The sequence below is a fragment of the Neomonachus schauinslandi genome, chromosome 4 (assembly GCF_002201575.2).
Source record: "Neomonachus schauinslandi chromosome 4, ASM220157v2, whole genome shotgun sequence".
NCBI lineage: Eukaryota > Metazoa > Chordata > Mammalia > Carnivora > Phocidae > Neomonachus > Neomonachus schauinslandi.
In genome coordinates this window covers 28239065-28308207 of record NC_058406.1, presented here as the reverse complement: position 1 = coordinate 28308207, position 69143 = coordinate 28239065, and the positions used below count along the sequence as shown (strand labels likewise).

General features: G+C 46.4%; 4 protein-coding genes across 7 annotated transcripts in view; 3 read left to right on the top strand and 1 right to left on the bottom strand.

Annotated features, from left to right (window-relative positions):
• The first annotated feature begins 9612 nt into the window (after positions 1-9612).
• On the top strand, positions 9613-34066 carry GNL2 (G protein nucleolar 2). Of its 2 annotated transcripts, XM_021683721.1 has the most exons (16): positions 9613-9865; positions 11550-11634; positions 12596-12690; positions 14481-14620; positions 17224-17408; positions 21043-21109; positions 22171-22329; positions 22859-22972; positions 26193-26321; positions 27188-27292; positions 28069-28227; positions 28769-28882; positions 31775-32226; positions 32528-32607; positions 33165-33250; positions 33873-34066. In XM_021683721.1, the coding sequence occupies exons 1-16, from the start codon at positions 9802-9804 to the stop codon at positions 34023-34025; spliced, it is 2187 nt and encodes a 728-aa protein (XP_021539396.1). In that variant the 5' UTR covers positions 9613-9801; the 3' UTR covers positions 34026-34066. The 2 variants fall into 2 exon arrangements, with proteins under 2 accessions (XP_021539396.1, XP_044769907.1); XM_044913972.1 differs by lacking the exons at positions 9613-9865; positions 11550-11634; positions 12596-12690; positions 17224-17408 and having other exon boundaries at positions 14504-14620; positions 33873-34038.
• A 1601-nt stretch (positions 34067-35667) lies between these two features.
• DNALI1 (dynein axonemal light intermediate chain 1) lies at positions 35668-42095 on the bottom strand. The gene is made up of 6 exons (XM_021683720.2): positions 41951-42095; positions 41279-41424; positions 39300-39469; positions 38170-38348; positions 37694-37858; positions 35668-35834 (listed from the first exon to the last, which is right to left on the bottom strand). Exons 1-6 carry the CDS (start codon positions 42029-42031, stop codon positions 35799-35801), a joined length of 777 nt encoding a protein of 258 aa, XP_021539395.2. The 5' UTR covers positions 42032-42095; the 3' UTR covers positions 35668-35798.
• A 1198-nt stretch (positions 42096-43293) lies between these two features.
• On the top strand, positions 43294-54388 carry SNIP1 (Smad nuclear interacting protein 1). Its single transcript, XM_021683719.1, has 4 exons — positions 43294-43564; positions 44804-44906; positions 51728-52326; positions 52923-54388. The coding sequence occupies exons 1-4, from the start codon at positions 43338-43340 to the stop codon at positions 53185-53187; spliced, it is 1194 nt and encodes a 397-aa protein (XP_021539394.1). The 5' UTR covers positions 43294-43337; the 3' UTR covers positions 53188-54388.
• Positions 54389-61365: 6977 nt separating this feature from the next.
• MEAF6 (MYST/Esa1 associated factor 6) overlaps positions 61366-69143 on the top strand; it is a 24823-nt gene continuing 17045 nt past the window's right edge. For all 3 annotated transcript variants that reach the window (XM_044913971.1, XM_021683718.2, XM_044913970.1), the window contains exons 1-4: positions 61366-61476; positions 62694-62809; positions 65818-65905; positions 66054-66099. In XM_044913971.1, coding sequence (XP_044769906.1) covers positions 61387-61476; positions 62694-62809; positions 65818-65905; positions 66054-66099 — 340 coding nt within the window. In that variant the 5' untranslated portion in view covers positions 61366-61386. The remainder of the gene's footprint in view (positions 61477-62693; positions 62810-65817; positions 65906-66053; positions 66100-69143) is intronic.

Here is a 69143-nt window from a genome sequence, read left to right as displayed (position 1 = left end):
AGCCTTTGACCCAGGGCCAGTCACTGAGGTGATGCCTTTGTGCCCCAACTTCTCCAGCTGTGGTCCGGACCAGACTAAGTGGACAGCAGGTGAAAACCCCGGTGAAAGTGGTAAAGAAGGGGAAAAGCAACCAGAGAGTGCAAGTTCCATTTTGGAGGATTAAAGAGATTCACTGCAAAGGGGTTGGAGCACTGTCTGGCTAGTAAAAGTGAGCAGGAACAAAAGCCTTGTTCTAGGGGAGTAGAGGAGATCTAAAGATTAGATGCCCCCAGGGTTGCTGAGGCCGAGCATACCAGAGCTGGGTGCACCTGCTTTGGTGTGGTGTACCTCCTGGCTCTCCCAAGGGAAAGAACTGACATGGGGTGAAGAATAAACAGGTTTTGGCTGGAGGCTTGGTGGAGGCTCCTTCAGCATCACAGAGACCCTGGACGAGCAGCCGCGGATGCGGATGGTGGGAGAGCTACGAAACTGGGACCCCCTTTCTCTGGCCCCTTCAGCCTGCCAGGTCGGTGGTGAGAAGGATTAGAGACCCAGGCCAGTGGCTAGAGAAGGTGGCTTGGGTCCTACCCTAGAGCCTTCCAGAACTTAAGTAGGAAATTGCGAAACAGAGCTACATTTTGAAAGAGAAAGTATGTGAAATATGGCTCCTCCCTCGCCTGTTCGCTCTCCCGGAGCTTGGTGCAGGGAGGTGGGTGAGATGGATTCCTGGCTAGACTCAGGAGGGTGTGGGAAAGAGGGCAGAGCCAAGCCCCCAAGGGCCCCTCAGGCCAGGCCACACCAGCTGCCAGCCTTTGATTATTGATTATTGTGATTGGGATGTACTTTTACCATCTGTTGAGCATCAGCCTGGCCCATGGAGAAGGCCAGTTCCTTCCTCTGGCTAAAAAGGCTGGCTTCTGAGGGCTCCCTCTGCAACCCAATATGTACCATGGGCTGCTGATTAAATACTTGGAATGTCTTCAGGTCGAGCCAGGCCTATCCATAAAATGGGAGGCATTTTGGCAGTTCCAAGGCCCCTGGCACCCAGTCTTGGCACTAGCCCGGCTGTCTTCTTCAAGGAGCTGGGGTGGGCTTCCCGCCAGCATGCTTCCCTGGGAAACATCGAAGTGAGTTAAAGTCAACAATGAGTTCATCTCCAAAAGGAATAAGCCGGCAGCCTTCAGGGCAGGGGAACAGGAAGGGGGGCAGGGAGCAGGGATTGGGGGGCAGTGGAGGGGGTTAAGTGATGCTGGAACAGCCAGACCAGATCCAAGCCTGTCAAACAAGCTGGCAGCTCCAGGAACAAAGAAAAGTGCTTTCCCAGGCCAGCCCTGGAAAGCTCACTTGGCAAAGGTGGTCACAATAAGGATGTCACAATCCCAGGGACCATGGGAAGTGTCCTCTCAGGGACTGGGCGCTGCAGCAAGACACCGACATGGAAAGAGGCTCGGGCGGTGGGGCTGGTGCATCCGTGAGCTCTGACTCTGCTGTTCCCTGGCCTGTCTTGTTGGCAGACGAGGATGGACACTGGGGCCGGTGAGCTCTACTCTCTCCTGCTGGAGGATGGATGCAGGAGGACCTAGGTGTGAAGGCCACATGAAGAGCCGGCTCACGATTGTTGGAACCTGGCATTTTAGTCTGAGCATCTCTGTTACTACATTTATTTATCTCCAAGGGCTTTGCATTTGGATAATGGTTCCTGAGCTGAGCCCGTGGCTCACTTCTGTGCTCTTGACCGCCAGGGGCATGAGGAATCCACACCCTTAATGGCATCAGGCTGCTCTGGGCTCACTGGATCCAAGGTGCTGTGGGCCTGGGGAGCCAATGGCGGAGCAAAGCCCAAAGTGAGCTGCACTCTGGGACTGGCCTGAAGCCAGGGCCACCTCCCTTTGGGCACTGAGTGGCGTTAGGGCCTGCCAGGGCCACCTCAAGGGCTGGGCTCCCAATGGAGGGTGGGGAGCAGCGCCTCCTCGCTTGGGACACAAAAGCCTGATGCTGGCCCAGCAGCCGAGATACAATACGGAGAACCCATCCCGTTCAGCCCTCCTCGGATCCGCCCCTGGGGCTGGGAGCCTGGCAACAACTGCCTCGAATCTATACTTGGTTTTTCTCCCAGGGGCAGGACTGCTGCCGACAGACTGTGTTGGATTTCTCCCCTGCCCTCTCACTTGCTCTCACAAGGTACTTTATTGTACGAGGTATTTGCCTACCATGCATATTTATAATTCTTTCCCTGCCACCAAACCAACAAAATGTCCACAGACATTGCATCTCAATTTCTCACAAGCACATTCTCATCACATTCCCATGGCTTGCCCTTCTCCTAGTTCCCTCTTTAAAAAAGAAAAGAAAAGAAAAGAAAACACCAACCAAGCAACCTGCTTATCCTTCTGGTCCTACTGATTGCTCTCCATGTTGGCCGAGTGGGCGTTTCCACTCTCCCAAGAGCTTCTTTGGGGTCCTTCCCAACTTTCCTTTTGATGTGCAGACACAGATTCTTCCCAGGCCATATTTCCTCTGCATTTTTGACCAATTGCTTTTGGCCTTTGTTACGACAGCCTAGATGTTCGTTGAATGAATGAAAAAAAGTGAATGAATGGAGAGGTCCCCCTTGAGTGGGTTTGTCGTCCTACTATCCCTGGAGAGCATAATTATTGATTGTGACTACTCTTTTTTTCCTTCTGGGAGGAAAAGTAAGGCCAGAATCAAAGTTCATTAGGGCCTGGAAACAAAAGCAACCTGACCTTGATCTTTTTGTCATTTGGCCGCCACCAGTGGGGACAACCCAGCTTGCCAGTCATCTCCAGCCACTCCCATCCCCCTTCCCATCTACTCATCTACTCAGAACTACTCAGTGGGGCCTGATACAAATGAAATTTCAGAGTTCAGTGACTTTGTCTGCACTGTTCCCTCTCCCTAAAATGTGCTTCCCCTGTGCTCTTATCTGTGGATCTTCTACTTTTATCTCCTACCCAGACCGAATCATTGTGTGAAGAAGCTCGCCATACGGCTATCTCCTCCCCTCTCTGTATGTCTAGGCCTGCGCACCTTTATCACACCCCCATGTCGATGACCCCAGCCGTATGCCAGCTCCTGAGAGCAGGGACTGTGGGATTCATTGCTGCATTCCCTGCTCTTGCACGTCCCACCAAGGGGTGGGTAACCGTTGGAAGCAGACAAGTAATAACCATGGCAATCGTTTATACAGCCCTGACACTACTCTCAGCCCTTCACTTGTGCCGCCTCACTTAATCCTCAACCCAGCCCTGCGAGGTGAATCCTGCGATCATGCCCATTCTGCCGATGAGGACACCGAGACGCGACCTGGTGAAGGTATGTGACCAAGGGCACGCAGCTAATGAATGGTGGAGCCGGGACTGGAACTCAGGAAGTTCGGCTGCATTACCGCCCAGCGGTGTGAAAACTCACATTTTTGCACATGCTTTTCCTCACCTGCGGGCTGTGATTCCCAGCCCGTTCAGGTCTCACTTGTTTATTGGGAAGAGGAACGGGATCCAGGGGGTGGACCCCATGAGCTCACCAATAATGCCAGAGGGTCCTCACGGCCCTGCTGCCAGGCCCTGCCTCTCCCCTCCGCCCCTCCCCAGGGTCCATTGCTCGTGAAGCTGCTCAAGACTGCCTTCCTACCGCATGGCCGCCACCGTGGGGGCCGGTGTCGGGCCACGGGGACCGCCTCCGGACGCTCTGCTCCTACAGCCGCCCATGCTGACAGCAGCTCCCGAAGATTCCCATGCACCGGAACCACTTTTGGCCAAGCTGAGAGTCTCTTCTCTATCTGTGTTGTGCTTGGCCTCAAGGTCACCAAAGGTGGTCCCATAAAGACCCTGGACAAAGGGGCTCTTTGGATTTCTGGCTGAAGCTTCATTCTCTTTGGGGCCTAGAAAAAAAATCTCAGGGCTCTGCCCGGGGACCGATAGACCCGTGCTGAGCCACCCAGACCCCCCCTTTCCCCTACACAAGGCTCCCTCTGCCCCCTCCCCAGGAAATTTAAACCTCTGTGGAGAGCCCCCTGCTAGTCCACTAATGTATCAGCTGCACTCAGGGGTATGGCCAACCCCCTCGTTTGAATCCCCCAGGCAGAAAAAAAGGCAAAAACAAAATTAAATGTCCCTCCGTATTGGGACAGACAGGGTCCACTCTCAGAGGGCAGTGGCAACTGACAGCCAGCTAGAGTCAGGTACATGCCTACTCAATGCACAGAACATACTCCAGAGCCCTAGCATGGGGTGTGGGCAAGCTTTTTCTGCAAAGAGCCACAGAGCTACTCATCTCTGTCATTGCAGTGCAAAAAAGCAAATGTAGATCATGTGTAAACAAATGGTGGGGCTGTGTTCCAATAAAACTTTGAGCACTGAAAGTTGCATTTCATGTCATCTTCACGTGTCACAAAACATTATTATTATTTTTTAAGTAGGCTCCATACCCAGCGTGGAGCCCAACATGGGGCTTGAACTCATGACCCTGAGAAGGAGATCTGAGCTGAGATCAAGGGTCAGATGCTTAACCCACTGAGCCACCCAGTTGCCCCAACAAAACAATATTCTTACTTTGATTCTTTCAACCATTTAAAAATGCAAAGGTCATTTCTAGCTTGTGGGTCATAGAAAAAAGGCAGCTGGTAGGATTTTGTGGGCAGCCTATAGTTCGCCTACACCTGCCCTTGGTGATGAGCTACTTGGTTTATGCCTGGTGCACCAGTGAGGTGGGATGGGATGGGGGGGGTACACAGCAGAAACCTGAGTCCCCACGTCCTGGGCGCACCACGTCCAGGCATCCTGGGGATTTGCCCAGCTCTGGTTGGAAGCAAAACGATCAACTCTAAAGTCTCTCAAAGAGACCTTTAAAGCATTTGGAAGATTCCTCCAACCTGGTTGCACACTGAGTCAGAAGGAGTGCTTTGCACCGCCTCCCCCCCTCCGATAAGGGAGTGGCAGACTTGTCATTTTCTAATCAAGCCTCTAAAAAGTCACATAAATCAAGATTTTGATCTGTTCTTCCTCTGCTGCTTGAAAAGGTATTCATCCGAACTTTCTTCCACACCTCAGCCTTCGTCTCTACTTTGGGAGGCAGATTTTGTTTCCAGTCTAGACTAGACCAAACAAGGGGGCAAGAAGTTTGCAGGAGGCCCAGGAAAACCTTAGCGTCTTGCTGGGCAGAAGCCACCTCTAGGGCAAGAATGACCTTCTGACAGACAGAGGCCCTCTGACACACTGGTTTCAGGAGTTGACTTTTCAGATTCTTTAATGTGACATTATTCTTCTGGAAACAATCGAAGGGACCTGGTTAACATTTTTAAAAGTGTTTTCCTAAGGAAAAGGGGGGAGGTAGGCAGGAGAAGAGGGGGTAAAGAATTACACACAGATTTAGTCTAATGGCTTAAAAATCAAAAGGATCATTGGACAGATAGATATCAAGTGTAATAGGAAACACACTGATCCTGGGGAGATGACTTAATATGGGCCCTTCAGTCTCTTTGGAGCTTAAACAATTACCCACGACTTGGAATTATACTTTAAATTCCCACATTGGTGTGTGTTCTCGATCCATTTTTCGGGATGCAGCCAGCAATCTCGAGTTATCTAAACTAGGCTGAAAATTAGAAGCCATTAATAGGCTCTCATAAAATTGCTTCTCAGATTTTCATAAGCAGAATCTGCTGAGGGCCACAGGGATTCAGTGATAGGAAGGAGCAAAATGCTGCTAGTTATTTTTCTGAAGTTTAATCTAGGGATCTTTTTGAAGAGCTCTTTGCCCAGCAAGAAGATGAATGCCAAGACCAATACAGACCATGTTTTTCCCACTTAGAAGTGGTGACCAGATACATCGCTCATATGGAGAAGCTTCCTGAGGTTCCCAGAGGTGAGCCTCTCAGCCACTTTTCGTAGCCACTCAGCCCACCAGCTAGCTATACCCTTGTCCCCAAACTTCCCAGGCATCCTAGAATGAAAACGGTGCATCCCAGGCAATCTAGCCCACAAAACTCCAAGTTAACACACCTTATTTTTCTTGCATTCCCTTATGAACTGTTGAGGTTATATGACTGAGGACTCTGTCTTTTTGTTTTGTACAAATGACACAAAACAACAAAACCTTGAAAAATCTCTTTGGAGTGCTTCTCTGTTCTCCCAGGGTCCCAGAGCCTCTGCTTGGGGGCCAGTAAGCATTTCACATTGAGCAGCACTCAGCCAGGGGCCCGACTCTTGGCCCCAGCTGGCGGGGGTCAATTCATCATGGGCGTGCCGGAGGAGAGACACAAGAGATTGAATAGAGAAGCCTCCTCTCTCAGTTCAACTGGGAAGGATAAACCAACAAGCTGGCACTAATTAAGAGCTAATGGCCTTACAATGGAGCATTGCCAAAGGATAACGACCCTCAGGCTACAGCATAAATATCAAGACATTTGGGGCAGAGCCAAGACATATATTTTCTGAGTACATTAGACACTGCGGCAGCCTTCCTCACCCTGGCTCTGCAAGAAAAAAGAGGATTTAAGGTAGTTGGGGAAGGAGCAGGGTTGCACTAGGGCTGCCTTCCGGTCAGTTGGTCAGAAAGCCTCAGGGTGACTTTGGGGAAAGAAACTGCTTTTCAGATCTGTAAATTTTGAGTGTACCAGAATTACCTGAGGAGCTCATTAAAATGCATATCCTCCCCCCCACCTTCCCCCTCTAGAGGGTTTGATTTCAGTAGCTCTGGGGCAAAGCCCAGGAGTCTGCATTTGTAATCAGTTTCCCCATGTGGTTCTGATGCTGGTGGTCTTCAGACCACACTTTGAAAAATGCTACTGAGGAAGCTGCTGTTACTTGCCCATTAGATCCCAAAGAAAATGTTTTTACAGAACGAAGACGAACATGAGGTCAAGCAAGATTCTCCGCTTCCTGTGAAAACGGCAGCCCCATCTTTCCTATCAGAACTTGGCACAAGGCTGTCTGAGGCTGTCTCAGAAAGGTGGCATCTCCAGCCGGTTCCTGTTGCGATCTTCTCATTCAGACCAACCTGTGGTTATTGGGAGCAAGATTCTAGGAAAGGAGGATCTAACCATAGGTTTGGAGGGAAAAGAGCAAACAGCCCATCTGCATGGTGTGTAGCATGTCTGCGATGTTTTCATATACCGTAATTCATATGACCATACTGTAACCTTTCGGTGTAGTTAACTAAGTACATCTGTTTAAAAGCTGAGGAATCACAGGCCTGGAGGTGCGTCTTGCCTCCTCTGGTCACCATGACATGAGGAAGGAGGGTGAAAAAAGGTCAATGTATTACAATTGCAGTGAGCAGGGCAGGCAAACCAAACCAACAACTTTGGCCTGACCTTCATAGATCAAACATATTATTGGCTGGTTGAACTGAGGTTGGTTGTTGGGATCGGCAAATACTTGTAAAAGGATTGATGGATCAGATTATAAAAATAGATGGAAAGTTCGTACGATAAACGCAGCTGAGTATGAGAACAGGAGAGAAACAACCCACCATATCATCTGGGAAAATGAAACTCCTTGGCAAGACTTCACAACAGCCTGATTCAAAATTTCATAATGAAATTATGTCTCTGATCAAAGCCTGAATGAGCTCATGGGCTGATTTTTGCCATTCGTGTTTATTCTGGTTCGAACCAAACTGAGGCATCAGAAACACATTATCCTAGGCTTTTCTCCAGGAGTGGGCTATTGCAGCCGCTTTGGGGGGCCGAAGGGACAGTGTGAGAAAGAGGGGGACATCTTTGGATCCTCACTGGTCATGAAGTTGTTTCTAACTGGCTCTCAGAGACTTCCTTGGGACACCAGGTCTGGGTCAGGGCCTTTGTAGCAAAGTTGTGTTTAATCTCATGACACTTGTCCTTGGGGCAATAAAAGGGAATCTCAAGGAAGAGAAGGTCTTTCCTGCTGTTGTCCAGGATGCGACCTGCTTTTGCTCTTGAAAGAATGTTTTTTGGTTGGTTTGTTTCAGACTCAGAAAATAAAGACTCAATCATCCTCCCCTCCCCAGCACCCTACAGAGTATTCACTTAATACCAAGTTGTTTGTTTTTAGGGACTGAGCTACACCACAGGTAGGAATCCACCTCCCTCCTGCCTAACCACCTCTTCTCTGGCCTATCCTCAAGGCACAGTGATGGGCACTTCCTGATAACTTGAAGTGCGAAAAACAGAGGGAGGCCTTCTTGGTTGAAGCACACGCATCTAGAGATTTTCCGTATTTTGGCTGTAGAAATAGCAATGGCTGGGTTTTTACCTTAGTCACCCTCAGGGCAAGAAGCATTCCTGTCTGCTATTGACTAAATGTTTGTGTTCCCCTAAAACTCACCCACTGAAGCTCTAATTTCCAGTGTGATGCTGTGTGGCCTGTGGGAGGTAATTAGATTTAGATGAGGTCATGAGGGTGGAGCCCCTGTGATGGGATTAGTGCCCTTATAAGAAGAGGAAGAGACCAGAGTCCTCCTTCTCTTTCCACCCTGTGAGGGAGGACATAGTGAGAAGACAGCTGTCTGCAAGCTGGGGAGAGAGTTCTAGGAATGCAACTATGCGGGCACTCTGACTTTGGACTTCCCAACCTCCAGAACTGTGACAAATAAATGTTTGTTGTTTAAGGCACTCAGTCCATGGTATTTTGTTATAACAGGCTGAGCTAAAAACACCATGTATTCATTCTTTCATTCCATGAATATTTATTGAGTCCCTACTGTGTGTCAAGTGCTATTCTAAGTCTTGGAGTTACAGCAGTGAACAAACTTACAAGGTCCCTGCTCTCAAAAAACTTACATTCTAGTTTTGGGGAAGCTCAGATAAACCTGTAAATAACATAATTTCATCTGGTGATAAATGTCATGAAATAAATAAAACGAATAAATGCAGAAGGGCAGGAGATGGCTGATTTGGAAAGATCAGCCAGGAAAGTCTTCTCCCAGTAGAAGGGATTGCCAGATAAAATCCCGGATGCCCAGTCAAATTTGAATTTCAGATAAGCTCTTACTTTTTTTTTTTTAGTAAAGTTATGTCCCAAATATTGCATGGGACATACTTACACTAAAAATTATTGTTTATCTGAAATTCAAATTTAACTGGGTATCCTGTATTTTTATTTGCGAAATCTTGCAACCCTACCAGTAGGTGACATCCCAGCCAAGAACAGAATGACCAGAGGGAACTAGCTATGCAAAGGTTCAAGGAAGAGTGACTCAGGCGGACGGATCCAGTGTAAATGTCAGAATAATCTGAGGGAGGGAGGTACAAGTGAGGACAGATAAATAGGCAGGGGCCAGATCCTGCAGAATTCTGTAGGGATGGCTAAGAGTTTTGAGTTTCTTTCTCTCTCTCTTTAAGTGTGATGATGCACGACGACCGGAGTTTTAAGAAGGGTGGCAAGGTCTGACTGATATTTGGTCAGGCACTTTTGGAAGGGTTAGAGGACAACCTCAGGAGATAATTGAACTTAAGCTTGTGCCATTGACCTGGGACGTGCGGGTGTACCCACTAGGGGCTCGGGGCCGCGCGTGCCGAGTACCTAGGCGGCCGCTGGGGCGGGGCAGCTTGGCGGTTGCTAGGCAACGAAAGGGGCGGGGGCTCCAACACTGCGTGACGGCTAAGCGGCCGGGACGGGGGCGGAGTCAGGAGAGCGGCGGCGCGCGCCGCTCGTTCGCAGGAAGTCGCACAGGGGAAGCAAGGGGCGCGAGCGGAAGTGACGTCGCCGGCGCACACGTGGTTGAGCGTGGTTCCGGAGGGTCTCTTCGGCAGGGCTTGGGAAGTTACGAGCTCGTGTACCCGTCCGAGGCCGGGTCTAGCGCTCCGGTTTCCGTCCGGTCGGCAAGATGGTGAAGCCCAAGTACAAAGGACGGAGCACCATCAACCTCTCCAAGGCCAGCACAAACCCTGGTACAGGCGGCGGGGCTCGCGGAGGGTGAAGCTTGAAGGAAGCTTGGTGGGGAGGGCTCCGAGAAGGTCGGGGGGAGGAGGGACACCCGGGCGGGCGTTGCTTGGAGTGGCCTCTCGCCTAGTGGCTATTGGGGACGAGAAGGGAGAAGGTGGTTTTTTCATTCGGAGGCACTGAGGAGGGCTGACATCTTGCACGCCTCTCAGGGCTAGGTGCTAGGCCCCCGGTCTAACGTCGGGGAAAGTGAACATTCAGGCCTGGCAGCCTTGGGGCATCTCCAGTTGTGAGATGCGGAGACTGGGAAGCTCTGCGTTGGAAAGGGCAGTGATCTTGACCTCCTCTCGCGTTCCTCTGTATGTTGGCCCCTCCCCCAACGTATTTCAGTCTTGTATGATTCCAGCTTTCCAGCTCAGGGAATTGTTAGAAGTAAATTAGATAAAGTCAGATTACAAGTGGTGTTAGGGCCGACCCAGCTGACGTTTCACACTTGACCACACTTGCCTGCCACTCTTGCTTTGATCATTTAAATGAGAAAGGGTTTGTACACTTGGCTCTCGGAGTCATCCCACCTGGTAAAGGGCACAGAAAACCCTACAGTTAGATAACTAATGATCATTTCAATAAGGATGTTTTTAGAGATGTTTATGAGTTTTGCTGAGTTTCCACCTGCAGGATGAACAAGATAGTCTTTGGGGGTGTCCCTTCTATTGGGTTTAGTTAATAACACTTTGTTTTTAAATATGGTTTAAAGTTTTTGAGGACTTGAACTGATCACATCGAACGTTCTCCCTGGATTGCTGATAAATTATTCAATTTGCGTAGACTGGAATCTTAGACTGTTAGACCCAAAAAGGCCCTTAGAGGTTATGATGTGATAGGTGAAGAGGTGGAGCCAAAATGGGGAAGTGGCTCATCACAGCTGGCACAGTTGGTGAACGGTAGAGCCGCCAGGGCTGGGATTTCAGCCTGTTTTCTACTGCATCACTTCAGGAGTAGACAGGTGACTGGAAGATATCCCCAAAAGGCAAAGCTAGGCTAGTATTAGCATGCTTATTTGTCCTTCTCTTTCTCTCTGAGATGTAAGGCAAGAATCGCTACCTACTTTGCTGTTGATTAAACAAAAACATTAGGAAATTAAGAAACTGGTACAGAAGGAACACCTAAGTATCAAAATCATAGTCTCCATGGTGCCTTGCATGTAGCAGGCACTCGGTATTTGCTCAGCGGGGACCCCCAGGTAAGAGCACAGGTGGTGAGCTAATGCTTTTGTTCAAATTCTGGCTCTGCCATTTAGTAGCTGTGTAATCTTGGGCAAGGTGTCTGGCCACCTGTGCCTCAGTTTCTTAGCCTGAGGAATGAGGCTAATGTATCTCTCTTTGTAGGATTATTCTATGGATTACATGAGGTGATGCCTGTAATGTGGATCGCACAGTGCCACAATTAATGCTCAAAATTATTAACTCTTATCAAACTCAGTCATATTGAGAACCCAAGATTAGGTGAGCTTTGTCATACCAGGTAGCTTCCAGTGATAATAATTTTGTTGGAGTGATAGAGGGAGAGAGTAGATGTTTTGCAGCGAGGCGGCAGCTTGCCTACTTTGAGTGAGCGCGTTGGTGAGTTTGAGGCAATGGATACTTAAACTTGGTTATCAAATAGTTCGTGGTCTACTTCTGTCTTTCCTAGATCGAGTGCAGGGAGCAGGAGGCCAAAACATGAGGGACCGGGCCACAATCCGGCGCCTGAATATGTACCGGCAAAAGGAGCGCAGGTGAGCATTCCACGTTGTCATCCTCCCCTTTCCTTCGTGCCCTGGACTCCTAGCTGAGACCTAATCACCTTTAACGTTCCCACGTCCACATCCCCCAAATAGGAGTGGCATATTTTCAAATACCATCTGATACGGGTGCTGTTAAGATAAATGGCAAATTTTCGGTTCAAGACATGGGTAGCAAGTGGTGAAATAGTGTTTGTGTAACAATACTGTACGGCCAGTGGAGGTTTTATTCCTCACAGCCTCGGCCTTCACGGATAGCACATTAAATCTCAAGTTAAATATCCCTCAAGAGAACTCTGGTTTTCTTCAATAAAACATATAGGACTGTAGTTATGCAAGCAGCCAGGAAACTTGTTTTTTAATGCGAAACTTTAGATCACAACATTGTGGCACTTGGAAACTCATCACAACTGTGAGTTCTGCTGAGGTAGCCTCTACCACGGGGACTTGCTGAGCGTGGCATTTTGCTAGCTGGTCTTAATTTGTTTGGTAATTAGATTCTTCATCCGTTCTGAAAGATGTGTCTAAAACACAAACGTCAATGAACTTAATCTGCCTTAGTCACCTACTCTGCTGTTTGTTTTAGAATTTTGAGTTCCAGCATAAATCACCCTCTACTTAAAATTCATTTAAACCAATCTTCAAATAATTACCCAAAAAACTTATGTGGTTTTTTTTTTTAAAGCAAACAGTAAACAGATTTTTAAACATCAGCATTATTTGTTATTCATCCAGCAGAAATCATTACGTGCTCTGTTGCAAGAGGTTAAATGACTTTTGGACAATCTGTTTCAAATGTAGAAGTACTTTTTGTTTACTGAAATCTGTATTTCATGATCACTTAAAACCAAAAAAAGAAAAAAGCTCCTTTTGATGGAAAGAGTGTTCTGGAAACCAGGCTTTGCTCTTGCCTTTCTTCTGTCATCAACCAGAATCTGTTACTTCCTCAATTTAGGAACAGTCGTGGTAAAGTGATTAAGCCTCTGCAGTATCAGTCCACGGTGGCTTCTGGCACGGTGGCGAGAGTGGAACCAAATATTAAGTGGTTTGGTGAGTATCGGCCTCTGTCACTTTTGCTCTACCGGACGGGTGCTGTATGGAAAAGGGTAGGCTTAAAAGGTGTCTAAAGGGCAGAAGTTTGGGGGTGAGTCGAACTGTCAAAAGATTATATGAGAAATGGCTGAGAAGTACCCATAGTGGGAAAAGTGCTGAGAAAAGTAGTAGTGGTGGTGGATTCCATAAATAAGTTCTTTTTGTAGGGGCACGTGGGTGGCTCAGTCGTTAAGCGTCTGCCTTCGGCTCAGGTCACGATCACGGGGTCCTGGGATCGAGCCCCGCATCGGGCTCCCTGCTCCGCGGCAAGCCTGCTTCTCCCTCTCCCCCTGCTTGTGTTCCCTCTCTCGCTGTGTCTCTCTCTGTCAAATAAATAAAATCTTAAAAAATAAATAAATAAATAAATACTTTTTGTAAAGAGCTCATCGTCGTTAATTGTAAGTGAACCCTCCTAAACAGATAAAGCCATCCTTTACATCTTAGTGACTGGCCTTCACAGACCTGAGAACTCTCACAGCTCTTCAGTTCTGGTGGCCTGGAGAGATGGCTGTTTGAGAGAGGCCTTGCAGATATGTTCGTACCTTTAACACGAAGTGTAAGTGCAATCGTTGGCCATTCCTTTGAAACGTTTCTTAATGGGGATTTGCACTGAGTGCCAGTGGAAGGATCTCTTGTTGGTTTTTCCCAAGAATGAATAGAAGGGGATCGGGGCTTCTTTCTTGGGAACTCCACCTTCATTTCAGTCTGGCTTTCCCTTAGTCCCTGCTAGGTGTGTGGGCCAGTCAGATGGTCAGACCCCATTGTTTGCCCGGTGCTTGACCTCTGTGCTTGGTGGAAGGTGGCAGCTACCTTTCAGCCTGTCTTTTGACAGCATACCCTCTAGGAAGCTGCAACTCGGGGAAAGTGTCAAAGAAAAACCTTTTAGAGAGGTGTTTAGCATGGTGGCTCTATACTGGTTCCGATCATCTGCGTGTGCATTCTCGTTCTGCCATTTCTGTGACCGTGGGCAAGTTATTACGTCTCTCTGTTCATTGGTTTCCGGTCTCTAAAATGGGGCTAAAAGCAGTCCGTATCTCGTAGGACTGCTGTGGGAGTTCGGTGGGTGAACACGTGTGCGGCGCTGAGAGTTGTACCCAGCCCGCAGTGAGCCCAGTGTCATCGGCACCGGATTTGTAGCCCTCGCCGTCTTGGGTTCTGCATTTGTGCTCCAGCGAGCTGTTCTGTTGAATATGTGTTTCAGGCCCCCTCACTTCCCAGGTGTTCTCCAGGTAGTGTTATATAGCTTTATTTGGTTCCCTTGCGTGGATTTATTGGCTAATTTAATAGTCCTTTCAAACGCTCATAACCATAAAAAGCGGTAACTCTGACCCGGGTTCTGTGCTTCAGGATTCTCTGTGTAGACTGATAGATCAGCTCTGATTGGCTCCAAATTTCTTTGCCAGATATAGCAGGAAGTGTCGGATGTTTGTCAAATCTCAGTTCCATTCAGTGATGTTGATTTTTCAGTTTCATCCAGTCAGGAAATTGGGCTTGGAAAACTCTTGAAACCCTTTGTGTGTCTGGGTTGGTGGATTAGTTCATAGTCTATGAGTGCAGGAGAGGCAGTTTTTTTGTTCTTGTCCCCCCCCACTTTTAAGTTTGAAAATGGATCCATGGGATGGATGTATCGGGTGTTTGGGTAAAGCCAGGGTAATTCAAAGTCTTGCTTTTCCCTGTGTCATTGGGAAGAAGGATGCAGAAGCAAAAAGGAGTTCTTTATTAAATGGCAACATTCTTCTTTAAAACAGGAAACACACGTGTGATTAAACAGTCATCGTTACAAAAATTTCAAGAGGAAATGGGCACAGTTATGAAGGATCCATACAAAGTGGTCATGAAACAAAGCAAGTTACCCATGTCTCTTCTCCATGATCGGATCCAGCCTCATGTAAGTTGGAGGATATCCCTGGCAGTGGAATTTCTTAGGCACAGTTCATGCCGAGCCCTCTCAACCAGCTTTGTCTTTTGTTCTTCAGTAGAGAAGAGTGGCTCTTCTCATCATGCAGTACTGATGAGCTTTCCCCTTTGTTAGGGGTCTCACCTTGGTATGAAGCACATCGTGTCAGGAAGGTGCAGTACCTAGTGGATCAGAGCACAGGCTTGGGAGTCAGGCCTGACTTAATCTTTGCTCTCCCTGACTTGTAGAGCCTTAGGTTTCTCCATGAGCTTTCACTTCCCTGGCTATTAAAGTCAAGGAAACCTACCTCCTTTGGTGATCAGATGCAGATGAGGCATTTGGCATATAGTGAGCACATAGCACACCACCTACTAGCTAAATAGATCATGGCTATTACTAGTACTAGTTGTACATTTTTTTGTTAGGCAAACTAGTTTAAGTGGTGACTCCATCAAACTTTAGGGAAATGTAGAGTCGGGGTTGGGTTGATAGGGGGGAGCCCTTTGGTGCTGTGTACTTTCAGCTTCTGTGAGACCCTTGGAATTCTTTCCAGCGAAGGAAAGGGTGCTGGTCAGATTGGTTCTTAATCGTTGGAGTTGAAGGACAGTAAGGATGGAATCGGGCTTGAAGTGGAATGAGTTTCACACATAACCAAAAAAATGGCCTAATGTTTGCACGTTTTTACTTGCATTGAATAATAATTCCCAGAAATGTAGCCAGTACATAAGCCTTGGTTCCAATGTAAGGAGGGGAAGGAAACATTGACATGCATACATGGATTAAACAGTTCAAAGAAAATTGTTTACTCGCAGAACAAAATAAAAACCAAGGCCTGGTTATTGCCTCAGGTTTTGTCAATTATGCTTTGTTTTATGACGGACTAGAAGAATGGCGCCTATTAGTGGAATGACTGTTTTCTTTCAGGGAAACACATGAGTGTAATTCATGAACCACAGACAAGTTGCTCATTTCCCTTGTTCTCTTTTGTCTGTTTTCCCTAAAGCCATCTTTTAACAAACTATTGAATCTTGTTTATGAGAAGAACAGAGAGGTTTTTATTATGGATTTATTGCTTTGTTGCCCATTCCAGTTGTTCAATGCTTCTAAAATTCAGACTTCAATCGCTGGTCTGTAGGCCGAAGGGTCCACAGCTGCAGCAGTCAGCTGGGATTTTGATGCAGATAGGTACTCAGAATAAGGGAGGAGTTTTGTGCTTTGGCCTTGAAACCTTACCTATTTATTTTAGTGCCATATCTACTACTGGTTATAAAACTTAATTCTTGAGATGGCTGCACAGTGGAGTCAAATCAGATATGCTTTAATTTTTAGCTCTGTGCACATTAAAATGACTAATTCTGTAGCAATAGAGCAAAAATACTGTAACTGATTTGATTTGTGTCCTTTATTGCCTACTGCCTATAACTGCGTGGTACTTGTTAATGTTTAGCTTTCCATGCACACCTCCTTGTGTACTGTGCTTTGTAGGTGATTTATGAGATTTCCAAGGATAATTTTGATCACGGTTTTCCCAGTGACATTAGTACTTAGTTCCCATGTAAAACCCGACCCTTCTGTTTGGGGATGTTCCCTTGTGGGAGGGTAGCAAGTGGGTACAACTGAACTAAGAGGAGATGGGTTAGAGAATCTGAAAAGGTGACCATAGCTTAAGGATCTTTGGGAATTGGAGGGGGGAATCAAAGTCAGAAGCCACAGGCGTGGCTCCATCATCCGCATTTAGTAGCTGGTGCTTGCAGAGGAGCTTTGTACTGCGGGGCAGAGGGCACTTTTTTTTTTTTTTTTTTTTTGAGGGCATTCTCTGCAGGCTGTTAACATCTGTTACGTGATAGATCCTAACTCAAACTTTGACTTTTATCCTGCTTCAAAAATTCCTATGCCCGTAACTCCTTTACAGGCACAGCAAGTTCTAGTTAGTATCAGGTTCCTTTTTATCACATCTAAACTATTATTTTGGACTTTTGCTAGATGTTTTTCATCTGAAGACTTTCCATGTGCATTTAATAAAAATGTTACCTAAATTAGGGAAAATGTTATCTGAAACTAAAATGCATCTTACAAAACAAGCAATTCCTTTTAGCCATGAAAGAAATTAACTTCCAAGAAAAAGTTGGCATTTACAGTTGGTTTAAAAAAAAAACACAAATTTGAGTATGATTGTCCTTGACAAAATCTGTGAATTTGGCGAATTTTATGCACTTGTCTGAAAGCTCAAAAAAAAAGTCAGAAAAGATAAGTTAATGTTCATCATTGTAGCCTTAATTACATTTGACTGAAGTTTATGATAAATGAAATAAAGCAGAGTTTTTGGCAACTCTTACACAACTATTCGTACTTGCTTTGACTATTTGTATTACTTTGTATTTCTCCAAGGAGGCTTACAGAATTTCAGAATTGGGGAACAAGTGCTTTTGTGATTTCAGGCTGATTTGAAACCAAGCTGCATCCATGTTGTAGTTTTTGGTACGGGTTGAGCTTTGGAAAAATAAAGGCAGAAAACCTCTCCCGGGTCGATTTTTCACTTTCGCTTTTGCTCAGCGCCTTCCTTAGCTTTATGAATAATTCTCTTTTCTCTTTAGAACTCAAAGGTGCACATTCTTGATACTGAAAGCTTTGAAACTACATTCGGCCCAAAGTCACAGAGGAAGCGACCAAACTTATTTGCTAGTGATATGCAGTCTCTTCTAGAAAACGCAGAAATGTCCACTGAGAGCTATGACCAGGGCAAGGATCGTGACCTGGTCACTGAAGACACTGGTGTCAGGTACAATTTGAACGTTCATACCACTCTCATTTGCTGTTCTGCAACAAAACGTCTTTACCTTTATTTTACCCACATGAAGCTCAGTGCTTTAACTCCTTCTTTTTTTTTAAAGATACTATTTATTTGACAGCATATAAGCAGGGGGAGTGGCACGGGGAGAAGGAGAAGCAGGCCCCCCAGCTCAACAGGGAGCCCGACACAGGGCTCGATCCTAGGACCCTGGATCACGACCTGAGCCAAAGGCAGACACTTGACTAAGCCACCTAGGCGTCCCCGGTGCTTTAACTCCCAGATTGTTAGTGCTCTTCTTCCCTTTGACTAGAAAAATTTGTGAAGCTAGGGCCAGAATGAAAATAATTTGAGGTGGCTTATTTCCTCTGGGTCTCTTTTTTCACTCCCCAAATAAAAATAAATAACTTTCTTTACTTCATTATAATAGCAGTAAAGTCTAGGAAAGACAGTTTTGAATATATAGGTAAATTAGAAATGCAACACAAAGAAACTAAGAAGAACTCATAATCCCACTGACCATGTTACTTGTTAAAATCGTGAAGGTCAGGGCTTCCTTAAACAGAGACTCTGGACCACTGGGGATTCACGGATGGCCTTTGAGTTTCCTGTGACCCTCTGAAGATAACGTGGAAAATGTACGTACAAGCATAAAGGTGGTGGTGTTTTGTTGGTCTTATATTTGTTTTGGGGAGGGGAGGAGAAGGATCGATAGCTTTGTGTTCTCATAGGAGTTCATACCCAAAGGAAGGTCAAGAATCTAGATTATTCTTTTTTACACTCCATGTTCACTTATAAATATAATACCTTAAGACTATTTTAATTTGCCTTTTATTTTATTTTTTAAAAATATTTTTTTAAAGATTTTATTTGAGAGAGAAAGTGAAAGTGAGAGAGAGAGAGATCATGAGCAGGGGGGACAGGCAGAGGGAGAAGCAGACTCCCCGCCAAGCAGGGAGCCCGATGCAGGACTTGATCTCAGGACCCTGGGATCATGACCTGAGCCAAAGGCAGATGCTTAACCAACTGAGCCACCCAGGCGCCCTAACTTGCCTTTTATTTTAGATAAATATTTAGAAAAAATACTTTTCTAAATTATTAACAATAGATTTCTGTGTCAGTACTTAATCGATAGTCCCACTGTGGAACATTTATGCTGTTTGTAGTTTTACCCTGTGGTAAGTAAGGCTAGGGTAAAACATCAGTGTGATGGAATCTTCTTAATTCTTCCCCTAAGATACGTTCTTATGGGGAAATGACTATGTCTGAGAACAGGCGTGTTTTTGGCAGGCAGCTGCCTGGCACCCTCCAAAAGGGTTGACCAGTGTTCCCTATTCACCCTCGTGAGTGCGCCAGGTGCCTCAGCACTGAGGTGCTGTCACTTAACCGCAGCAGGGCCACCCCGGTGCTGTGGACGGCCCACGTCTAGCTGTGTGCCTCCTGCCAATGATGTCAGGCCATTTGAGGCCAGGCAAGAGAGGCAGCTCTTTTCTTCGTAGAAGTATTTGGACTTTGTGTGCTTCTGCTGATAGGAATTTTTCCTCCTCCAAAAGGTGCAGTAGATAATGGGGGAGAAGACAACCATTTTTGTTTCCAGGACACTGGATAAATGTCTGTGAGGCTAGTGGATAAACAGATTCTCAGCCTTATTAGAAATATTTCTCTTCCTATGGAAGTATAGATTATGACTCAGGTCCTGCCAATTCCTTTTCATAATCTTCCGTGACATGTCACATAGCTACAGTCACTTTTTTTTTTTAGGATTTAATTTGAGAGAGAGCGAGTGTATGGTGGTGGAGGGGGAGAGGGACAGGGGAGAGAGAAACTCAAGCAGACTCCCATCCTGGACATGGGGACTCGATCTCACAACCCTGAGATCATGACCTGAGCCAAAACCAAGAGTTGGATGCTTAACCGACTGCGCCATCCAGGGGCCCCTACCTGCCGTCACTTTTTAAAATATTTTTATTTTGGGGGGGCACCTGGCTGGCTCAGTCGTTAGAGCATGTGACCCTTGATTTCGAGGGTTGTAAGTTTGAGCCCCACATTGGGTGTAGAGATTAATTAAAAATAAAATCTTAAAAATAAAACATGCCTTTAAAAAATAATAAAATATTTTTATTTTTGAAATTTCTAAATGTTTTCATATTTTTTATGTATGATCTATGGTTTAAAATTTTTTTTTAATTTTTTATCATTTATTCATCATGATAAGTGCACTCTTTAACTCCTATCACCTCTTTGACCCATCCCCTCCTCTACCTCCCCTCGGTAACCATCACTTTGTTCTCTAGAGTTAAGAATCTGTTTCTTGGTTTATTTCTCTCTCTCTCTCTCTCTCTTTTTTCCTCCTTTGCTCATTTGTTTCTTAAATTCCACATATGAGTGAAGCCCTGTGGTATTTGTCTTTCTCTGACTGACTTATTTCGCGTAGCATTATACTCTCTAGCTCCATCCATGTTGTTGCAAATGGCAAGATTTCACTCTTTTTGATGGCTGAGGAATGTCCCATTGTGTGTGTGTACCGCAACTTCTTTATCCATTCACCAGTTGTTGGCCACTTGGGCTGCCTTCATAATTTGGCTGCTGTAAATCATGCTGCTGTAAACATAGGGTTGCATATATCTTTTAAAAATTAGTGTTTTTGTATTCTTTGGGTGATACCCAGGAGTGCAATTACTGGATCACATGGTAGTTCTATTTTTAACTTTCTGAGGACCCTCCATTCTGTTTTGCAGAGTGGCTGCACCAGTTTGCATTCCCACCAGCAGTGCACGAGGGTTCCCCTTTCTCCACATCCTTGCCAATACCTGGTGTTTCTTGAATCACTTTTTTAATTAATTTATTTTTTAAAGATTTTATTTATTTATTTGACAGAGAGAGACACAGCGAGAGAGGGAACACAAGCAGGGGGAGTGGGAGAGGGAGAAGCAGGCTCCCCGCGGAGCAGGGAGCCCGATGCGGGGCTCGATCCCAGGACCCTGGGATCATGACCTGAGCCAAAGGCAGACGCTTAACGACTGAGCCACCCAAGCGCCCCTCTTGAGTCACTTTGTTTAAATTAAATTTTTTACTGTGGTAAACTGTACATAAAATGTATCATTTCAGTCATTTTCAAGCCTGCAATTCAGTGGCATTAAGCACACCTATGTGGTTTTGCAGCCTTCAGGGCTCCATGTCCGCTTCCAGAACTCTTTCATGTCATCCCAAACTGAAAGTATTTACCGTAGACAGTAACTTCCCAGCACTTGGTGGCCACCATTCTGTGTTCTGTCTCTTAGCAGTTTGACTACTCTGACTAGAGGTACTTGATATTAGGTGCAGTCCTACAGTTTCTGTCCGTCTGGCTTAGGACCAGAATGTCGCTGGGGTCATCCCACATTGTAGCCTGTGTCAGTGCTTTATCCTTTTTCGTTGCCGAATAATACTCCGTTATACATACAACACATTTTTAAACCATCCATCCATTGATGGACATTTGGGTATAGTCACTTTTTCAATGAAATTTGCTTTTGCCCCATCTCCAAGTAGTTTTGATGCCCTTTCCTGTGGCACGTGGTCAACTTCTCCCTAAACATCCTCTTTATAGGGTCCACTTGCTCACTTTGAGTGTTTTCTTATTTAGAAATGAAGCCCAAGAAGAGATTTATAAAAAGGGACAGTCCAAAAGAATATGGGGTGAGCTCTACAAGGTAAGACTTTCAGTTCCTTCTTGTTGATTGCTTCCTTTGGCTTTTATGATCTTGTATGAGAAAACTGATCTTGATATATGGAAGCTCTCTCAAATAAAGCACAAACTCCACTGCCCTCATTCCCCTCCAAAACCAGGACGGGTGTGGCTAAGCACATACTACCATTGTTCTGGATAACTGCCTTTTTTTTTTTTTTTTTAAGATTTTATTTATTTATTTGACAGAGAGAGACACAGCGAGAGAGGGAACACAAGCAGGGCGAGCGGGAGAGGGAGAAGCAGGCTTCCCGCTGAGCAGGGAGCCCAATGAGGAGCTCGACCCCAGGACCCTGGGATCATGACCTGAGCCAAAGGCAGACGCTTAACCATCTGAGCCACCCAGGCGCCCCCACCCCTCTTTTTTTTTCTTAATAGTAAAAGCTACATTACATAGACTTCAAATTTATCATACATGGTTAGAGCTGCATGGGGGTTTTTAATTTATTTAGTCCAGCCCTGTCATTTATAGATGAGAACACACATCTAGAAAGGTTGAATACCTTACCCAGCTCACCCACCTGGTTTGTGGAGGAGCCTTCGCGTGTCCGGAGTCCTGGTCCAGCGCTCTTCAACTTGGCTGAGTTTTGTCCACGTACTAGAGATAATTCTTGGTGACTAAAGGCTTTCAAGCACAGTCCCATAATCCAGCAGTAACCCTAACAGGAAAGTAGTACCCTGAAGGCAAACTACGTGTTTTAGTTTTTTGTAAAATCCATAAACCCTGTGACAGTAGAAACCTTTAGAAGTCTAAGAAGTAAATGATTTTATTTAATAATGAATAGTAGTTGTGAAGTAAGGTGGGTTATATCTAAGTTAGTTTTCCTATTTGAAATTAGACAAGTTTCTTCTACTCACAGGATGGAAAAAATTTTGAATTCCGATCACTGGGCACTGAGATTGGCCACAACCTACCCGTGTTTTGAAGTTCTCACTGTTTTATTTTCCCCGGTTCCTTTAAATGTCCTCTGTCTCCCACTTCTCATCTGTACTAAAGCAACTCATTTTCGCCTCTTTGAATCACAGGTGATAGACTCCTCAGATGTTGTAGTTCAAGTTCTTGATGCTAGAGATCCGATGGGTACCCGTTCCCCTCACATCGAGACTTACTTGAAGAAGGAAAAACCCTGGAAACACCTTATCTTTGTTCTTAACAAATGTGACCTTGTTCCAACCTGGGCGACAGTAAGTATGCTGCTTACCCAGAACAGACTGCCAGGCCACTTGGCTCGTCGGAGGCCAAGTTCTCTATCAATAAGGCCGTTCCTGGTTTTTGGGATTTGAGACATTAAAGTGCTGGACTTTTTGACCTAGTAGTTGTGGGAGCATTCTCACTGAAAACAAAACTAAAATGTGCTTCACCGACCGCGAGTGGAGTCACGTTTTACCCTCTGGTAGTTGGCGAAGGGACGGCTGCGGTACCCACGGGATGGGCGATGTGGCCCGTTCGGGAGGAGAAGGTGCCGCAGCCACAGGCCTTTTCCACATCTGTTACATTAGTGGCATTCGGTCACACCAAAGCCGGTTTTGTAATTGTTCCGTGTTTGTCAGACAAAAAACAAAGCATTAACTGTTGTTTTTTAAAGAAATATATTTTAAAGAATTATAGCTAACATTTTCCTTAGACAGCTGTCTATGTGAAAAACGGTCTGTAACTCAAGCTCTGAGTCTTCCTGGATTATGAATAAACAAGTATCTTCTCTTCCCCCTTTAGAAACGTTGGGTGGCTGTCCTCTCCCAGGATTATCCGACCCTTGCCTTCCATGCAAGTCTTACCAACCCCTTTGGCAAAGGAGCGTTTATTCAGCTTCTCCGGCAGTTTGGAAAGGTACTGGGACCTGATCTGCCTCTCCTGGAGTGTGGAGCTGTGGGTCCGTGGAAGAATGTCTCTTGCCGGTGTGCATCAGAACGTTATGTACCTCACTTCCCCCATCTTGGTAATGAGAAGTGTGGGTTTGAGAGCCGTAAAACCTCCAGAGCCTCAGGGTTATAAGGGATTTCGGAAAGTATCTTCCAGCTCAGCCAGCACGCCTGTCTTTGACGAGCATTGCTCCCCTTTCTGCCATATCCCTGGCACCTGGCACCTGACAGTCCCTCCTCTGCTTAGGGCCGGGCCCCTCCCCACACTCCCTGTGTTTCCCATCTTGGCTTTGCGAGGCCTGCCATGCCTCCTCCAACCTCGGGCCTGTGCAGTTTCTACACTGCCCCCCTCCCCGGGAGGCCCCCTGCTGATCCCTGGTCCGATGGGCCTTTCTCTGGGAAGCCCTGCGACCAGGTTGCCCATGCAGATGTTCTCAGAGCTTCACGTTCTGTACCTGCAGCTTGGTGTTGGCATGTCTCGTTCCTTCTACCTGGCTTCGAACAAAGGACGCGCGTCCTCTGTCCTACCCTTCCCCACTTCCCGGAAGCGGACACTTCCAACTCGTGGCTGTTAGTTACCTCCATTATTTTCTTCCATATTTTTAATACCTGCTTACGATTCTATTTCTGATCTCCCCCACCCCATTCCCCATGCCCCACCACCTGCTGTTTTAGACACTTGCTGAGTCTCTGCTATGGAAAGTGAGGACTAAGTTTCTTACAGCTGTCCTCTCCCCACACATACTCCCCTCCCTCTGTTCTCCCTCTGTCGTTATACATCATGTGGCTAGATGACTATTTCTTTCAGCGTTTACATTATTTTGACCGTAGAATATCAGTCCCAGCTGATCCACACAGTGCTGTGATTATAATTCCTTTCTAATAGAACCTTCTATCTTCTCTGGTGTTAATTAGCTCCTTGTCGTTTGTCACTAACGTGTCACCAAATCCTCTGGCAGAGTGGGAGCTTTGAGAGTCTTGGGGCACCTCCCTTTCATTTGGGACTGCTGCTCCTAGGCCAGCTGCAGAGTCATCTTCCTGGGATCTCCTTCACCGTCATCCTGAGCATTCCCGTGGCTCTCTCCTGGGTTGGATCCCTTGTTCATTGGGATCAAGGGATCCAACACGGGATCTTTTTTCTTGTTTTTTTTTTCTTTCCTGGCTTACTCCTTCCTTTTAATGGAACATAATTTCCAAAAGCTTCTGTAGAAGCAGTGCTTGGAGGAGACCTTGTGTTTTGGAAATACCTTTATTCTGTCTTCACACTGTTTGTCCCCAGAATGCTGAGGGCACCACTACATTGTCTTCTGGTGGCTTCTGGTGTGGCATTGAGAAAGCTGAGGCTATTGTGACCCTGATCTGTTGTGGCTGGGATCTCTTAAAAAATTCCCGTTTTAAAGTTTCACAGTGATGTGCTTTAAGGTGAGTCTTTCACTGTTCAGGGAGTTAGGCACTGGACGGGACTTTGTCTGATGTTGTCCCGTATTATTTCTTGGAGAGCCCCCCCCGCCCTCCACCCCATCATCTGTTTTCGTTCAGGAAATTGGTTTTACCTCTTGGTTTAATTCTTGAATTTTCTTTGCTTTATTTCAATGCCTTCGTGATGTTTTGCTCTATATTATGGGACGTTTCTCTGACTTGATCACCTAGCTGTTCTTAGCAACATTTATTTTGCCTGTCACTTTTAAGAATTGCCCTGCCCTATTCTTGTTTCACCGATGAACTATCATCTGTTTCTGAGAAGGATAATGGTAGTGTATTTTGAAATTTTCCTTTCTCCCTACATTGACTCTGTTTCCTGCCAGTTTTTTTTTGTATTTTTCTGTCTTGTACTAGTGTCACACTTTAAATGTCTGGTTATTCTTGGCTTTTTGTTCATATTTAAGGGTGAGCCACTAAAAAGCCAATGGAAATTTTATGGGGGGGGGGGTGGGCCTATTGAATAATAGACTTCACTGTAGGGTAACTAGGTAGAAACCCAATCTTTTGTTGGAGGGCACCCTCGGTATCAGTGTCTATAGGTCTTTACTCCTGGATCTGTGACTTTCCCCATAAAGGAGTCTTCCAGTCTCCAGCTCAGGGATGTATAAGCTTGACTGCCAGGGTTCTGGGAACTCAGCGGGGGTAGGGTTGTCGATATTTAAGACTTTCAGTTAATCACACTGGGAACGCTTGCCTTCAGCTGCTGTTATCCCTAAATCTAGGTTCCCATTTAGATCTGAAAATGAAAGATATTTTCCAGAGGTGCAGGGTTTCCAAAAAAAATCAGTATCTGTAAGGCGCTGGGGCAGAGAAGCTGGGTGCCCGTTCTGGGGGACAGAGGGATAGAGCGGCATCCACTGCTCCGCAGACATCTCGCTAGTCTTGATTTCAGACCCCCTTAGTGGTAGCTGTCCTGCCAGTTCCCGACGGTTTTTGTGATTCTTTGGCAGTATTTTTGCTGGATTTTTAGTTTTTCTACCTTAGCTTTTATCTTTGTAGCAGGCCAAGTTAGATACTACTTTTTAGCTGCTAGTATTTTGCCAACATCGTATGTTTGTTTTTATTGTCTCATTTCCAGCTCATTCTTTGGTTTTATATGCCTGGTTCTGGGGGTTCCTATGTGTCCATTCCCACTGCTGTCATCATAGTGGAGTTTGTGGCGGGAGTGAGGCCAGTGTGGACATTCGGTCCGCCATCTTTAATCAGAAGTCCTCAACCAGCTGTAGACTGTTGTTGAGCTCTGTCTCTTTGAGACTCTCACCCAGTGGTCTAACTTCTGAGGTTGTTTTTTTCTTCTTCTGTCGTTTGTTTTTGGCAGTGAAAATGCAAAACGTATTGTGCAGAGAAAAGGAGGGATAGGTCTTGGGATTGCCAGTTGGTGTATCTGTGGATGGTATTCTAAACTGATGACAAACAAGTTCTTTCTTCCTTTGCTTCTCGACCTACATACTTTGAACCTTAAAACATTGAAGAACAGTAACACATGGACAACCAAGGAAATGAGTCACCTCTGATTTATTAATAAGTGTGTGTGTGTGCAGCCCACTCAGACAATGTAGGTGGTGTGTGTCTAAGCTTTAGATCGAGTTCTAGTGACACTTTTGCCCTGTATTCTTTGTTTAATAAAAGCAAAGTAACACAACCTGTTTTTCCCAGGGGATGTTCATAACTGTGTGTATGTGGTATGTATTCTTTTTTTTGAACAGTTGCACACTGACAAGAAGCAGATCAGTGTCGGGTTCATTGGCTATCCAAATGTTGGCAAGAGCTCTGTGATAAACACATTGCGCTCCAAGAAAGTTTGCAATGTGGCCCCCATTGCAGGTGAAACAAAGGTACGTCTGGCTCCAGGGGGCCTTATTTATGTCTCCGTATGTTATTCCCATAGAGGGTAGTTGTTTAGGCCATGAAGATTTCTATCTACTTCTTTTGAATGAAGGCCACCATTGAGGGTTTAGTCTCCAGTTGATAGTTTGGAATGTACCAGAGCTGTCTCTGCCCTTTTGGGTAAAGACCGAGAGGACTTTGTATGGCACTGTGTGCCTTTGGCATGATATGGGAGGTGCTGTTCATTTTTTTTTTTAATTTTTAAAAAATTTTTTATTGGTGCTGTTCATTTTTAAGTCTGTTTTAAATTGTCACTCCAGGGGCGGCTGGGTGGCTCAGTTGGTTAAGCGACTGCCTTCGGCTCAGGTCCTGATCCTGGAGTCCCTGGATCGAGTCCCGCATCGGGCTCCCTGCTCGGCAAGAAGTCTGCTTCTCCCTCTGACCCTCCCCCCTCTCGTGCTCTCTCAAATAAATAAAATCTTTAAAATAAATTGTCACTCCAGCCTTTTTATTTGACAAACAAAACTAACCCAAGAATATTTGGTGCCTGGGTTATGAAAGAAAAGTCAGTGTTACGGTAGATTCTGGCAGCTGGGCACAGACCCTGAAGCATAGAGTGTTTGGGGAGCGGCATGCTTCTACTGCAAGGAAGAGGAGTCAGACGGTATTAAGCTTTGAAAAGTACTCTGAAAAGTCAGGGAAAGGTTGACTTGGTATTATCTGCCTTACTTTTAGACTCTTTGCTGGTGGAAACAGTTTATACTCAGTGGAAGTGCCTCATGCAAGGCCCAAGTAGAGGAGAGACTTTGTAGCTTTGCGAGATTAGACTGAGTGTTTGACCCAGGGGAGTCTCCAGCTTTCTTTCTGACCTCAGGTCTGGCAGTATATCACCTTGATGCGTCGGATATTCCTTATTGACTGTCCAGGTGTGGTTTACCCCTCTGAAGACTCGGAGACAGACATTGTGCTGAAAGGGGTGGTGAGTATTTTTGGTCCTGACAGGCTCTTTGTTTGCCCTTTGTGGGGAGCATTCTGTGGGGGAACATTGGATACCTTTGCGTTTCACTCATTGGGAAGGCAGTTTGGGGTCATCCCGTCTGAACGACTTTAGGAACACGACGCTCAGCAGGGCGGCCTCTCCATTCCACTGAAGCCTGCTTGGGGAGTCTCTGGAGCCCTGGGCAGATCTGGTCAATGTCATCCCACAAAAGAGTTTGTAGTTTACACACGGGATCCAGAGAGAAGCAGAGCCTGTTTATGTTTAGTGATCATTCATCTTCGAGGGTTTATGGGCTGAGTCATTTTGGAACTCAGGCGTTTCCTCACTTGTTTCTGAATATGACCAAAACCTTTAAATGGCTCCACTTAACCTTAGCCAGGGCTGCTGGCCATACATCGTGTGCACATTCCTCCCCTCTTTCCTTAAACTATCGAGTTCTCTTTGTGTCCTGGGATTGACAGGCTTTTCGCTGTTTCTACAAGTGAGTAGCGTGAGACGGTCCAACTTGAGACTGCTTGCAGAACCACACAGTTAGTTTGTGGTGAGCAGGGGTCAGCACTAAGTCCTGGGCTCTGTGGCAGTGGCCGGTGTGCAGGGACCTTTCAGCCGACTGCGGCTGGCCACCTCGGAGACCGGCCCTGCTAGACTCCACTTGCATCGTGGTGTTGAAATCTATTTTCAGATGTTGTTACAAATGTGAACTTCACTGTTTCCGTGTAAAGTCTGTAAGGCAGAAATTTCCTGTTAACATCTAGGTTCAAGTTGAAAAAATAAAGGCTCCTGAAGACCACATTGGTGCTGTACTTGAACGAGCAAAGCCGGAATATATCAGCAAGACATACAAAATTGATTCTTGGGAGAATGCTGAGGACTTTCTTGAGAAGCTGGCGTTCCGGACTGGGAAGTTACTGAAGGTGAGCGAGAGTTTGTGCAAATGTAGACCAGGACCCACGGCAGACGTGTGTATGTGCTATGGGCCTTCTTTTCTTTGGGGGGTGGGGGGGATTTTTTTGTCTGTTCCATTTTAAGGATTCTGTTTATTTATTTTTAAAGATTTTATTTATTTATTTGACAGAGACAGCGAGAGAGGGAACACAAGCAGGGGGAGTGGGAGAGGGAGAAGCAGGCTTCTTGCTGAGCAGGGAGCCCGACGCGGGTCTCGATCCCAGGACCCGGGGATCATGACCTGAGCGAAGGCAGACACTTAACGACTGAGGCACCCGGGCGCTCCTAAAGATTTTATTTTTAAGTAGTCCCTACACCCAATGTGGGGCTTGAAGAGTCGCATGCTCCACCGACTGAGCCAGCCAGGCGCCCCTGGACCCTTTTTTGTATGTGTTGTGTGAGCGGTATGAAACTTGGCAAGCAGATGGTGATGAACAACCAGGGCAGCTGAAATGCTGGGAGGTGGTTTTGTTCTTTGAATGTAACGGGTGTCTTCCTGTGACATTTCAGGGTGGAGAGCCTGACTTGCAGACTGTGGGTAAGATGGTTCTCAATGACTGGCAGAGGGGCCGGATTCCTTTCTTTGTCAAGCCACCCAATGCGGAGCCCCCTACAGCCTCCCAGGTAAGAGAACAGGGTGGGTCCGCCTTCTGGAAAGTGTGGTTACTGACCTAGGCCTCATGGCTTTGATTGCCTTCCTTTATGGAGCACCTGTTTTCTTTGGGGGTGTTTCCTTCCACTGTTTCCCATCCCATAGTGTCGTTGCTATGACCCTGTCGGCGGATAGCATTTGGAGATCAGAAAGTAGATCTCTGATAGAAGACCAAGTCTAAATACCAGTCTTTAGGGCCTTGAATGAAGAGGGCTCTAACTGTAAGTGCTCTTCCGAGCCTTTGTCTTTCCTTATGCATGAGGAGCAGAGGCATTTCCAGGATTGACTTAACATTTATTTGTTAGGCCCAACCATATGCTAGGCACAGAACGTAGGAGTAAATAACACAGCCCTTGCCCTCAAGAAGCTCGTAATCAGGTGGGAAAGGAGAGTGGTACAGTTTATAGCCAGGAAAGAAGCCTTAGATTTGGGGCCTCTGGGCTGGATTGAGAAGCTTCCCTTCTGCTGCGTTTCCCTCCCCCTGGCAGTGGACTGCCACAAGGCTCCAGCTGTGGCCCTTTGCTTTTCTATTCCTAGGCTCTTTTTCAGAACTCTGCCAAGCCTTTGGAAGAGGTGGCTTTAAGTTTCGCTTCCATGCTAATGCTTTTTTGGGTTCGTGTCTGTTCCCAGAGTTTCAGTTCTCAGCTGGAAACTTCCAGTTGAATATGTTCTCCAGCATTTCAGAATCAACATACCTGAAACGGATGTTAACTTTTGCCCTCTCCCCGCTAAGACCCCCAAAGAGCCAAAAAAACCCAAACCCAATCCTGTCCCATCTTCTTCACGTGGTGTTCGTTCATTGGTTCATTCCTTTGGCACTGGTGCACTGAGGAGCTCCTGCGTGCCGGGCGCTCTGCTGGGCGCTAGCGGTCCTACAGTGGAAGCAGATGAGTCCCTGCCTCTTGCCCTTCTGTGTCTGTGGATGCTCTGGTACCATCTCCATACCAGCTCTGCAGTTCTCTGACACCAGTTGGGTATCCAGCAATTCAGTTCAATTCTGACACTACCTCCAAGAGTTAGCACAGACCCACAGGTTAAGGGTTCAGTCCCACAAGATGGTCCCCGCTTCAGAGGCCAGCTGCAGATGGGGTTCCCAAGTCCCTGCACTTCTGGCCAGCCAACTACAAATTCAGAGGTTCTAAGGTTGGATAATTTGCTAAAACGACTCTTAGAACTCAGAAAAGTGGTTCATGATGGCCACTTTATTGTAGAGGATACAGCTCAGGAATAGCCGAATGGAAGAGATGCATAGGGCCAGGTATGGGGTTGTGGGTGGCACATCAGTTCATTCAACCCAGAAGCTCCCCAGACCCTATCCTTCAGGGCTTCTCACGGAGGTTCCGTTACATTGGCCTGATTGATTAAAATACTGGCCATTGGTGATTGAACTCCATCTCTAGCCCTCTCATCAAGTACTTGGGCTCTCTGGTGACCAGCCCCTGTTCTGAAGTGAGGCTCCACTGTGAGCATCTCATCAGCATAAACTCCGGGCTGGTGGAAAGGGGTTTGTTATGAAGAACGACAGACACCCCTTTTTTACTCAGGAAATACCAAGGGGTTTAGAGCTTTTGTGCCAAGACCAGACGTATATTCTGACACCACAGGGAGGCAGACAGGAAACAGATAAATAGAGAATGTCAGGAAGCACTGCTTACTGTGAGGAAGACAAAACCAGGGTAAGGGCCTTGGGAGATGGAGGCGTGTTCTCGTATGTGGGGTGGGTGGGGGTGGCCTCTGAGGAAGTGGCATTTTGGCAGATACCTTAATGGTACGAGGCAGGAGCCGAGGGCCTGTCTTGAGGGGAAAGCGGGACAGGCGAAGGTGGTGGCACACCCGGAGCGCCCGAGGCGGGAGCCGCCTGCCATGGCCCGAGCGCTGAGGGGAAGTCATGGGGCTGGACCCCGGTGCCAGGGGCAGGAGACATGGAGGGAGACATGGCGGGAAGCAGCTGGGGGGTGCGTTGGTGCGTTAGCCACCAGGGGTGAGGAAGGAGGAGGTGTGGCAGGGTCTGTTGTGACCCTGTGTGCACACAGTGGGGTTAGCTTGAACTCTTTCTCCATGTCTGGTCATTGAGTTTTAGATCATTAGTTCCCCCAGGCTGCGATTTTCTTTTTTTCTTTCTGGTAGTGGCTGAAACTCTCAGAATCCAAAAGCTAAAAACTTAGCTTTGGAAAAAGGTATAAAAATGGACCTACAAATTTTGTATACAATTTCCTGAATTTTCTGGATTCCTGATTTATTGAGCACTTTGTGTAGCCACTCTTGCCTTCGGAAAATCACCAGAAGTTCCGTGAGTCTCAGCTGTAAGGATAAAATGATACTACAAATGCGAAGCACCAGGATAAAGCCTGGCACCCACTTCGCCTTTGCTGTTACCTCAGAGAGGCGGGTCGTTTCAGTGTCCCCCCACATCTCGGCTCCTTCTGGCCTCACCTCGCCAGCTTCCCTCCTTTTGCTCATGCCTTTCCTCCAGCGGCCTCCCTGGCGCCCCCCGCTGAGCACTCTGCTTTCCCTCTAGAGCAGTTGTGTGGGCCCCTCTTGGGTGTGCCTATCTCCACAGCCCCATCCGTTCCCCTCCTTGGGGAGGGTGCATGGCGGATGGTTTGAGTGGTTTAATACTCACAGCAGGCTCATCCTCTGGAACCGCAGCTGAATGCCTCTGATCTCTGAGTAGCGGCTTCTGGGTGTAATGCACCTCGGCCTACGGTAGATGAACACCGTGACTCCAGGGTGGGGGTTTTCAGTTCTTTCCCTTAGTCCCGAGAAGAGGACTGCCTCCTTGAGAGCAGGCTGTCCAGAAATGGTTTTTATTTTCTGATCCCATTTCTCTCCCCCGCCCACACCCCCCTCTTTGGCCGGAATAGCTCCCATCCTCCTCATCTTTGGAAGTTGCCACAGAGACAAGCCAGAAGAATGCAGAAGAGGAAGTCGCAGCAGCTGTAGGTGAAGCCACAGAGCCTATCACTGAGAAGGAGAAAGAGAACAGTCACTGTGACACAGACTCAGAAATGCAGCAAATTCTGGCACGGGTTCGGCAGAACTTCGGCAAAATCAATGTCGTGCCTCAGTTTTCTGGGGATGACCTGGTCCCTCTGGAGATGTCCGATATCGATGAAGCGCTTGAGAGCTTTTCTGAAGAGGAGGAGGTGGAGGAACAGAAACAACCAGGAGGCGAGGAAGGCGAGTCTTGCCCGGAGTCCCAGGAAGAACATGCGGCAAATGACACCAAGGCAGTTATTAAAGCACTGGATGAAAAGATTGCTAAATATCAGAAGTTTTTAAACAAAGCCAAAGCTAAGAAGTTTTCAGCAGTCAGGTAGTATCCTCGTCTTCTCACAAATTGTGGTTTGCTCGTTCCTTTCTGAGACACTTGCCATGGGGACTGCAGCAGTATTTTTCTGGGAGGTGGAAGGGAGTTAATGCCATTTTTTAGGAAGTGGTCTGTCCATTTCTAAGCTGCAGCTCCCTGAAGTATGAGCAGCGTAGGTCTGCCTCTGACCAAGGCCCAGGGAGCTGCCGGGACTGTGGGGCGTTGCCTCCTGCCCCTGGGTTGGCACCTGATTTGGGCAGCTGAGGGGAGTGATGGGCAGCTTTGTTACTTGGCTTTTCTGTTGCAGAATATCCAAGGGACTAAGTGAAAAGATTTTTGCAAAATCTGAAGAACAAAGAGCAGCTGAAGAAGTTGTAGAAGACACAGGTAAAGTTAAATTCGTCAAACCGCTTAGGTGTGGTGTGCATCTTTAAAACTGTGGGAAATGTAACTTTAATCTCTCAACTTGGAGAGTGTGCGGTCACCCACACAGGTGCTTATCATCACTGGCAGATGACTCTGTTCTATATGCTGTCTGTCACACAGCTTAGATTATTCACTTTTCATTCTGCACATTTCTTGGGATTAATTCGGGAAGCTTCCTGTGAAAAGAGTCCATTAGTAACCTTACAATCTAGGGGTGGGTCAGCCGTATTTTTTTGTGGGAGGTGGGATGGGTCAGGTATCTATTCTTTACTCCATTGGACTCACAGCTTCTATGTGGAAAGTGTGTTTCCGTGGCATAAATGCAAACCCTGGCGTGGCCTGCAAGGGCCTCCTGGCCACCCCCTGCTTTCCTCTGCACCGTGCCTGCCACACTCCATGTTCACTGGCCTTCTTCCTCCGACACATCAAGCTCATTCCTACCTTAGCATTCACACACAAAGTTTTGAAAGTTTGAAAGTCCTGTTTCTTCTCTGTGTGTTCGTGTGTTGTGTTTCCAGCACCTACCAAAAAGGGAAAGAAGAGGAAGGCACAGAGGGAAGAGGACCATTCAAATAAAACTCGCAGGATGCTTACATCTAGGGAAGTACGTGGTTTTGGTCTTAAACATCACCCAGGAAGTGGAGAGGAGAAACCAGTTTCCTAAGAGACACACTTTCCAAAACTGGTGGTCTGGAGTTGAATTCTCGGAACCCCAGTTCTAGGTGACCTAGTTGAGATCAGTTCCATAGGATCAACAGTTGGCCCAGTGGATGGCGGTCCTTGAGTTCTCGATCGCTGTCCTCAAACATGTGGACTATCCTCTAGAAGGGTCTGCTGGTTTTCTGTGGTGAGCAGAGCTGTGTAGGCAGATGGATCCCTGCCGTCAGCTTTGTAACTGGGCTCATCAGAGCTGGGGTGGGCCCTCCTGGGAAGAGAAGAGCTTGTTCCTGGAAGTGTTCACCCTAGGGGACCACTTGTCAGGAGTGCAGTAGAAGAGATTCCAGCAGGGAGGATGGACCAAATGACAGTCTAGAACGGGGCGTGTCACGAGTTACGGTGGAAGGGCACACTTGGGTCTGTGAGGGGAGCCCTTGCTTGTTACTAGCGCTGCTTCTAGTTCTTGGGGGAGCAGCACAGGAAGGGAGCACAGAGAAACAGAGGGGCCTCTTCTGTGACTTTGCCATGATTGATTGATTTTTTTTTTTTCCTTTTGCCATTGTTTACAGCGGAGGCGAGCGGCGCGGCAGCAGCAATCCAGGAAAGTTGGTGTGCGTTACTATGAAACCCACAACGTGAAAAATAGGAACCGGAACAAAAAGAAGACCAATGACTCAGAAGGACAGAAACACAGACACAAAAAATTCAAACATAAGCAGTAACGTTTTAAAAGTTTATTAAATTATACAAAAATATACAATGAGAAACTCTTCCTTCTCTTCATGCCCAGTCGGCATTTCTAAGGCCATGATGCATTTGTTCTGAGGTTTGACAGTTGAAACCCTTCACCGGTGCTGGTGAAAATAAAGTCCCTACACCCCCAAGGCTTTAGGTGATGGGGTCCAGTGGCACTTCCGACACTTAAATGAGCCCTCTTAGTTCCTCCAGAGCGTACCCATGGCATGCAGATCTCTGACAGATACAGAGATGAGGTCTACAGAATGGAAAGGGTGGAATTCCTTTTATACTGGCAGTTAGTTTGGAACAGAGGTGTGAAAACAAGAAAATCTCAAGGATGTAGTGTATGTGGCCCAGGCTTTAAAATAGGAGGGAAAAATGCCACTTCAGCTGCCCCTCCCAGTCTGTTAGATGGACGCAGTGAGGACACAGGTACTTTACTGTCAGGGAGTCCCGGGACTGGCACATCTCAACGAACAGAGTTCTTTCCCATGAAAACGGCAGCCCAGACAGGTGATCTTAGTGGAGTCTTAGAATGCCTCAGGACACCGGGATGGGATAAAAGCTGGCTTCCAGTCTGAGATGAGAGGCACAGGGCACGTTTGACCCGGAATCCAGCTCTTCTTTTCGGCCTGCCCTTCTTTCAGGGAGCCTTGGAACCTTAACAGGGATGATGTTGGGTCAGAGCTCCACTGAGGAGGGTCCTTGGCACCTCCTCGGGAATACTGCGCAACTTGAGGCACTCCAGCTGAGCGGACACATTCGTGCCTTCCTACGTGTTGCTTGTGCAGCGTGCATGAAGGATGGCAGTCACTCATCTTGCTGCGCTAGCCCACCCTGGACTGCCCTAAATGAAAGATCTGTGTTGCTCACTTACTCTTCTGGGTCTACGAAACCAGGAGCAGCCCTGGGCCTCTGAACTTTGAGTTTAACTTAGGAGGAACAGTAAAATGCAGTCTATAGGCCATAGCCTCCTCATTAATAATTAGAGCTGCATGTGAGGTTTGGGTACCTCTCCAGTTGTTCATCAAACATAGCTAGTTAGAGGGGTATAGGGTCAGGGTGTGATTTTCTGCAGAATAAGATGAACAAACCAGATCAGGGCTCCTGAGGTGCAGGCAGCTCACAGTGGACCTCGTGACTTGTATTTCTTCCCAGTAAACATTTACTTTCTCAGAAGCCCTGGCTTTGGCTGCCATTGCTGCCTCACCTGGGCAGTCTGAGACTAGGGAAGAGGCTGGGGTGGGCTTGGCAGGCAGGGGTAGAATGACCTAGTATAAACACAGAACTCCAGCATGAGTCACTAGACCCGCACTGGGGTAGGGATGGTGAAAGACCTCAAGGGAAAGACTGAGGCCACACAGCAGCCCAAGGTCAGATACAAGATGCATCATGGACCAGAAATGGGACAGGGAGGCGGCTCATTCGGCTAGAAATAATTGATAGTATGGAGCAGTGGTGGGAAGGCAGTTTCACCTGCGAGGGATATGGCAGAAAGCCTTACTTTCTGAGTTGGCAAATCCCAAGGTTGGCCACATACAGAGACCGTTGGCTGCACCACCTTCCACTGCCCAGCCAGGAGCCTGGCTGCCAGACCTAAGTGTTCCATGCCACTGGGGCCACGTGTGACTTCTGACAAACATGTAGGTGGGGATCAGGGGGAGGGTATGGCTTGTTCACTCAGGAAACTAGCTTTTTTTTATTACAACAGGCTTAGGATGGGGTAGCAGTGCTTGCTGAGACCCATGTGGAAATGATCACTTCTTTGGTGCAATAATGCCTTCCAGTTGGGCCTGAAAAACAAAAACAAACTCCATTAATACTTGAAGCTTGCAGCCTTCAGCTGAGAGGTGATAAAGTCCCTGGGAAGAAGAATCCAATGCTGCCCCGCCAAGTGTTTTTCCCTCCATTCCCAATTCCGTATTTCCTAGATTAGCTGGTTTCGGGCTTGGCATCCAGTCTTGCTACGTTAGGAGAAACCAGAGCTGTCCTGGTTTCCATACAATAATGGCTCTGCGTAAAATATAAAGCACTGAAAAGGAAATTGAATAAAAGTTGTTGAAATAGTGGTTTTTTATGGCTCAGATTTCAGGCCTGAAATGCTAAGGTAAACATCTGGCTCTCTGGTTTGGGATCCTGGGAGCTCTGTGCTGGGACGAGAGGTTTTGGAAACAGCCATTTTTCAGCCACTTAGACAACTTGACACCCAATTAGAGAAAATTGCTACCAGTAAGTAGGGAGCTGTCCATCTTGTATGTAAAGCTTAAGACACTTGGGAGTTACTTACTCTGCTCCTCCGGCAGCCAGTAAAACAATTTACTATCATGGTATGTGGACAGATCTTTAAGTAGGTCTATCCTGGGGACAGCAAGCACTGCTTTATTTGCCGTGCAGCTTGGAGCCAATGAAAATAACTCACTCCTAAAGAGTCCTTCACCCTGGGGATGACAAGGTTGCTTGGAAATGTTAGAAAGATGCCAAGGTGTTCCGCTTTGCTCCTGCTGCTGGTACTGTAGGAGGAACTGAGGAACTCGGGCTTATGATAAAGGAACATGGCAGATAAGGCACGCAGCTTCAGAAGCCACTAAGTAAACAGATTGATGTCTGGCTGTGAAGTTTCTAGCTTTTCTTTGTTAAACTCAGCAACAGGAAAACCTGTTGTCCTGCACTAGCAGTTCATACAAGCCCTTCCTTATCTCAAGTGCCTGTCCTCCTTGGAGCCCCAAGAAGCCTGCCAGTCACAAGAATGTAAGCTTTCCATGAGACTAGGGAGGAAAGGGAGACAGCATCCAGGGGCCCCTCTGACCAGGGCCATGGAAGACTGCCACCAAACATCAACAGGTCCTATATGTAGAACAATGGTTCTCAAACTTCAGTAAGCACCAGAATCGCCTGCAGACCTTGTTAGGCTGTTGGGCCCCAACCCCAACGTTTCTGATTCAGTCGATCTGGGATGGGCCCAATGACTTGTATTTCTAAAAGTTCCCCGGTGATGATGCTGGTCTAGGGCCCAGCCTTAGAGAAGTTTCAGATCCCACAGAGAGCCTGGAGTTTCACACGCCTGGCCCCGCTCCAGCTCAGCTGGTTAAATGTAAACCACTGGCAAAGGGACTTTGAGGAAAAACACCTACCGTTGAGCTCCTCTGACCACACACCTGGGGAAGGTTCCTAATTTGAAATGGTTCTTCCCTCTCAAAGGGCCTTTCCTGCCCATCCCAAATGCCATGCCTCAGAAGGGCTGCAGGCGGGAAAGGCCTCCCATGAAAGCCTGCTGAAGAGATCCAGCCCATGCTAGGAAGGCTCCAAAATATCAGCTGTCATGGGAGAGAAGTTCCACTTTCTGCCATATCCACCTCTCCTGGAGGAGGGGCAACTTTTTTTCAAGGGAAAACTAACCCTCCACTGCAGAGCCAGGCTGAGGTGTTGTGGGAATCCAGGGCCAGATGCACGCAGAAGCTGCATAGTGAACCCTCACCCCCGCCCCCACATCAGCTCCCTTCACTCCTTCACTCCTTGGCAGTGCGCGGGGACAAGTCTGCTGAACCCTCTGTAGGAAACGGAGCCGCTTGGCCCCCTGCACGGCTGGGGGGTGGCAGGCAGGAGCCCCTCCACCTGGGCCTGCCGTGGGGGAGGCTGGGGAGGGGGGGCCCACCTTCAGCTGCTGATTCGTGCGCTTGAGGAACTGAATCTCCTCGTTGTGCTTCTTCTCCTCCACCAGTCTCCTCTCGATCTCCCGCTTCTCGGTGGCCTCACACTTGGCCTTCTGCTCGTTCACTTGCCTCTCCAAATCTCTCTTTTCTGTTTCCAATTCTGCAATCTGAGGACGGAAACTCGGGTCATCCTGGGCCTCCGCCAAGAGGACAGGGCGGTGTGAGTGCCTGGGTGGAGGGGACCTCGGATGCAGCCATCCAGGCTGAGGGTGCCAGGGTCTGTGCTGCCACCCAGTGGGAGGCTGGTGACTGGCAAGCACCAGGCGGGCCCGTGCACTCTGAACCCAGGGGTCCCCACTGACTGGATGGCCAGAGCCCCCTCGGAGGCCAGACTTTCGTCTGGAATGGCAACCCTGTGGCCCTGAGCTGGACAGAAGAGTTCACGGAGGGCGGAGGCCTCGTGGTCAGCCCCACTCACTTTCCTCTCCATGTCGGACTTCCCCTGCTCGGCCTGCAGCGCCTTCCTCATGCCGAAGGCCACGCTGCTCTCGTACAAGGTCTGGTAGGCGGCGATGGTCATGCGGATCTCGTCCCGGACTCGCAGCAACAGCAACCCCCTCTCCGCACAGTTGATGGTGACCTCTCGGATCAGCTCATCTTCCAAAGCGCACAACAAGGAGTTCAGGAGGGAGACTGCACCACGTCTGGGGCTCACCGCCCTTCCTACCGGGGACGGTGTAGCGTGTCCTCCCCACTCGGAGACAGAGGCCCCAGGAGCCTTGCCAGACAACTACTGCTCTGAAGGTGGCACGTGGGAGGATGGGCAGTCGGCGAGCCCAGGGCGGAGGGAGACAGGAGCCCTCGGGTTTGCTTGTAGCTGGGAGGCCCCCCTTACCGACCCGCAGGTAGAAACCCCAGGGTACGAGTCAGAGAAATCGGACTTTTCAGTCTGAGGATGGTGGCTGCTTTAAGGCAGCTGGGAAATCCTGTGTGCCCCGGTGGCTGGACGGGCTTGGGGCTGCCAACAGTAGGATTCAGAGCTTGCCCACACATCTCTTCCATGGGTGCTGACCATCGTCATACTCAGACTGAAGGGAGCCTGCTGGCCGCAGGTTTGGTGGCAGTTTGAATGTCAGAGTCCACACGGGCCAGTGAGTTTGGGCTGGGGGACAGCCATTTGACACTATCACTGAAATCTTTTGTGACTGTCAGTTAATAGCAAATTATCCCGAAATATTTTTCTGGGCCAAGGGCTGAATGTTGATGGATGGGTATAAATACAGAACATTTAGCCTTTCTGATTAAAAAACTAACATGCTTATTATTAAAAAACTATTTTTTTAAAATTCAAAATGGAAGTTCTCGTCTTCAAACATTTGCTAAGAGGTTAGGAACTGGGGGGTCAGGTTGGCTGGCAGATGACAGGGATGGGGGCGCATTTAGCAGATCCTGGGGCGGGATTTGGGGAGGGGGAGAAAAAATGACTCCAGGATGGGGTGGGCTTCAGCTCAGGGATACTCAGGGCTTGGGTTTGTGCTCAAGGGGAAGGGCAGGAGGTGGGAGAGGACCGCGTATCCCCCCAATGCCAGCCCGCGCCAGGCCACTCACCGAAACACTGCGAGTAGAGCTCCCTGCGCACGGGGCAGATGCCGGTCTCTCTGGCCTGCCGCTGCTGCAGCTTCAGGTCCAGCTGCTCCTGGAGATGCACCACATCCATCCTGGTGCTGGGGGTGCTGGACACCTGCTGGATCCATAGCTGCGTGTCCTCCACCCATTCCCTGTGGCACAGACACAGCCAGGCTGAGCAAACCTACAGCTAGAGGGGCCTCGGGACGTGAGCAAAGATGGCCCTTTGGGTTCTCTGCCTGAGCAGGAACAAAGGGGCAGCTCTGTCACCAACCCACCAGAAGCTTCCATCCCTCTCTCTTCCTTGGGGAGTGTGGGGCTCCATAGCCACACCCACTAAGCCGCCTCCACGGGGCCTCTACCTGGGAGCTGGGCAATCTCTACCCTCCTATGGCTCTCTGTGCAATCACCACCCATGTTCCAGATCTTACCCTCCTAATGGGTTGAGGACAGATTCATAGACCTTATTGCTTGATTGGAAAAGAAAGCCCAGTGAGAATTCCCCACTGACTTGTGGGGTGGGAGACACAGGGCACCATAAACCTTGTGCCAGCCAGAAAGGGGCAAAAGTGTGCAGTGGGGAGCTTCCTGAAGGCATGCAACTATGTGGTCCCCTCCCCACTCACCCCACCCCCCGCCCCCCCAATAAACCTTGTGTCAGAGGCTTGGCCAGGTTCCGGAATCACAAGGAGGGAGCCGGAGGGTAGAATCACCATGGGGAGAGGATTTCCATTTATTGACGGGAGGGAATCACCTGAAAAATGCCCCCTCCCTTCTTTGACTTCCATCTTGGACGAGACGGCAGTCACTCTTTTCATTACAGTCTTAGAAACTGTGCTGTCAACTTCTTACGTAAAAATAGTTGACTAAGCATGTCAGATAGTGATACACGTGGCTGCAGAAGGAGGGAGCAGGGTAAGGGGATGGTGAAGAAGGGAGAAGGTGCTCTTTTATAAGGATTCTCAAGGGAGGCCCCCTTGAGGAAATCACGTTTGAGCAAGACCTGAGTAAAGAGACAGAGGGGGATGATGTGGACATTGGGGGAAGAGTATCCTTGGCAGTAAGCACAGCAACTGTCAAGGCCCTGAGGTGGAAGGGTGATGGAAGTATTCCAGAGACAGCAGAGGCCCCGGTGGCATCAGCACACTGAACAAGAAGGAGAATAACAGGAGACAAGATCATGGATATATGAGGGGCCAGATGGTGCCAACTCTTGCAGGTCATTGTAAGGACTATGGATTTTAGTTGGAGTGACATGGGAAGCCATTAAAGAGTTCCTGGCTGAAGACTGGCATGATCTGGCTTAGGATTTGGGGGCTGTTTGGAGAATAAATTGTAGGGGCAAAGAATGGAAGCAAGGTTTTCAGATAGGAGACCACTGTAGGTGACAAACAGTGACGAACAAAATGGTGGAAGCAGAGGGGGTGGAAAGTGGTTAGATTTGTGATATAAATTTGAAGGTAGAGCCAAAATAATTTGATGAAGGATAGGACATGTGATGTGAGAGACCAAAAGGAATGAAGGGTGGCCTGAGCCACTTGTAGAAAGGAGAAGACTGGGGATGAGTAGGTTGGGAGAGGGGGACATCATGATTTAGTTTGGACATGCTGAGTTTGAGATGCCCAGGAGACACCTTCATGAAGATAATGAGGAAGCTGTAAAATACATGGGTCTGGAGTTTAGAGGAAAGGACAGGGCTGGAAATACACATTTGGGAGCCATCAGCATGTAGGTGGTATTTAAAGCCAGGAGCCTGTTTGAGCACTCAGGAAAAGAGGAGGATAGAGAAGAGGTCTCCCCTCACCCTTCCAGGATCCAGCCATCTGCAAGCTCTAGGAGTTCTGGGATGCTGGGAGGAAATCCTGGCCAGGAACAGAGAGACAGGGTGCCTCTTCCTACATTCCCAAGTTCTGGGATGCAAAGCCTGGGCCTTCTCGAAGCCACTGCACCTATGTTTTTACCTTGGGGGTAGGATGGCATTCAAGATTTCTTCTGCCTGCTTTGTAGGATCTGGGACACAAGAAGTTGAGGGGAGCTTGGTCTTTGGTGGCTGTGGGACTGGACCGGAGGGTCCAGGCTGCTGGGGGCTGACTTTCAGTGGCCGTGCCTGAGAAGAATGGACAAGTTAGGGCAGGAGGTGATTCAGACACTGAACTCCACATATCCAAGCCCTCTGGATTGCCCCAGGTCTTCTAAACACCCTTCCCCTCTTCCCAGCTCACTTTCCCCATCTCTCTTCTCAGAAGTTATGTCTCAGCTGAAGGAAGCCATGAAGTCTTTGGTCCCATCCCAGCCCAAGGCCTGTATCTCCTGGAACCAATGTTTCTGGCACAGGTGCTCAGCCCTCTAGTGATGGAGTGAGCAAGCACTACCAGATCTATTCTTGGACCAGACTACTATGAAAAAGAGGGAGCCCCATCCATCTTTGTGACTTCCTTCCTCATCCTAAATCTGCTCTCTGGGGTCACCCATCTGCGCTTCTTGTGCCGCTCTCCCATCTTCCTTCCCCCGTCCCAATTCCCTTTGCTCCTAGTTGCTGCAGCCCACGTCTCTCGGGACCCGGGATCCTTATCGCAGGGATCTTTCCCCATCGGAGCTTCCGGGCTCCCCCGCCCCCTAAGACCCGTCCTTACTTTGGGGCTCCGCTTCTCCGTATTCCGGCTCACCAACACCGGGGTGTCATACTTGAGCAGAGAGTCCGCAGGGGGGATCATGGCGGCGACGGTGGTAGTAGCCCGGCCGCGGCCCCTCGAGTGTGCGCCTTGTTTGCCGTCACCATGGAAACCTCCTCTCCCCTCCCCGTGGCCTGGGCGGGGTTTCGGAGTGGGGCGGGGCCAGCAGCACGGAGTTTCCGCTCAGCCTCCGTGAAAAATTCTCCTTGTGCTTACCTTATCTGGGTTCCTGCTCACCAGGTCGCCTTGATACTCTTGGAAACATGCAAAACAGGAGTTCGAGTCCCTGCGCTGCATCTCGCTCGCAATTTGAATGAGGTGGCAGATCCCCTTAGCTGACCCCCAATTTTGTCACCTGCAAAATGGGAGTCATGTGACTCCTCAGTGAAGGCTTGGGGAAGATTCCCAGAGGAAGGCATCTGGAGTTCCCAGGTTTTAAAAAGTATTTGTTTTGGGGCGTCTGGCTGGCTCAGTCAGTGGAGCGTGAGACTTTTGATCTGGGGGTAGTGAGTTCGAGCCCCACCACTGGCTGTAGAGATGACTTGAAAATAAAAATATTTTAAAGAAAGTGTTTTTAGGGGGCGCCTGGGTGGCTCAGTCCTTGAGCGTCTGCCTTCCGCTCAGGTCATGATGTCAGGGTCCTGGGATCGAGCCCCGCATTGGGCTCCCTGCTCGGCAGGAAGCCTGCTTCTCCCTCACCCACTCCCCCTGCTTGTGTTCCCTCTCTCGCTGTGTCTCTCTCTCTCTGTCAAATAAATAAATAAATCTTTAAAAAAAAAGTGTTTTTAGTTAAATGTTGAAATGACAGCATAACAAAGTTCAAGAACAGAGGGGGGCATACTAATGACTTGCCCATGGGCTACTATCTGTGATTGCTTTTCCCCCTCTCCTTAACTTCGTATTTCCAAACCTAAAAGTAATCACAGTTTGCGCACCATTATTTATCCCGCTTCTTTCCTTGAACAAGTCAGGGATTCCTCCATCTGTCACAGAACTTATAAACAGCGTTACGAATGGCGACAGACCATTCATCAGTTGCCTAAACAGTTTCCTACTGCTGGGCATTCAGATTGTCTCCGAATTTAGTAATTACTAATAATGCGGCAACAAACAGCCTCGAGGGGAGCTTTTTCCCAGAAGTTTCTTTTTGACACTTAAAACTCCCGCCACTCGAGCCGGTCCTGACAGCCCCGCCCGCTGCAGAGTCGTAGTCACGTGCTTAGCTCCCCCGCTAGGGTTTCTGGGAGAGCGCGCACCCGGAAGCGGAAGTCCAGGGGTCAAGTCCGTCATTTCCTTCAGCGAGAGGAGCGCAACGGATCTTTTTCCTTTGCTCGGCTCGTATCTCAGCATGAAGGAGGTAAAGAGCGAGCGGGAGCGGGGGAGCCGGCGGAGGCACCGCGACGGGGACGTGGTGGCGGCGGCGGTGGTGGTGAAGGTGAAGCAGGAGCGCCTCAGCCCGGAAGCCGCGCCTCCCGCCCACCGCCGCCCAGATTCCTCCGGCGGTAGCGCGTCCCCTCCGGCCGGCGAGCCGGGCCGCCCTGGTCACCGCGGGAACCGAGCCCGAGGAGGTAGCCGGTAAGTGGAAAGGCGCCTGGGATGGACTTGGGTCTGGCTCTTCGAGAAAAGACAGGGCTAGCGTCAGAAGCACACCTTGAATGCTGCGCGCTGCAGCTTGGATTTAATCTTAAAGTGGTGGAAGTGAGCCGGTGGTGCTTGTGCTGAAGAATGTTTACTCTGGTGCCTGTCACTTGCGTTAAGCGCCTGATGCCTAATGGGTAGGATCCCGCCTCTTCATCTCTGCCCAGCTCTTGGCCGAGTAGGGCCAGCAGATAGCACTGATCGAGTTGAAATAAAGGGATTTCCCCATCTGCCTGCAAATGGAGTGCTGGCGTTGGCTTTCCAATTATCTGCCCCAAAAGGTTTCCACGTTGAGAGCCTAGGCGATCTACCTGGTAGGGATTTGGAAGAAAGCTGGACTCGTTAATTTATTCCTTCAGCATAGTTTTACTGCATGCTAAAGACTGCCCTAGGTACAGGGGCCTCAAGGGTGAACAAGATAGTCTTCGCCCTGGCGAAATTGATGTGCTTTCGCCTTGAGACAAAATAACAAGCAGATAAAATAGTTTCAGTTAGTAACAAGTATTAGATTAAAGAAGAGGTTAAAACAGGAGTGTGATAGAGTTTGAAGGGAAGTGAGAGAAGGCCTTCTCTGAAAAGGTGCCATTTGAGTTGAGACCCGAATGATAAGAATAATCTAGCCTCGTAAAGATCCAGGCTGAGGAAACAATGCGTGCAAAGAACCTGAAGCAGAATTAATGTGATTGTTCTAGAAATAGGGGGGACAATTGTCTATTGATCAAGGACAGTGGTAGGAGTGAGGTGGGAGAGGGAGGAGATAGAGCCAGAGGACTCCCTGATGGATTGATGTGGTTGTGGCGGGTGGGAGTGGGGAGCTATTGGTGGTGAGAGAAAAAAGAGTCAAGGGTGTTTTCTAGGTTTCTGTCTTGAGGAACAGGGTGGATGGTGGTACCAGTTACTGAGATGGCAGAGACTGTGGGAGGAAAGGGTTTTGAGGGGTTGGCAAGCGAGCGTTATGCTCTGTGAGAAGGTTCAGTAGGCAGCCATGTATGTGGGTCTGGAACGCAAGGAAGATGTCAGGGCTGGAGAGTGAAGCTCCCGCCTCCATTAATATGAAAAGCAGAGCCCTTCACAAATGTGCTGTTTGTGTTAGTAGGTAAGCCTGATACTTGAAGTGAATTTATGTGGGGGAAGGGAAATTGAGATAAAACCCTGTGTGTACCATGCTCTGAAAAGGTCCCCAGCCAAAAAGAAAAACAAGTCCTCAGGGAGAAGAAGCAAGTCTCCTCGGAGTAAGAGAAGCCGAAGTCCTCACCACTCAACAGTCAAAGTGAAACAGGTAAGTGGATTGAGATGTTTGGATACCAGGTCCAAATCTAGAACCTCTTCCCGTCATAACAAATACATAATCATATGTGTTTACCTGTATCTGCGATGGGTTTTTCTAGAAACTGGGGTTTTTGTTTTTTTCTTTCCTGCTTGTTTTGTTAAACTTTTTTTATTTTGAGGTAATTGTTGATTTACATTCCGTGGTTAAAAAAAAAATACAGAGGTATACTCTTTACTCTATTTTTCCCACTGGTAACATCTTACAGAATTCCAGTACAATATCACAGGGAGAATACTGACATCGCTATAGTCACGATACAGAACATTTCCATCACCACAAGGATCCATCATGTTGCCCTTGTGTAGTCTTACCCACTTCTCTCCCACCCTTACCCCTCAAGTCCTGGCAACTTCTAATCTGTTCTCTGTCTCTATAATGTTGTCACTTCAAGAACGTTATGTAAATAGAATCATACATGTAACCTTTAGGGATTGGCTTTTTTCACTCAGTGCAGTTCTTTGGAGATTCACTCAGGTTGTTGTATCTGTCAGTAGCTCATTCCTTTTTATTGCTGAGTGCTACTCAGTTTTGTGGATTTAACCATTTGCCCATTAGAGAACATCTGGGTTGTTTCCAGTTTTTGGCTGTTATATATAAGGTTGCTATGTAACATTTGTGTACAGGTTTTTGTGTGAACACCTCTTCATTTTTCTGGGATGAATGCCCAGGAGTGCAATTGTTAGAATGTATGGTAATTGCACGCCAAACTGAGTGGCTATGTTAGTTTGCTGGAGCTTCCATAACAAAGTACCACAGACTGGATACCTTAAACAACAGAAATTAATTTTCTCACAACTCTGGAGGCTAAAGTCCAAGATCAAGGTGTCAGCAGGTTTTGTTTCTTCTGAGGCCTCTTTCCTTGGCTTGCACATGCTACCTTCTTGTCTCTGTCCTCACGTGGCCAATCCTCTGTGGGCTTATATCCTTGGTGTCTCTTCCTCTTCATATAAGGACACCAGTCATACTGGATTAGGGATTTGCTGTCATCTTAACTTAATCACGTCTTTAAAGACCTTGTCTCAATAAAAAACAAAAACAAAAGCAAAAAAACCCCACAAAAATGGTTACATTCTGAGGACGGTGGTTGGGACCTCGACATATGAATTTGGGGGGGACACGATTCAGTCCTTAACAGTGACTGTACCATTTTACATTCCCACCTGTATTGTGCATGATGCAGTTTCTCTGCATCCTCATCAGCATTTGGTATTGACGTTTTGTTTCAGCCATTCCAATAGGTGTGTAGTGATATTGTGATTTTATTTACTTTTTATTTTTAATTTTAAGTAGGTTCCACACACATCGTGGGGCTTGAACTCTCACAACCCTGAGATCTAAAGTCCCATGCTCTACCAGCGGAGCCAGCCAGGTGCCCATATCATTGTGATTTTACCTCTCATTGTGATTTTAATTTGCATTTCCCTTTGAGCATTTTCTAATCTGCTTACTTGCCCTCTGTATATCCTCTCAGGTGAAATGTCGCTTCATAATCTTTTGCCTATTTTCTACTTGGATTTTTTTGCTTTCTTAACTGTTCTGTTTGTAGAGTTCTATGTTACTAGACCATTTTGGGTACATGGTTTGCAAATAGTTCTTTCCAATTTGTAGTTTGTCTTTTTATTCACTCAGCAGGGGTTTTCTCAGAGTAAAAATGTTAAATTGTCAGGAAGTCCAGTTTATCAACTTTTCCCTTTTTTTAAGTTTTTTTCATTATTTTTAAAAGATTTTATTTATTTATTTGTCAGAGCATGCGCACAAGCAGGGAGAACGACAGGCAGAGGGAGAAGCAGGCTTCCTGCTGAGCAAGGAGCCCATTGGGCTCAATCCCAGGACTCTGGGATCATGACCTGAGCTGAAGGCAGAGGCTTAACTGACTGAGCTACCCAGGTGTCCCTCCACTTTGCTTTTTATGGATTGTGCTTTTGGTGTCATGTCTAAGAACTTTTTGCCTAACTCTAGATCCCGAAGGTATGTTTTTTCCTCAAAGTTTTACATTTAAGTTCATGATTTATTTTGAGTTTGTTTTGATATAAGGCGTGAGCCTTGGGTTGAGGTTCATTTTTTTTGCCTGTGAATGTTCACTTGCTGTGGCACCATTTTTTGAAAAGGCTGTCTTTCTTCCCTTGAATTGCTTTTGCTTCTTCATCAAAAATCAGTTGGGAATATGTGTGTGGGTTTATTTCTGCTTCTCTATTTTGTTCCATTGATCTCTATCATTCTGCCAGTACCACACAGTCTTGATTACTGTCGCTATATAGTAAGTCTTGAAATTGGGTGGACGAGTTCTTCTCCTTTTCTTCTTAAAAATTGTTTAGCTATACTAGTTCCTTTGCCTTTCCATATACATTTTAGAACAATCTTGTCTATATAAAAAAAAATCTTGCTAGAATTTGGGTAGAAATTGCAGGAGGCTGTATTTCAGAGAATTGGCTTTTTTGTTCTTGTTGTTAATGAATGAATGTATTTATTTATTTATTTATTTAAAGATTTTATTTATTTCACAGAGAGACACAGCGAGAGAGGGAACACAAGCAGGGGGAGTGGGAGAGGGAGAAGCAGGCTTCCTGCCAAGCAGGGAGCCCAATGCGGGGCTCGATCCCAGGACCCTGGGACCATGACCTGAGCTGAAGGCAGATGCTTAACGATTGAGCCACCCAGGCGCCCCAAAGAACTTATTTATTTGACAGAGATAGAGTGAGACAGCGTGCATGCACAAGCAGGGGGAGCGGCAGGCAGAGTGAGAGGGAGAAGCAGGCTCGCCACTGAGCAGGGAGCCCGATGTCGGGCTCGATCCCAGGACGCTGGGATCATGACCTGAGCCGAAGGCAGACGCTTAACCGACTGAGCCACATAGGCGCCCCCAAAATTGGCTTTTTATCATATCAAAACTTCCAATCCATGAACACTGTATAAGTCATTTATTTAGATCTTTGATTTTTTTTCTTCAGCGTTTTGTAGTTTTTAGCACTTAAGTTCTATATATGTTTTATTAGATTTACACAAAGTTTTTTCTTTGGGGGAATGATTATAAGTGATACTTTAAATTTTGGTCCACATGTTCGTTGCTAATCTGTAGAAGTATAATTCATTTTTCTGTGTTTTTCTTATATCCTGTGACCTCATTGAACTCAACTTATTTAGTCCAGGAGGGTTTTTTGTAGATTTCTTGGGATTTTTTTTACATAGACAGTCATATCTTCACATAGGGACAGTTTTATTTCTTCCTTTACAATCACTATGCATTGTATTTCCTTGTTTTGCTTTATTGTACTAACTAGGACTTCCAGCACTGTATTGAATGAGAGTAGTGAGAGCAGATACCCTTGCTTTGCCCCTTATCTTGAGAGACAAGCATTCAATCTTTTTAAAGAAACTCTGTGTTACAGTGTGCAGATAGACATTAAGAAAATGGATTTTTGGGGCACCTGGGTGGCTCAGTTGTTGAGCATCTGCCTTTGGCTCAGGTCATGATCCTGGGGTCTTGGGATCGAGCCCCGCGTCGGGCTCCCTGCTCGGCGGGAAGCCTGCTTCTCCCTCCTCCACTCCCCCTCCTTGTGTTCCCTCTCTCACTGTCTCTCTCTCTCTCTGTCAAATAAATAAATAAAATATTAAAAGAAAAAAGAAAATGGATTTTCTGGGGCGCCTGGGTGGCTCAGTCGTTAAGCGTCTGCCTTTGGCTCAGGTCATGATCCCAGGGTCCTGGGATCGAGCCCCACATCCGGCTCCCTGCTCGGCGGGAAGCCTGCTTCTCCCACCTCCACTCCCCCTGCTTGTGTTCCCTCTCTCGCTGTCTCTCTCTCTGTCAAATAAATAAATAAAATCTTTAAAAAAAATAAGAGAGAAAAAAGAAAATGGATTTTCTGGGGCGCCTGGGTGGTTCAGTCGTTAAGCATCTGCCTTTGGCTCAGGTCATGATCCCAGTGTCCTGGGATCGAGCCCCACATCGGGCTCCCTGCTTGGCGGGAAGCCTGCTTCTTCCTCTCCCACTCCCCCTGCTTGTGTTCTCTCTCTCGCTGTGTCTCTCTGTGAAATAAATAAATAAAATCTTAAAAAAAGAAAATGGATTTTCCTGTTATTTTGAGAGACTGTGGGCCAGCTTTCTAGTATCTTAAAGATATAAAGCCAGACAGCCTGGGTGGTGTGCAGTGTGAATTGATCAGGTACTGCTTTAGCTATCTCAGAATGCAGCTCCCAGAACCACACCACCCAGATGAGGCCTATCATCCACTTGTGGTTTTTTTTCGTTTTTTTGGTTTTTGTTTTTTTCCAGTGTACAACTGGCAGCTCTTTACCTGTGGTTTCTAAATCAACATTTTACAATAAATCCTGGGACTTTTAGAATGGAGCTTTTCTTTTCTTTCTTTCTTTTTTTTTAGAGATGTTATTTATTTATTTGTCAGAGAGAGAGAGAATTGGAGAGTGAGCACAAGCAGGGGGAGTGGCAGGCTCTCTGCTGAATAAAGAGCCCAATGCAGGACTCCATTCCAGGACCCTGGGATCATGACCTGAGCCCAAGGCAGATACCTAACCGACTGAGCCACCCAGGCATCCCTAAAATGGAACTTTTCTGTGCTTATTGCTGTTTTGATGTATCTTCATTTGCTTATCTATGTTAACTTCCCTCCTTACCTCAAATTATCTCCTTAAAAGCTAATTTCTGTGTGTTAATCAGCTGGAAACTTGGAAATGGCTCTCAAGCAAAAGGGCTTGACAGGCGGTTGACACTAAGTGACTTTCACATGGGTTAATCCTAAGTAGGAATGCACGCAGCCCCTGACTTAAGCATCACTTGTGCTTGCAGGCATTCTCTTCTCTACACCTGAACCACAATTTAAAAAATAAATTTATTGATTACGTGCTCATTGTAATAACGCAGAAGTACATAAAGTAAAAAGTGAGAGTATGGGATATGTAGTGTATGTTTACTTCTCACATTATCCCCAAAATTGCAGGCTCCCCCCCCCAAAAATCACCTAAGTCCCCAGAGGCAACCATTCTAATAACTTGATATTTATCCTTCAAGACTCAATTATACTTATGTTCTCCTTTTTTCCTTTGTTTTAGTATGCATCTCTGTGTGTTTTCCATGCAAAGTTTTTAATTCAAAAAAGGAACCATGGGGCGCCTGGGTGGCTCAGTTGGTTAAGCCTCTGCCTTCGGCTTGGGTTACGATCCCAGGGTCCTGGGATCAAGCCCTGCATTGGGCTGTCTGCTCAGCAGGGAGCCTGCTTCTCCCTCTGCCCCTCCCGCTGCTCATGCTTTCTCTCTCTCTCTCTCAAATAAATAAAATCTTTTAAAAAATTTTTAAAAAAGGAACCATATTATATATATTATCCTACTTACCAATAATTGAAATCAGTACCAATTGTTATTTGGTTATATGATTAGTCATATCCTTTTCCATGGTTTTTACTAATTTTGGCTGGTCTACCCATCTTTATTTACTTACCCTGTGTGATGGGGTGGGGCAGGGGCAGAGGGAGAGAGAATCTCCAGCAGACTTCCCACTGAGCATGGAGCCCGATATGGGGCTCAATCTCACGACCCTGAGATCATGACCTGAGCTGAAATCAAGAGTTCGACGCTTAACTGACTGAGCCACCTAGGAGCCACGGTCTATGCCTCTTTAAAATGAGGACTGAAAATAATTGGTCATTGGAATAGTGGATGTACAGTCTTACGGGGATTAGAATACAAGGGAGGTGGGGGTGATGACCTAGAGTCTGTGGCTTCTTTTAGTGACTTATTTAATGAGGGATAAAGGGCATAATGAGATTAGTTTGGTAGGTGGTGTTGGCAAGCTTGTGAGTATCTTAAGGTAGGAGGGATGGGTGTCTGAGCGTCCCTCTTGGTGCTTGTCTTTGGAGGCTAGGAAGTCTAGAAAAACTGAGTCCTGCTCTGAGCAAGCAGGTCTGTACTTGACCCCTGTGTATAGCAAGGAGAAAGCCTTGGGAGCAGGGGAGGCAGTGAGATTTCAGTGCTCAGGATTTCCTCTTTATCTTTTCCAGGTGGGGTAGCCTTGCTCATAGCGTGCAAGACTCCCTCTTGAACTCTGATGTTTTGGTTATTAGTAAGGATAAGTTTATTATATTCATGTGTTCATTAGATACTTATTTCCTAGGAAAATTATTAATATCCTTTGCCCATTTTTTTTCTGTTGAATTGTCTTTCTTACTGATTTATTTTCTTATTGGTATATTAATAGATGTTATGTGTTGCAGTTTCTACAAGGCTGATTTTCAATACTGTGTCTTTTCCAAGAAACCATGATATGTTTATTAATTTTTTTGAGATCTTTAAAAAAATATCAATAAATTTTTACAGGTTTCTTACATGTCTTACATACTTAAGTGTCTTCCTTGGTATTGAACAGTTTTTGTTACTGTTGAAATGAGATCTTTTAAAATTATTACATTTTCATTTTTGATGTAAGAGAAAACTAGTTTTTTTTCTTTACATGTTTATCTTGTACATGACTACTTAGCTCTGTTAGTTCTGTTTTCTGTATATGCTTCCCAATGAGTGTGCCTATAGCTCCTCAAGTTTCTAGGGCTCTGAACCTGGACTTGCAGCGTTAGAACTGTAGTCGGGTGACAGTGTGGAAATAGTTTGTGTAGCCTTGCAAGGGAATACAACCACCACTGCTAACCTTGTTTCTGTGGGACATTTTGCTCTGAATGCCAAAGTCCAAATCACAAATGGCTTTTTGAATGCATCTTGTTCACAGAATGTGGACTGCCTTTCGTTTACTGGATCTCTTTGAATTTCAGGAACGTGAGGATCATCCCCGGAGAGGACGGGAGGAACGGCAGCACCGGGAATCATTGGGCCAGGAACACAGGCGAGCTAGAAACAGTGACCACGACAGACACAGGGGCCATTCCCACCAGAGGAGAAGCTCTAATGAGAGGCCTGGGAGTGGGCAGGCTCAGGGACGGGACCGAGACATTCATAATCTACAGGCTCAGGACGCAGAGCGGGAGTTCTACAACGCCCGAAGACGGGAGAATCGCCAGAAGAACGAAGTTAGTGCTGGTGGTAATGAGTCTCAGGAGTTGGTTCCCCGACCTGGTGGCAACAGTAAAGACAAAGAGGCACCCGCTAAAGAAAAGCCAAGCTTTGAACTCTCTGGGGCACTTCTTGAGGACACCAACACCTTCCGGGGTGTCGTCATTAAGTATAGTGAGCCCCCAGAAGCACGTATCCCCAAAAAACGATGGCGCCTCTACCCCTTTAAAAATGACGAGGTGCTTCCTGTCATGTACATCCATCGGCAGAGCGCCTACCTCCTGGGCCGGCACCGCCGCATAGCGGACATCCCAATCGATCATCCCTCCTGCTCGAAACAGCACGCAGTCTTTCAGTATCGGTGAGTATGCGTTTGCAGGAAGAACCAGAAGTGTGTGTAGAAGCTGAGAGTCTCAGGATTACTAACATTTGTGTACACGTGTATGCAGAAGAATCCCATACTCCTCAGATCTAATCTTCGTTTTAGGATTATGAATCTAGCCACCCTTTGAATAATCACTTACATGTGTCTAAAAGCATCACATTTGGTGTCAGAGATCCAGATTTTGAATCCTGCCTTGACTCTGACATCAAAACCCACTACTTTATTCCCATTGGGACAGGAGCTAAAATATGTTGAAATATAGGTTTATCTTGATTATAAACAACACAAAACGTGTTTTCTTAATCGTGGCAAGAGTTCTTGGATTCTGATTTAAAATTTTTAATCTACCACGAATTTCCCTCCCCTACTCCCTCAGCAACCAGTTCTCGCCTTTTCTCTTAAGTATATTTAACTTGCTCCCAATTTCCAGATCCAAGGCCATACCTTCCCCTTGATTTCCTAGAGTTTGGACTTGAACTGTGTTCAAGCCAGGTAATTTACATCATGTAGGCAAAATGCTGGATGGTCTGAGGTGGGATTTTGCTCACAAGTTTCTCTTTTATCTCTGCTAGGCTTGTGGAATATACCCGTGCTGATGGGACAGTTGGCCGAAGGGTAAGGCCCTACATCATTGACCTTGGCTCAGGCAATGGAACATTCTTGAACAACAAGCGCATCGAGCCACAGAGATACTATGAACTAAAGGAAAAGGATGTACTTAAATTTGGGTTCAGCAGCAGAGAGTATGTCCTGCTTCACGAGTCCTCCGACACCTCTGAAGTAGACAGGAAAGAAGATGAGGATGACGAGGAGGAGGAGGAAGTATCTGACAGCTAGCAAACTAACAGCTCAAACTCTGGAAAGACCTTTCTTTAAAGGTTTTGGGATTGAGTCAGAGAGCACCATTGTTCTCTCTGTAATGCCTCTTAATGCCTTAAGTCTTTCCTCTGTTGCTGATCACCTTCTGTTATAGTATAAGAAAACTGACTTCTGTTTGGTTGAACTTTTTTCTGTGGCACAACAGCCCCTTGCCTGTGGGCATTTGTTTTCAAAACAGTCTTCACCCAACACATCATGTTTCAGTAGAAGCATCGTGGCTTTAGTTGGTGCTTTCAGAACTGCTGCCTAGGAAACTACAAACCCTTGGTTCAAGGGGAATTGTGGCTTGTTCTCTTTGTACAGTTACTTTATTTATATAGTTGTTAAGCTTTGTGGACTGGGTTTGTTTTTGGTTTTGGGGCAAACCCCTGAACAGAGAGTCTTACTAAGCTTTGGTTGTCACCAAAACAGCCTCCATTATATACCAAAGCTTTGACCTGGTTGAGCTCTTGAGTCACAGAAGTTGATTTTGCACTTCATTTTTGGGGGGTGGGAATTTACCACATGACCTCATTATTAACTGTTGGACTTAAACAGATGCTTTATGGAACCTGCTGAAGCCTACAACTGTACAGGAAGATCCTGGCTACCACCAGTGGGTGCTGATATAACGTCATGAGAGGCTAAAATGGGTCATGGATCGGTTTCCTGTGAGAGAATTCTGATTTCTCCATAGAGCATGTACATAACAATTTTGATCATCATATCTGTTCAACTTTGCATTTTTATTCAAATGTTATCTCTTTCCTTCTTTGCAAAACAGTGTCATTTATGTAGCACGGTCCTTGCTTTATTCTAACTATGTATATGTGTAAAGGAGGTTGTATAGTTGACACATTTCATCTTTTTAAAAAAATGTTCATAGAGGTTGTATTTACTTTCCCAAGGCCGGAAAGCAAGGGAGTTGCCCTGTTTCCTAATTTTCCACAGAGGAATATGTGTAAGTAGCAAAGTCATAACTACTTACATATACTGTGTGTGTGTGTGTGTGTGTGTGGTGTGTGTGTGTGTATGTGTGTAAAAGTGTGAGTGAAAGAGCTGCATACTGATTTTCATATGAGAATGTTTTGTGATGTAAATAGGCAAAGGCCTCCCTGCATTTGAATAGCAGGTTTTCATTTGTATGTATTTTTGGGATAAAAATAATAAAATTTGTAAATATAGCCCCATTTCAAAGGGTTATCTTTTCTTGGCAGAGGACCTTGTGTTTATAGGTCCATTTGCAGCTACAGGAATCTTTGTATCAGTATTTTTGAGGTAAACATAGGTAGTTGCGGAGGGTGTGCTGGGGCGAGACCAGGAAATAGGGAAGTTGGGGCCAGCAGCAGCTCTGGAAGTCAGACCCTCACACATCAGCGAGTGAGTGCTGGTCCTGTGGAAGCAGCAGTGTTTTCTGAATTGGCAGCGAAGGGGTTTTCCTTTCCAGAATAGTGCGTTGGGGCAGGTTCTACGTAGCAGCTCTTGTACCAGTTGATCCCTGTCTCTGCTATGTTGCCCTCGGGTGGTGGTGGGTTGGGAGGCGGGGGGGAAGTGATGCAACTGGGTGCTGCTGCCCACCATTCCTCTTGGAAACTTGTGATGCTGTGAGATTGTCTTTCTCCCACCTACCCACGGTAGGTCCCACCTACCCATGTGGACTCAAGCCTAAGTGCTGACTAGTGTGGGGAGGGGCAGCTGACTAGTGTTTGTGCAAAAGAAAGGAAAAGATCCCCTTAAAGAGTGAATACTCAGTGAGGTCAGTTAGATGTAGGGAAGCTCTAACGAGAGCCATTAGCATTCCCCCCCACCCATGTGCTACACACTGGCCACTGTGACTGCTACTTTCCTAATTTTCCTATCTGCTGTAGACCCCCTATTGCATATGTGCATGTCTGAAAGGTAGGTTTTGCTTTGATGGATCCGGACCAATGGCTTTGTCTTTCTGGGATGAGGCAGTAATCTGGCCTCCAGGGCCTCCTGTTCAGTTTGTGCTCCTACTACTGCTTCCAGGTAGCCTTGGGTTTTGCCACAAACGCCATCCTGCTGGGCAGCATGATAGGTGACCATTTGGCCTACATTCTTCAGTAAGAGGTCCCAATTGTGAAGTAAACTTGTTTTAGTGGAGGAATAGCTTCTTGCATTAAGAGATTCTAAATGCCAAACATCTGGGAAGGTGCCCCCCCCCACACATACATACTTTTTTTTTTTTTTAAGAAAGAGGGTCCGGGTGCCTGGGTGGCTCAGTCAGTTAAGCGTCTGACTTTGGCTCAGGTCATGATTTCAGGGTCCTGGGATCGAGCCCTGTATCAGGGTACTCGCTCAGCACAGAGTCTGCTTGTCCCTCTCCCTTCACCCTTCTCCCTGCTTGTGTGCGTGCTCATGCTCTCATACATAAAATCTCTCTTTTTTTTTAGAGATTTTATTTATGAGAGAGAGCACAAGCAGGGGGAGGGGCAGAGGGAGAGGGAGAAGCAGGCTCCGCCCCCCAGCAGGGAGCCAAATGTGGGGTTCGATCCCAGGACCCTGGGATCATGACCCTAGGCAAAGGCAGACGCCCAACTGACTGAGCCACCCAGGTGCCCCATAAATAAATAAAATCTTTAAAAAAAGGGCGGTCAAAGAAAAGACATTGCCCAGCTCCAAAGCCAGATATCACTGGCGGACTTCTCATTTGAAGTTGACATAATCCTAAAGCTTTCTTCTTGAATTCTTTGCTTGGAAATTCATGTTCCTCCTAGCTATTTGCAACTTCTTTATTCTCCACCTGTTCTCCCCACTGGCTGCAAAACATTGCTGTCAAAACCAAGCTATCGGGACGCCTGGGTGGCTCAGTCGTTAAGCGTCTGCCTTCGACTCAGGTCATGATCTCAGGGTCCTGGGATCAAGTCCCATATTGGGCTCCCTTCTCAGCGGGGATCCTGCTTCTCCCTCTGCCTCTGCTTCTCCGCCCCGGCTCATGCTGTCTCTCTCTCTCAAAGAGAGAAAGAAAGAAAATCTTAAAAAAAAAAAAAAAGCTATCTACAAAGCAGCCCTTTGTTTCAGAGCCCCTCTCCCAAATCCTCTGTGGTGGTCTACAGTTCTGCTGAAGTACTGGACAGAATTTTCAGGTTTTCCCCATCAAACCTCTTCCTAGTCACCTAGTTCCCTCATTTGGACATGGACAAAGGACACCTCATTAAGAGCAACTGGTGACATAGCTTTCAAATACTTTTATTGTATCCTGGTGATAAGTGAAAGCAGAGTAATCAATTCATTAACGAGGTTTTTTTATTTATTTTTGTATTAGTGTATGGAATATGCCAATATATAATATAGCTTGGTTTTAAAAGGCTTAGAACTGAATACATAGTTCAGGTTGATTATTATTTGATACAGTGCACAGAGGGTTATATATTTTAACATCCTTCCCTTTGTGGAAATTAGTCATGGATGCGAGGAATGGGGTGAAGGCATGTTAATGAAAGCCCAAGTGTGACATCATCGAGCTAATGCCGGCTTGTGTGATGGCATTCCGAACCCACCACATTCCTGGGTATGTGCATTTATACAGACGAGAAGCCTGCTTGGTTTAAATTAAAGCTTTGGAATTTAAAGCTTCATCTGGTCTCTTCGGGTTAAGTTTCCTTTTATCAAGTGGGAAATAATTGAAAAAGACAGTTGATTTGTTCACATTTACTCTAAAATTCAAGTGAGTTAATCCAACAAACGATTGCATAAGTTTACTGTGCTAACAGCTGAATTACAGCTGTGAGTTAGAAATGCAGCAGTCATCTGGAAGTGTACTTGTGCAAGAGGTGGCATTTGCGGTGTGCCTTAGAGAACAGGTTGGTTTTGAACCCGTAGTAGAAGAGGGCATTGTTAGAGACCAAGCAGTCCCGGGGACAGCAGGACTGGAGTGGGGTATGCGGAAAGAGTTCTGTAAAATGAAGCTGTTTCCCTGAAGTCCCACAGCAAGGCAGAGGGGTAGAGCTAGGATGAGAAATCACCTCAGTCCTGGTTCAGTGGTCTTTGCTCTAGGCTATTCCCTCCCAGCTCCCTGGCAGTGCTTACTGGACAGATTTGAGGGAAAAGACAGCTGGTACATTAGGTTTCTTGATTCATAGTGGTTCAAAGAAATCACAGTGGTTGGGCCTTTCAGGGGTAGACAGCGGCTCAGGCAAATCACCAAGTCAGAGCTGTTTGGAAATCATCATGTTGATTCATAAAAATACATAAACATTCAATAATCAGGTGCCTAACAAGTGCCATGAGCTAAGACTTCGATGATAAAGTTGGCCAAAACTTAGGAGCACACTCTTTGTACAGGTGCACTTCTAACCATTTTTCATGAGCATTAATGCAAGCTTGTATTATTATTTCTATTTTGCAGATGCAAAAACCGAGGCACAGAGAAGTTAAGGTCACACCGGGATTCAAACTTACTCTGGTTCCAGGTGCCACACTCTTACCCACTGTGATATACTGCCTCTTATGTAGTTGTGAGATGTACAAGGTCTGGCCCTTGCAGAGCAATATAACTAGCAGCTACAGACAGTGCTAGATAGGAGAAGCATTGGGGATTGTGGAAGCATAGAGAAATAGGATTTAACAAAGCCTCGGGAGTCAGAGAAGAATGAAGAGCCAGAAGAGGTCAGTGGGGTTGAGGAAAGAAAGCAATATTTCTAGGCAGAGAGGCTAGCACTTAGAAATGCCTGAGGTGATAAACTAATGAGGTTTTGGAAGTGCTCAGAAGTTCAATAGGGGAAACAGTGAGTGAGACTTCTGGTTTCTGTTAATGATGGCCTAAGCTATTTGTGTGTGTGTGTGTGTGTGTGTGTGTGAATCCTCCTGCTGCAAGAAGCCAAAACTTCTGGATAAAATATAAGCAAAAAAATTTCTGAAAGCATTCAAGAACTGACAAATTAGTAAAAATGTTATCAGGTCAAAAGAGAAGATAAATAAGAATTCGGGGAGAAATGGAGCATAGATCAAACCACATTTGACCTAATGGCAAACCACATTTGATTCTAGCCAATCAGACCTTACCCTATGTTGAATGGGATAGAATCAAAACCCAGAGCCCACATACAATGAATAGACTGTTAGAAGATGTTTCCCACAAAAAGCTGGTATGCCAAAGGGCTATCGTTTTCAGAGTAAAAGAGGTGATCAGAAATGAGATCCTCCCAGGGATTTGCAGCCTGGGAGCTCAGGAGAATTCAAGCCTTGAACCTGGCTTGAGATGATCCTGCACTACTGATGCCTCCAGAAGTATGATAGAAGTAAATGAAATTACTTTTTGGAGGAAGGGACTTTTTTTTATCTCCTCTCCAGTTACTTTCACAGTTTTTTCCCTGCAAAGATACAATTATTTTTTTGAAGCTCACCAGAAAAGTTACTGTAGGTGAGAACCAACAAGAATAACAAACTGATTCTCAAAGACTTAGATACTTGAATTATAAGATACTATAAAATGTACTATTCTCAAAGAAATGATAAACTTGAAAATAGAGGGAACAAGAAATGGCAGCAAGCAAAATGGAAAATTTTTTTTTTTAAAGATTTTATTTATTTATTTGAGAGAGAGAATGAGATAGAGAGAGCATGAGAGGGAGGAGGGTCAGAGGGAGAAGCAGACTCCCTGCCGAGCAGGGAGCCCGATGCGGGACTCGATCCCGGGACTCCAGGATCATGACCTGAGCCGAAGGCAGTCGCTTAACCAACTGAGCCACCCAGGCGCCCAAAATGGAAATTTTTTAAAAGACCAACCAAAACTTTTAGAAATGAGAAATACAGTAACTATAAAGCCATCAGTGGATGGCTTTAACAGAAGCTTCAGGGAGAATTAGTGAACTGGAAGATAGAAATTATCCATGCACATAAATTTAACAAATGAAATGGGCCAATTTCTCAAAAGCCATAAACTACCAAAATTCACCTGATATGAAATAGATAATCTAAATAGTCCTGTAATTATTTAAGAAACTGAATTTCTAATTGGAAAAGCTTCCAGGGGTGCCTGGGTGGCACAGTTGGTTAAACGTCGCACTCTTGATTTTGGCTCAGGTCGTGCTCAGCGTGGAGTCGGCTTCAGATTCTCTCTCCCTCTCCCTCTGCCCCTCCCACTTGTGCTCTCTCTTTCTTTCTAAAATAATTAAAAATAAAAAGCTTTTCCAAAAAGAAGTGTCCAGGCCCTGATGGTGATGGTTTCACTGAAGAAGCCTACCAAATTTTAAGAATAATTAGCACCATTCTATACCATCTCTGCCAGAAATTAGAATATCAGGCAGTACCTTCTTAACTCATTTTATGAGGGCAGTATTACTTTGGTATCAAGGCCAAATAGGACAGTACAGAAAAAAAAAAAGGGTAAGGAAAAGGAGGAGAAGGAGAAGAGGAAGAAGAAACAACAACAAAAACCCTACAGACCAATATCCCAGAAATTTAGCCACAAAAATTCTGGATATTAGCAAATTGAATCCAGCATATATAAAAAGAATTAGACAACATGACCAAGTGAGTTTTATTCCAGATATGCAAGACTGGTTTAACATATGGAAATAAATCTATATAATCTACTATCCCAAGAGGCTAGAGAAAAAATGATCATGTCCATTGGTGTAGAAAAAAGCATTTGACAAAATTCAATATCCATTCATGATAAAAAACCATCAGTAAACCAAAAGTAGAGGGGGAGCTTCCTCAATAAAGAGCATCTACAAAAATCCTACAGCTAATGTACTTAATGGTGAAAGACTGAATACTTTCCTTCTAAGATAGGGAAGGAGTCAAGGATGTCTACTGTGACCAGTCTTATTCAGTGTAGAACTGGAAGGCCTACCCAGCACAGTAAGGCAAGAAAAAGAAATAAAAAGCATATAGATTGGAAAGCGGGGGGGGGGGGGGGGAACCCAACAACCTTATTTGCAGATGAAATGATTGTCTATGTAAAAAATCCCAAGGAATCTGCAGTAAAACCCTTCTAGAATTAACAAGGGACCTCAGCAAGATTTCAGGTTACAAGATCAACACACAAGAGAAACTATCCAGAATGCAGCAGAAAGACAAAAAGATGGGAAACAGTGGGTAAATAAAGGATTATTATGTTCAATTTGAGTTCCATAAGGAGAGAGGAAAATGAGGCAGAGGAATATCTGAAGAAAGAGAGCTGAAAATTTCTCAGAACTAGTGGAAGATACCAATCTACAGATTGTTGAAACCCAAAGACTTCAAGCAAGGTAGGAAAAAAAATGAAGTATGAAAAAAAAAATCCAGTTCATGATAGAACTGCAGAACCCTGAAAGATGGAGGGCAGAGGCTGGAGAAGTAAGTAAGAGCCAAATGATGCTGGACTTAATGATAAAAACGACTATTTGTATAATCCTTATTACTTGCCAAGCCCCTACGTGAAGTGATTTACTCAGGGCAGATGTACGGGATAAGTACTATTATTACCTCCATTTTACAGATGAGGAAGTTGAGACCAGTGAAATTTAGTTACTTGCGGAAAATGGCACGGCGTAGCAATGGTAGAGGTAGGATTTTGAACAAAGTAGTTCTGGCCTTGGTTTGTGACCTTAACCGCTACACAAACTTGTCTCTCTAAAGGGCAATGGGAAGCCATCGAAAGGTTTTAACCAGGGGAGTGACACCACATTTGCTTTCCAAACACCAACCATCCTGGCACCACTGTGGATAAGGATCAAATAGAGCTAAGGGTGGAAAGAGGCGGCTGTGGGAATAATGGAGCCAAAAGTAGGGAGGGCCTGGACGAAGGGGAGGTGGCAGACAAAAGCGAGTGGACTGAGGGCTCTTCCGGAGGCGAGTCCTCAGGTTTTGTGGGGGAGAGGAGAGGAGAGCGACGATGATATTCACGTTTCTGACTCGGGCAATTCGGCGGACAGTGCAAGTCATTCACTGAGGTGACTTGGGAGGAGTCTGGTTTTGGACAAGGTGAATTTGGGGTGCCTGTGACGCACAGCCGGCCGCGGAGGGGCCAAGGGCTGCTAGGACCCAGAGCGGGGCCCTTCACCGGCCCATCCAGGGGCGCTCGCGAGCCCGAGGACCCCGAGTGCGGCGCGGCGCGCGCCTCCGGAAGCCGCGCGCGCAGGCGCAGTGCGGCGCGGGCGCCCCCTGGCGGGCGGCGGCGCGCAGGGACCGCCCCCAGCCTGGCGCCGCCGCCGCCCGCCTCAGCCCAACATGGCGATGCACAACAAGGCGGCGCCGCCGCAGATCCCGGACACCCGGCGGGAGCTGGCGGAGCTCGTGAAGCGGAAGCAGGAGCTGGCGGTGAGGGGCCGGCAGCTGGGGCGCACGGTGGTGGCTCCGCGCCCACCCCCGCTTCCAGGCCCCGGCCCGATTGTGCCAGGCCGTTACTCCCCCGGCGCAACGCGGCGGCCGGGAGCCCGGCGGCCTGAGGCCGGCTGCGCGTTTCGCGGCCCGCCGGCGCCACGGCTTCCCGGCTGCGCGACTCCGGAGCCGGGTAGCCGGGGTCGGGGGGGCGGGGCACGGAGCGGGGGAGGGGGAAGGGGCCGGCGGGGACGTGGAGGCGGGATGGCGCCTGGGGTGGGGGCTTCTGTGTGGGAGCTCGAGGGAGGCGAATATCTGTGAGCTTTGGGGATAGGGGCAGTTGTGTCCTTGGCCTTTGCTGGGTGGGTGAGGGCGGGCAGGTCTGTGGTCTTTGAGGGGTGGGTTCGGGCGTGTCTGGGGGCCGTAGGAGACCGGTTCGGGCTTTGCCAGTGGGCTTGGAGTGGGTGGGGTAGGAGGCGAGTGTGGGAGGGGGACCCAGTCATCCTGTCTGGCCTTTGGAGGATGGAGGGGCGCATGTCCTTTTGAGGACTAGGAGATGTGTTGGATGGGGCTTTTGACGGGCATGGCTGTGATGTTTTGGGGAATATCTAGAAGGTGACAGGCGAGGGGAAAGGACTCAGTCCAGGGAATTGAGAACTGTGACATGCACCCAGGGTTCCAGACACCCTGGTGGCCGCCCCCTCCCCGCCGTGTTTAGGCTTGGGCACCGGGGAGGGCCATCTCACCCGAAGCTGCCCTCCCAGGTTTCCATGGCAACTGACAGCCTAGTGCCGGCGTTTTCTCAGAGCCTGCGGGGAGCGAGTTGGCGCTGGAAGGCTGCTCACCATTTCCTCTCCCCAGTAGCGGTACCTTTGTGCGTGCGAGTGCAGACTGCTCACGTTCTGCCTGAGCGGAGGTTCTTGACAGCTGGGTTTCCACCAGCCCTGCGAAGCGTATGCAAAATTTTGTACATTTTTCTGGAGAGAGGCTCTGTACATTCCCTTCTATTCTCAAAGGGCTCCAACAAGACAGGTCTACGGTCTAGACTGTCTTAGTCTGAAAACAGCCTTCCTCTCCCCATGTCTTGTCTTTCCAACCGGGGTGGCTTAGTGTAGTGGAGCTTGAATGTCTAAGGCTAATATTCAGAGTTTGGTTTAGTCAGAGTTAACGTTTGCATTTAAAACACATTACCCATTTCCTTATTTTTCATCTCCCAGGAAACACTGGCAAACTTGGAGAGACAGATCTATGCTTTTGAAGGAAGCTACCTGGAAGACACTCAGATGTATGGCAACATTATTCGTGGCTGGGATCGGTATCTGACCAACCAGAAGTGAGTGTCAGAAGCCTGTGGTGTTGGTATTGTGCCCCAGTAATTGTTTTTTGGACTTTCTGTGTTCTTGCTAGCAACTTTGCAGGGAGGCAGTAGTAAAGTGGTGGTGTGGAAAGCCGTCCGGGGTTCCACTTGGACTCTGGCTCAGCCTCTGCCCCACTGAGTAATTGTGGGCAAATCCTACATCTGGGAAATAGGGAAAGTTGGGCCGGTGGTACATGGTTGTGTGAGGCGTTAAAGTACAGCAAATGACAGTACCTGACATACCACTTTGTTAGTGTTTTCCATTTTTTAATTAGTCGTGAGTTTGACCTTTACAATATTTGCCACAGCTGTGTGCTAACCGTACCACAATTTATTTAGTAATAACTATTCTTGAAAACTGTCTAAGCTTTTTGAAAATTTTCAAATTTGAAACACTTCAAGTTGAAATAGTACTGTGCACCCTTGATACCCTTCCCTTGCATTCATCAGTTGTTACCATGTAGCCACATTTGCTTTCTTTCTAATGTATATAAATATACACACACCTATATCTGTACTTAAAATTTTTAGAGGCACCTGGGTGGCTCAGTCAGTTAAGCATCCACCTCTTGATTTCGGCTCAGGTTATGATCTCAGGGTCATGGGATCGAGCCCCATGTTGGGCTCTGTGCTGGGCATGGAGCCTGCTTAAGATTCTGTCTCTCTCTCTGCCCTTCCCCCTCCTCTCTAAAAATTTTTTTTTTAATTTTGATGTAATTACAGATACATAGGAAGTTGCAGCAAATTAGAGGGGTCCCATGTACCCTTCACCCAGTCTTCCCCAATAGTTGGATTTTATGTAACTGTAGTAGAATATCAAACTCAGGAAACTGACATTGGTACAATGTGTATGTGTAGTTCTGTCACTGTGTGTAGATTCCTGTAAGCACCACTGCAATCAAGATACAGAAGTATTTTATCACCACAAAGATCTTCCGCCTGCTACCCCTTTATAGCTATATCTTCCCTTTCCCCCACTTTTTTTTTTGCTGATCATTTAAGTAGATAGCATGACACTTTGCCCATAATTATGTCAGCAGTTACCTCCTACGAACAATTATCACACATAGCGAATTAGCATTATACTCATAGTATCATCTACTATAGTCTTTATTTCAAATTCCCCTAATTGTCCCCAACATGCTTTGCTGTCTTGTTTTGATCCATTCAGTGTTCATGTATTGTATTTGGCTGTTATGTCTCTTTCCTCTCTTCATTTAGGAGAGTCTCCTACCCTTTTTGGTGGTGAAGTTGTTCATGACATTGTTTTGTGGAATGCCTCAATTCCAGATTTTTCTTTTTGTGACCTCATGAGAGATCCTTTAAGGATTTTTGGAAAAAATCTTACATAAGTGATTTGTATGCCTGGTATGTTGTTTACCTCTATTATACTGGGAGGCACATAATGTCATATTGTTCCATTTATTGGTACAAAGTTTGAGCATATGATTTCTCCCTTGTAAAAATTCATTTTTTTCTCTTTGTAATTGGAGGCTATACTTTTAGACAGTGTGAATATATTGCTCCTCCAAATTTCTATTCAGTGGTTTTAATATCCATTGTTGATTTTTACCTGACTCTCTTAATATACTGCTGATTCTGATCCTTGTACATGGATTACTGGCATTTGGAAAGAAGAATCTTCCCTTCATATCTTCTCTCTCTTTCGTTCTCTATCTCTGGCCCTCTCTCTCTCTCTCTCTTTTTTTTTTTTAAAGATTTTATTTATTTATTTGACACAGAGACAGTGAGAGCAGGAACACAAGCAGGGGGAGTGGGAGAGGGAGAAGCAGGCTTCCCGCCGAGCAGGGAGCCCGATGCGGGGCTCCATCCCAGGACCCTGGGATCATGACTGGAGACAAAGGCAGACGCTTAATGACTGAGCCACCCAGGTGCCCTCTGGCCCTCTTTAGTATCATTAGAGACCAATGGATTTAAAAAAAAAAAAAAAAATCAGTGTTGGAATCTAATGCTGTCACTTTTTTATTTATAGAGGCTTATTTTTTACTATGAACTTATTGAAATATATACAGAGAAGTGCATACATCATAAACATACAGCTTAGTGATGAAGCAAATACACCCATCATTATTCTTTTCAGTGCTTGGTTTGCCCCATATGTGGACAGAGGGAGCCTCCTCTTGCTGATTCCATTGTCTTTTTGACTTGACCCTTCAGTCTTCGAGCACTTTGTTGCTTTCTGTCCCAACAAGGTGTCTTAGACTCACCTTGTCCTTTTCTTATCCCAGAACTAATACCAGCCATTTCCTTAAGGAACCCTGGTTTGTTCTTTAAATTTTTTTTTTAAAGATTTAATTTTTTTATTTTTTAAAGATTTTATTTATTTATTTGACAGAGAGAGACACAGCAAGAGAGGAAACACAAGCAGGGGGAGTGGGAGAGGGTGAAGCAGGCTTCCCGCAGAGCAGGGAGCCCGATGTGGGGCTCGATCCCAGGACTCTGGGATATGACCTGAGCCGAAGGCAGACGCTTAACGACTGAGCCACCCAGGCGCCCCTAAGGATTTTATTTTTTTAAGTAATCTCTAAACCCAGTGTGGGGCTCAAACTCAAAACCCCGAGATCAAGAGTCGCATGTTCCACTGAGCCAGCCAGGCGCCCCGTGTTCATTAAATTTTTTCAGTTAAGCTTACTTGACAGAAACATTTCATATCACTAGTCTGTGCTAGTTGTTTTTAATAATAAGTATCAAAATAAATACATATTAAAATGGCAGTGACTGTGAACTAACTAATGTCCCATAGTGGAGCACCTGCCATGTATTGGAAACCGTTGCTGTCTGTGTAGGCATTCAGCGTAAAGGTCGTTTTGGTCAATCCAAACGGTATGGAGGTATTTTCGTGTGAAAGTTGGTAATTTAAAAAAGAGAGACAATGAGAGAGTTCCTTACATGTGTCCTGGGCCATCCTCAGCTTCAGCCATAGATACAGCTTGGTGTTTATGAGTTTCTTGTGTGTGTTTTAGAAACTCCAATAGCAAAAACGATCGAAGGAACCGGAAGTTTAAGGAAGCTGAGCGGCTCTTCAGTAAATCCTCAGTTACTTCAGCAGCTGTAAGTGAGGTTGGGGGAATCTTTCTGTGGCCCATCGTGGAGGAACTCCTCAGTTAAATTTCTGCGAGTTTTCTCTTTCCCTGCTGTCTGAGTGTTCTCCGGAGGTCTGTGATAATTTTTCTAGTAACGGGTGGTTTTTTTCTTTTAGGCAGTAAGTGCATTGGCAGGAGTTCAGGATCAGCTCATTGAAAAGAGTAAGTTTATTTTTTTACTTTTTTATTACTTTATTTTTAAGCTACAGTAGCCCTTGTATTTAACTCCTATCCAACCTAGAAGTTAGGAACCCTTTTGAGTCTCCTTAATCATGTCTTTTTATCCTCTTTTTTTTTTTTTCTTGGAGGAAAAAACTACCATGTCCTTCCTGCCTCTTCTGTCATGCAGAGCTTGACTCTAGCTGCTGAAAGACGTTGCTGATAAGTGTCAGGGAGGGTTTTTTGTTTGTGTGTGTGTGGTTTTTTTAATTTAAAAAGAAAACCTTTTATCATGGAAAATTTCAGACATATCTGATAAATCTCCATGTCCCCAATTTAATAATTCTTAGGAAAATCTGATCCTGTGAACAGAATGTACCTGTGTGTTCTTAAATATAAAACACAGAGTAGATAGTATTTACTTTGTTAAGAAATTGTATCATTCTCGGTAGGTAAGCCATATAGTCTAATTCTGTTCTAATGTCTAGTGATGGGATATAGATCTGTACATTTATCTTTCTGAGTCAGACTTTATGTAGCTGTCTGTATTGGACACTCTTCCTGTGCACTGGGTCACTCTAAAACATAACCTGCTTTTTGTGCTGTGGCTATCTACTTCTTTCAGATGGTATATTTTGTGGGATCCAGTTTTTGTGTTTGCATTGGGCCAGTGTTGAGGAAGAGGGATTTTGGTAGTTTGGGAATTAGAACTACTCAGTGACTTTGATTATTATCTCTGTGTACAGATTTCTAAATATCTAGAAAATTCTAGAAAATGTCTTCTAGTCATTTCCGCTCAGATATTCATGCTCAAACATTTTATCTAAAACTGAACTGTTCTGTTTCCTTCAAAACTTGTCTGCCCAGTTTTTCTGTTATAGTACTTTTTTTCTCCCTCATTTGAAACTCTGTAGGCATCTTTGACTCCTTTCTGCCAACCTAATCAATTATACCAAGTCCTTTTGATTTTTCTTTTACTATGGCTTAAGTAAGTTAAATCTTATTTCTTTTCAATTAATTGCCACTTGTAGAATGTAGAGCTAGTATTATCTGCTTTCTGAGGTCATAAGACTGGTTAAGGAACACCCTGGACCTCACTTCTGTGAGTTGAGATGGAATGATGTCTGGGACTCCTCAGTTTTCACAAAAGCCTATAATCCTCCTCCTGGCTTGGTGGATGGTTCAGCATCTGGCTTTGTACTTAACTAGCCACCCAGAATGGCTGCACCTAGGTACCCGTGAGGCAAGGAGTCTTAAAGCCACAGCTTGCAGAAGCTTGGCTGAGACAAGCACTTACGTATTAAAGGTTTTCTGAAGCAGGTGTAGGCCATCCATTCCTGAGATCTTCCCCTTGAATTGAGTCACATCCATGGAATTTGTCATATTGATATTTCTTGGTCTTCCCTATAAAGTTGTATTTGATGAATTATATTCTGGTCCTGTTAAATGTGCTACTGTATTTATTGTAAGAGAATGTTGCAAATGTTTACTATCATTACTAATTATGATTTTTAGGAATAGTTGTTTTTCCTGAGGGGAGCCTGGGTGGCTCTGTTGGTTGAGCCTCTGGCTCTTGATTTCGGCTCAGGTCATGATCTCAGGGTAGTAGATTGAGCCCCATGTTGGGTGCTCCACTCAGCTGGGAGTCTGCTTCTCTCCCTCTCCTCTCCCTCTGCCCCTCCCCCTGTCCCTGGTTGCACACGTGCACTCTCTCCTTCTCTCTCAAATAAATAAATCTTAAAAAAAGGAATAGTTGTTTTCCTTGAACAGCTAGTTGGTTTTTATTGAATATCTGATAATGGACTGTTTCTTTGTATAGGTGCTAAAAGGTTTAGTGGTTCTCCTCTAGAAAGCGAGTATGAATTTATAGCGTGCATTTTGGGAATGAATCTTAGTGTTGCATCCAGCTTACTTAAGTCTTCTATTCCTCTTTGTTTTACTTCTCATTTTAAATTTATTTTATTGGATTTTATTATATGAATCTTGGTAAACTGCTTTGAATTCTTTTTAAAATAGAGAATTACATAGTGAAGTTTATCAGTTCAAATGGTCAGAGCCCCTTTGAAGTAATTCTGTTGCGTTCTGTCTGTTCTGTCTCACCACCTGTCATTACCATTTCCTCCTGCTGTTCTTTTTTTTAGAGGGGCGTGCAGAGGGAGAGAGAATCTCAAGCAGACTCCCTGATGAGTGCAGAGTCCAATGTGGGGCTCCATCTCAGGACTCTGAGATCATGACCTGAGCCAAAATCAAGGGTTGGATGCTTAACTGACTGAGCGTCCTGGGCACCCCTCTTCCTGCTATTTTTTTTTTTTTTTTTAAGATTTTATTTATTTATTTGACAGAGAGAGAGCACAAGTAGGTAGAGCGGCAGACAGGGAGAGGGAGAAGCAGGCTCCCTGCTGGGCAGAGGTTCCCCATGTGGGGCTCGATCCCAGGACCCTGGGATCATGACCTGAGCTGAAGGCAAATGCTTAACTGACTGAGCCACCTAGGAGCCCCTCTTCCTGCTATTTTTAAGAGTTTATTTTCATCTTGATTTTCTGCAGTCAACTATAATGTGTCTAAGTATGAATTTCTTTGTAATTATCTGGCTTGGGTTTCATTGGACTTACTGAAATGGTGGCTTAGTAATTTTCATCAGTTCTGGAAAATTCCCAGCTATTACCTCTTAAGATACTGCATTTGCTCTGAGCTCTGTCCCATCTCTTCTCCTACTCTGCTTACATGTATGTTAAACTTTCTCATTGTATTCTTTATGTCTTTTATTAGCCCTTCCGTGTCTTCTGTCTTTGCCTCTGGGCCACCTGACAGTTCACTAAATCTCTTTTCAGTTGAGTCTGACTTGCTGTTAAACCTTTCCTTGATTTAAAAAATTTTTGTTATTACATTTTTAATTTCCAGAAATTCCACTTAATTATTTCTAAAATCTGCTATGTAATTTTTCAGTAGCTTTCTCTGCAATTATTATTAAACTTTCTTTTACTTCTTTAAGCAGAGTAAGCCCGGTTGTTGTATATTCTGTGTTTAATTTCAACCTCTGAAGTCCT

Coding starts and splice junctions, on each gene's coding strand:
- GNL2 (XM_021683721.1), top strand. CDS start 9,802: ATGGTGAAGCCCAAGTACAAAGGACGGAGCACCATCAACCTCTCCAAG. Junction 22,330..22,858: donor TTGTTCCAACCTGGGCGACA/GTAAGTATGCTG, acceptor TTCCCCCTTTAG/AAACGTTGGGTGGCTGTCCT. Junction 26,322..27,187: donor CCATTGCAGGTGAAACAAAG/GTACGTCTGGCT, acceptor TTCTGACCTCAG/GTCTGGCAGTATATCACCTT.
- DNALI1 (XM_021683720.2), bottom strand. CDS start 42,031: ATGATCCCCCCTGCGGACTCTCTGCTCAAGTATGACACCCCGGTGTTG. Junction 38,349..39,299: donor GCTCTACTCGCAGTGTTTCG/GTGAGTGGCCTG, acceptor GCGCTTTGGAAG/ATGAGCTGATCCGAGAGGTC. Junction 37,859..38,169: donor AGTCCGACATGGAGAGGAAA/GTGAGTGGGGCT, acceptor TTCCGTCCTCAG/ATTGCAGAATTGGAAACAGA.
- SNIP1 (XM_021683719.1), top strand. CDS start 43,338: ATGAAGGAGGTAAAGAGCGAGCGGGAGCGGGGGAGCCGGCGGAGGCAC. Junction 43,565..44,803: donor CGAGCCCGAGGAGGTAGCCG/GTAAGTGGAAAG, acceptor TGCTCTGAAAAG/GTCCCCAGCCAAAAAGAAAA. Junction 52,327..52,922: donor CACGCAGTCTTTCAGTATCG/GTGAGTATGCGT, acceptor TATCTCTGCTAG/GCTTGTGGAATATACCCGTG.